The following is a 51,312-nucleotide window of genomic DNA, read 5'->3' on the forward strand; positions in this document are numbered from 1 at the left end:
GGGACGATTTAATGCCTATATTCTTCACAAGGGCATGTGTTTCCGCTGTGAACCCCGTGCATCACAAAACAGAAACGTTAAACAGATGACGAGGACGAAGACATTTGAGAGTCGTGGCAGGCTGATTTAAAAAAAAATATTTACATTATATTTTTTTTTAAAATATTTTCTTGCATTTTTCTCTCTGTTTTGTCTAGCACTGTTTCATACACACTTTTTCAGATCTGTATCATACACCAGTGCCTGCTCCCTAATAGTTTACTTTGATATAATGTAGACACATGAAATGATGTGTACGGAATTATGTTTTGATGTACTACACCTGTATTGCCTTTCTATCATAATCAAATAAGGTCAATTTGATGACAGGAGTGGTACGATAAAACGAGAATTTATTGCCATGTCGTCAAAAGACATTCGAAGAAGACACAAAAGAATTTCTTCGTTTTCTGCGTATCTACCTCTCAATGTGTGTGGGCCAAAATAAATCAAACTTTCTTAGTGTTAGCCAATATAATAATAATAAAACTAAATATCTGCTGGAGACAGGTACCATTAAGCAAAGTAAAATATGCCATTTGTATTGAAATAAAATGATGGCCAACATGAGTCAATTATTGTATGATCTAACAATTAAACGTAAGCATGTTCTTTATAAGTAGTAAATAGCAATGTGAAATTGAATGTATCTAAGCTTCAATTTAACATACAAAAAAAGATAAAATGGTCATTTCGGGTTTCCCCTTTATCAACAAAATAGGATGAATGAAACACTACAGACGAATGAGATAATGTGGCAGTGGCGTTGTTAAGATGAATAAAGAAAATATTGATGGACAGGAAATAGCAAATTTTGGAAAAAAGTATAGATTCAAAGAATGATGTTCGTTCACCTTAACAACGCCACTACCACTTTATCTCATTCGTCTGTAGTGTTTCATTCATCCTGTTTATTTGATAAAGGGGAAACCCGAAACGTCCATTTTATCTGTTTTCGTATATTAGATTGAAGTTTACATTCAATTTCACACTGTTATTTATTTCTTCGAACATTTACATTACCCAGTACTCTTTATTAGTAGGGGGCATGTCAGACGAATGTTGGTAGGGTAAAAATTGTATGACACTTATTTTTGTGTTAGGTATCTGATAATTTGAAACAACGATATGTACCGAAAGATGTCAAATGTACAATTAATGTTATCAATGCATGAAAGTAACAAAGAGCATTAAACGTTTATAAAACCTATTAGCTCATACGATAGGATGTAATAGGATGTCACGTCCGCCCAGCAACCAGCAGCTTGGTTCTAAACAAAGAAAATCGGTACACTTTATTCTTCATCTAGCGAGAACTTTTTCACATGTCATGTGATCAGAATGTATAAAAGTCAAAGCATGATCAGATTTATAATGTTTTTCTCCTCTGGATACACTTGTATGCCCGTCGGAGAAGTATTTCATAAGGGCGTCCGCCATTGTTCCGATAGTTTCGAACCAGTTACTAAGTTACTATGATCATTACGAGGGAAGTGACGTCACGACTGTTGAACCCTATTTCAAATCTCACTGATAACTCGCGGTATGTTTTTATTACTCGTTTCAAAGGAGAAGAAGAACTAATCGTGTGGTTTTGATGTGGTTGATTTTGCTCCAGCATTAAAGTCGCATTTCTTGGTGGGGTTCCTGTCCTCCCATAGTGGGCAGGGGGGTACATAATGTGTCTACTATCCCCTTATATCTGTTTTCCAACATGCTTTCTGTCTTTGTCTTGGAATGAGATTACTAGGTTTTTTCCTGCTCCTGGCTGGAGTCCTAGCTGGGAGGGAAACAGTCAAATGCAGTTATTGTTTTGGGAGATGATATTTATTTCCTTGTATATCATCTCTCTGTTATGTATTATTATATTTGTTATTTTTTAATGTATAATGTAAGAATTTGAGTGTATTCCTCTTTGTTGGATTTTGTGCTTGTGTCCGGATGATAAGTGATCTCAAACTAAGTAATTGGTGGTATGCTCTTGGAATCTACATCTGATCCCTATTTGTTCCCAGTTCCCCTATGTCTTACTTTTTCTTGGGTGCTGTATTTGTAATTTTAGAACTTTTTACTATCCGATTTTCTTCCTTTTTACTGCCGCTGATATGACCTAAATGTGTTGCAAGCGCCGTAAAACCCTTAAAAACAAAAACAACAAAGTCGCATTTGTTGCGGAAGTGATCATGCATGATCATGCAAGATAGGGATGGACTTCGTCCATTCATACTCATACACATACACAGGGAACCTTTTAGAAATCGAATCCGAGCTGAGATACTCTTTGTCTTGTCTATTCATTGTCCAAAGAACCTTGCATATTCTTTACGAAACTAAAAGCCACAAGATAATATAAGAAAGTCTATACCAAATTGTACCAGTTTTATCTTTTTATCATATATTTTATTTTATTTATTTATTTAATTACTTGTGCAAATAACTTCGGAATGCCAGGGCCGATTTCATTTCTATAAAATTGTCACGGACAATGAATCCGGTTTTCTCTCATAAAAGCAGGAGGACCCCACACCTATCCAACCATCATGGTTGGGTTGCTGGTTTTGTTAGATCTGTCGGAAAGTACTTTCCGATAGACTAATGCCCAATTCAAAGGGTGGCAAGCAATTGCTACTGTGCGTTTAACACTACATAAACAGGGATAAATTCTGACTCATGCGCCTCGTGGTTGTGGAGGACTACCTCATTCCAGAATAGACGCAAAGCGATGTGGAAAGGACAGATAATAATATAGCAGTCCCCCCCCCAGCTTTTACGAAAAGTTTGTAGAATTACGAAATTTTGTCCCCAATTTCAAAACTTGATGAGAATATCCAGCTAAGTCGTTAAAACATATTGAAAATGAAAATTAATTGCAGACTAGCTGATTTAAAAGATTTTGAAGTGTTTATTTGTTTGTCTTTTTTTTTTTTTTTGGGGGGGGGGGGGGGGGGGGTTGTTGTTGGGTTTTTTTTTTGTTCCTGTGAGGAAAAATTATGGAATTTTTAGATTCTTAAATTTGCAGGTGTGATATAGGGGGTGTGGTAGCAAGGGTGTGGACCGATGTAATTCCCATTTTTAATTGAGATTTTATACAGAGGAATATCCACTAAACTTGCTCAAAGCGCTTTACAAGGGATCCCTGCCAACAGCAACACTTAACATGTAGGACGGGACATTATGACGCCTGTTAGGCGATATTGCCATTTTTTTCGGACAGAGACAACGCTGTTAACGGTCAAGTACTCATTTTACACCTGAGCTTTTATATAGCGGAATATCCACTAAATGTGCTTTGCTGTACAAGTGGTCCCGAGCCAACAGCAACATTTAACACGTTGGACGGTACATGACGCCTGTTAGGCGATATTACTATTTTTTCGTACAGAGACAACGCTGTTAACGGCCAGGTACTCATTTTACACTTGAGTACGGTGGGAAAATGTGAGTAAAGAGCCTTTTCCAAGGAGGCTCGAACCCAGAACCTTCCGATCCGAAAGCGAGCGTCATACCTCTAGACCACATAGCCGCAAAACATCTACCCCGCCTTAAGATTTTAGTTTTAGTATTTGAAGTCAAACGGCGTTTAAGACAAATTTTAGGCCATTTCTGCGCCTTCGAAATGGAAGATGTTTTAAGTTTACGTTATTAAGGGTTTCACGGCGCTTGCTACACATTTAGGTCATATCAGCGCCAGTTAAAAAAGAAGACAATGGGATAGCCAACAGTTCAAGAATAACAATTAAAGTACCCAAGAAGAAGTAAGACAAAGGGGAATTACTTCCAAGAGCACACTATCAGTGTACTTAATTTGAGATCGCCTAAACGTTTCATCCTGACACAAGCACAGGTCCCCACAGAGGAACACGTACAAATGTTTGTGTTTGTATGTGCGCATATGTGTATGGTCTATGTGTATGTTTGTTTATGCACATGTGTCTATATGTGTATTTATGTGATTATATGTGTATATATGCATCCATATGTAGACATGTGTGTGTATATATGTAAAAATGTGTACGTATATAAATAATAATAATATACGAGTATATGTGTGTGTGTGTGTGTGTGTGTGTGTGTGTGTGGGTTTGTTGTGCGGGGTGTGTGTGGATGTGTTTGTCTATGTGTATGTGTATATGTGTATATTTATTAATGTGTTCACTTATTTGTTATTGCCATTGTGAGCATTGCAAATAGATATTGTCAATAACTAGAGGTGCCTAAATGTGTAAATAAAATGGAGATGAAGGTAAAGTTGAGTTGAACTAATTTTATTGTATAGATGACTCAACTTGTTGTTCATTCATGAGTCAGATTTACTCCCTTTATCTTTATCTCCAAATAGATAATGTAGCAATGACTATGAAAATTTTTGTTTTCTATTTTTGTAGGAAATACTTCTCTTAAATCAAAGCCCTATCTCCACTGAGTAAAAATCTTGTTGAATTTTGAAAATCCATTAATATATAACAAAGTTATGCAGTTTCAAAGATGTCATTTATTTGGATGATTCACAAAGAGGAAAAATACGGAAAATATGGGACGCTTTTTCTGCGTTTTATTCTGGTTTGGGCCTCTATCTCGCTTAATACGTGGGATTAGATATTAAAACTTGGCAATTTTATGGCAAAATTATCAGAAAATATGATGAAGACATTAGAAGAGTTCTAATTTGTATAGTTTCAGAGCTGTATGGCTAGGGTCAACTATAAATTTGTTTTAAAATATACATAATATTGATCATTTGGAACTTTTCCGATGTGTAATCTTGTGTCTACAACCCATACAAATGACACGAAAAATGCCTGCTGAATTATTATCAATCAGTCCCGTGAGACCATGGCTTATGTTAGTTCTAGTATTTACTTGAGAGAGAGAGAGAGAGAGAGAGAGAGAGAGAGAGAGAGAGAGAAAGAGAGAGAATGTGTTAATCTACTATCCCTATGACATAACAATGAAACTAACTTAATTTTAAAAAAGCGCGCGAGGATTTGTGTCATCCGTCGTCGCGAACAAGGTTGCCAGATGGCCACGTGTGTGGCCAAATATATAATTTTGTTTCTTTTTTTTTTTACATTTTATTCATCTATGTTTGTCCCAGTGACATTTATCCTAGTCTATTCAATTTTCTGTTTGTTAAAATTTAGTTCATTTTAAGTGGGCCAGTCTTAATATTGAAAGCCATATGATTTTCTATTTAGCCACTTTTGAAGTCGAATTTGGTCAGGTTAAAGTCTGGCCATCTGGCAGCCTTGCCTCGCTCACGTCATTTTCGTGTCGCGCGATATTGGAGCAAAATGGCCGTCTCCATATTTTCACTAATTGAAATGCAAATTGGGTTGATGTTTTGTGAGAATACGGGAAAAGTACTTATCATAATCGAATGAAATTTGAAATATAAATAGAAGAAATGTACATATATAACCTTATGAGCGACAAAATCTCTCCTCTTTGTAGTTTTAGAAATATTGTACTCCAAAGAGTAAAAATCTATTTTTAACGGTCTTCTGGTAATCATACGAGTTTTGTCGCTTGACATAATCTAAAATGACCTCTTTTCTGTGTGCCAACTTTCAGTCATATTCAATTATAAACAGCGTCGTAATTAATTTTTAAAAATAACATGTACGAAACGGCTTCGTCCCATATTTTGTCGCGAATTTGGGCACTTCGTGAGCGAAAAAGAGGCCCAAAGATTTGTGCGGGATAGTCATTGCTAGATAATGGCACTATATTCCAAGAGCACACAATCAGTGTACTTAATTTGAGATCACCTCAAGGTTTCATCCTGACACAAGCACGGGTCCCCACTGAGAGGAACACACACAAATGTTTACAAATCATATAACACATATAAAACAAAAATAATACAGCGCATAACAGATTTACAGGACAAAAAAATATAATTTCCTAAAACTCTAAATGCACATTTGGTCAGGACAAAAACAAGTAATGCTGTATGTTTCAGAAACATGGCGCTTGAATAAGAACACAAGACGTAAAATACAAATCTTCGTTAATAACTGTATGAGAAGAATACTGCAAATTATATGGCATGACAACATTAGAAATACAGATCTATGGGAAATGACAGGCCAAGAAGAAATAGATGTAGAAATTAAGAGGAGGAGATGGAAATGGCTCGGCCACACCTTGAGAAGTGAGAAGGCCTGCATCAAATATTACCAGGCAGGCTCTTACAGGGAACCCACAGGGAACGAGGAAGAGAGGTCGGCCTGGGAACAGCTGGGGAAGGCAGGGCATTGATGCAGGATCTAAAAACTGAAGGCTTAACATGGAGAGAAACTGATGTTGTTTGTTTGTTTTTAAGGGTTTTACGGCGCTTGCAACACATTTAGGTCATATCAGCGCCAGTAAAAAGGGAGAATATATGGGATAGTAAGTTCTAGAATTACAATTAAAGTACCCAAGAAAAGGTAAGACAAAGGAGAATGGTACAAATAGGGAATAGGTGTAGATTCCAAGAGCGTACCACCAATGTACTTAGTTTGAGATCGCCTATAAGTCTCATCCGGTCACAAGCACAAAATCCAACAAAGAGGAAAACACCCAAATGCTTACATTATAAATTCAAAACAACAACTATAATAATACATAACAGAGAGATGATTTACAAGGAAAAAATATCTCCCAAAACAATAACTATGCATTTGACTGTTTTCCTCCCAGCCAAGGACTCTGGTCAGGTCCAAGACAAAACCAAGTTATCTCATTCCAAGACAAAGACAGAAAGCAAGTTGGAAAACAGATAAAGGGGGATAGAAGACACAGTAAGTACCTCCCTGCCCACTATGGGAGGTCAGGAACCCCACCCAGGAAAGAAACTGAGAACATGGCACAAAGCCGGACAAGATGGAGGGGATTCGTCGATGGCCTGTGCTCCAGTCGGAGTGAAGGGCCTAAGTAAGTACATAATAGAGAGAGTATTTACAACCAGGGACTCCAGCCAGGGCTAGGGAAAACCAAGTTATCTCATTCCAAGTTAAAGATAGAAAGCAACTTGAAAAACATATAGGGGGATAGAACCACACAGCCAGTGAACCCCTGCTCACCATGGGAGGCCAGAAGACCCCATCCAGAAGGAAACACTCCAATGGTTTTTTTTTATACTCAAACAGAAGTAATTCAAATTTAATTTTAACGGGGGAAAATATCTCTCATAGAAAAAAAAACAGACAACCTCTAGAAAGACTCCAGAAAGGGCCTGGTAAAAATCAAGTAATTTCAAACCTGGATGGGCATAGTACAATCAAAAGGAACAAGGGATAAAGATATACAGTGAGATCCAATAAAGTAGCTTTAGCACCACCAGACCAGAAAGATCGGTTGACTTTACGCCGAGTTGACTTTATCAATTATCAATGGAACAATAAAAGAACAGAAAATTTGGGAACAGCAGGAAGTATTGACTTTAAGCAGAAAGTGTTGACTTTATTCGGATTTTACTGTATAGATGACTCAACCTGACGTCCAAATCATCCGCCCGAAATTCCATAAGGGGATTTTCTTTTCTTTTTTAGGTCATATCAGCGCCAGAAAAAAGGAAGATAATAAGATAGTTTTAAAAAAATAATTCTAGAATTACAATTAAAGCACCCAAGAAAAAGTATGACAAAGGAAAATTGGTTCGAATAGGGAACAGATGTAGATTCCAAGAGAATACCATCAATGTACTTAGATTGAGATCATCTAATAGTCTCACACTAGGAGGAATACGCTCGAATGTTTAAGGCCTTATTCAAAACAAGTAAATATAACTTTCAGTGAATAACAGAGAGATGTTTGTTTTTAAGGGTTTTACGGCGATTGCAACATGTTTGTTTGTTTTATGTTAAAGGGTATTACGGCGCTTGTAACATTAGGTCATATCAGCGCCAGTAATAAGGAAGAAACTGGGATAGTAAAAAGTTATGGAATTACAATTAAGTACCGTACACAAGAAAAGGGAAGACAAAGGAAAGTAAGCTCAAATAGGGAACAGGAGTAGATTCCAAAGCACATTATCAGTGTAATTATTTGGAGGTCACCTAAATGTCTCATGCAGAAACAAGCACAGGTCCCCACTATGAAGAACACTCAATTACAAATCATATATTTGTAAAACAAAAATAATACAGTGCATATAAGAGAGATGATTTACAAGACAAAAATATCATCTCCCCAAACTATATTTGCCTGTTTCCCTCCTAGCAAGGGTATCCAGCCACAGCCAGGACAAAATCCATGTAATCTCATTCCAAGACAAAGACAAAGCATGTTGGAAAACAGATATTAGACCTGTAAATGAGCTCTATAAAAATTGACTGAAACTGAAACTCTTCTTCGTAATTCGTCGTAGCGGTAAAATCCAAAGAATCAAAATGAAAGGTAAACAGCAATCTCACTTGAGCAAAGCAATGGCAGAAAACTAATTTGCGCGGGAATTAATTAGGCTAATTACCATTGCTCCTTATAATTAGGTACCCAATCAGTGAAGAAACTTAGAAACGGTCAACCAGTTTGTTTACAACATGAGGCAATCGAGATGTGCTTGTAGAAATCATTTAACTTTCGATTTGAAGGTGTCTACATAACGAACTTCCGGTGTTCGAATTTTTCTTTTTCATACTTTTCCTGTCCTTCAAGTAAATGTGGTCAATTTTGGCTTAGACGGAACAGTGAAATTTATCGCTCGGCGGCTCAGTTAAAATTGGCTACGACAGGTTTGGAAAGTGAAAAAATAATTTCACGAAGGCTGTGTGAAAATACACTGGGGTGTGTTCAGACACGGCAATTCTAAAAAGCGTCGCTTAGCCTTGGCAATATATCCATCGTTAATATAAACGGCCCATGAGCTATGCGTAGCGCTGTGGAACATTCCTAATCAACTTTACAGTCATTCGACTACGATTCATGAATTCTTTCTCTATTCAATTCTTTCTTCCCTTTTTAAAAATATTTGAATTTGACAAATTGACTGATTTCAGTTAATTGACTGAGAATTTACAGGTCTAAGATATTGAGGGATAGAAGACACAGTAAGTGCCTCCCTGCCCACTATGGGAGGTCAGGAACCCCACCCAGTGCGACGCATTTAGGTCCTATCAGCGCCAGTAAAAAGGAAGAAAATGGGATCGTGAAAAGATTCTAGAATTACAATTAAAAAGACAAAGGGTTAGTTTGTTTTATGTGTTTGTTTTTAAGGGGTTTTCGGCGCTTGCAACACATTAAGGTCATATCAGCGCCAGTAGAAAGGAAGAAAATGGGATAGTACAAAGTTCTAGAATTACAATTATAAAGCACCCAAGAAAACATAAGACAAAGGGGAATTGGTTCAAATAGGAAACAGATGTAGATTCCAAGAGCACAGTATCAAAATACCTAGTCTGAGATCACCTAAAAGTCTCTCTCCCAGAGGTTTATTTTGTTTTTAAGGATTTTACGGCGCTTGCAACACATAGACCTGTAAATGAGCTCTATAAAAATTGACTGAAACTCTTCGACTAACTGAAGATTCAATTATTTTTTTTTAAAATAAGGGCATCATTGGAGAGGAGAGTGATAAATACAATATATCAAAATAGTGGGTGTTATTTCTTACTGGAAGTCTGGAAGTATGACTGTCATAATTTGATGTAGAAGGAATGCTAAATAAGCATGTCATTCATATAGGTAAAGATGACTTCATCAAAGTCATATTCCTGCCTCTGGAATTTTTTTGACATAGAAAAATAATCACCATTATCATCTTTAACTTCTAGCCATGACCAATTGAATTTATTCCTCACGGGACTCACATCTTTATCGATGCTCGACAAGTCTGAATTGCGATCCACGAACAGCTCAGCCATTGTGAGAACATTAGAATAATGTAAGCAATGAGCAAACTAGATTTTCAATCAGTAAATGACAGAGAAAAAAAACTTAAATAAATATGACTTCAGGCCAATACACTGAATTATTAAGTAGAAGTGAATTATCAAGAAGAAACTTCGGCAGGCGTACTTCAGGCCAATACACTGAATTATTAAGTAGAAGTGAATTATCAAGAAGAAACTTCGGCAGGCGTAGCGGAAAAATTCAAAGAATCGAAATGAAGGTAAATCGCCACAAAACAGCAAGCTCGCTTGGGCTTGAGCAAAACAATGCCAGAAAACGTCCTGATTTGCACGGGAATTAATTAGGCTACTTACCATTGTTCCTTATGATCAGGTACTCAATCAGTGAAGAAACGGTCAACCAGTTTGTTTACAACGTGAGGCAATCGAAATGTGCTTGTAGCAATCTATCCTAACTTTCGATTTGAAGATGTCTACATAACGGACTTTCGGCTTTCGCAATTTACTTTATCATAGTTTTGAGACTCGAAGGGTAAATGTGGTCAATTTTGGCTTAGATGAAACAGTGAAATTTATCGCTCGGTGGCTCAGTTAAAATTGGCTACAGTTGGGATCACGACGGATTGGAAAGTGAAAAAATAATTTAACGAAGGATGTGTGAAAATACCCAGGGAAGTGTTCAGACACGCCTTTTATAAAAAGCGTCGCTTTGTCTTGGCAATATATACATCGTTAATATAAACGGTCCCCATGAGCTATGCGTAGCGCTGTGGAACACTCCTAATTATTTTACGGTCATTCGACTACGATTTGTGAATTCTTTCTTTTTTAATTTATTTCTTTCTTTCTTTCCTTTTTTAAATATTTGAATTTGACAAATTGACTGATTTCAGTTAATTGACTGAGAATTTACAGGTCTAAACACATTAAGGCCATATCAGCGCCAGTAAAAAGGAAGAAAACGGGGATAGTAAAAAGTTAAAAAATAACGATTAAAGCACTCAAGAAATAGTAAGACAAAGGGAAATTGATTCAAATAGGAAACAGATATAGATTCCAAGAGCACACTATCGGTGTACTTAGTTTGAGATTACCTGAAAGTCTCATCCAGACACAAGCACAGGTCCCCGTCAAAAAGGAAAAAATAATACAATGCATAACAAGGATGTTTGTTTTTGTTTTTAAGGGTTTTACGGCGCTTGCAACACATTTAGGTTATATCAGCGCCAGTAAAAAGGAAGAAAATGGGATAGTAAAAAGTTCTAGAATTACAATTAAGGCACCCAAGAAAAAGTAAGACATAGGGGAATTGGGAACAAATAGGGATCAGATGTAGATTCCAAGAGCATACCATCAATGTACTTAGTCTGATATCACCTATAAGTCTCACCCAGACACAAGCACAAGATCCCACAAAGAGGAATGCACTCAAATGCTTACATTTCATTATACATTAAAAATAACAAATTTAATAATACATAACAGAGAGATGATTTACAAGGAAAAAAAATTTCATCTCCCAAAACAATAACTATGCATTTGACTGTTTCCCTCCCAGCCAAGGACTCCAGCCAGGGTCGGGACAAAACCGAGCAATCTCATTCCAAGACAAAGACAGAAAAGCATGTTGATGGAAAACAGATATAAGGGGATAGAAGACACGGTAAGTACCTCCCTGCCCATTGTGGAGGTAGGGAACCCCACCCAGCATAACAAAGATGATTTACAAGGTAAAAAATATCACCTCCAAAAACTAACTATACATTGACTGTTTCCCTCCCAGCTAGGGTATCCGACCAGGGCCAGGACAAAACCAAGTAATTTCATTCCAAGACAAAGACAGAAAGCAAGTTGGAAAACAGATATAGGGGGATAGAAGACACAGTATGTACTATGCCCACTATGGGAGGTCGGAAACCCCACCCAGGGGAATCACCCATTGCCAAAGACAAATCAACAAACATCTGGGAATTACATTTGGTATATTTAATAATTCTGAACCACAGATAATGGTTTGATAATTAATAATAATAATAACAATAATTATAATAATAATAGGACAAATACACTTTTAATCTAGTCACTCTACACGAAATCATGACTCTGCAAATATTCAAATTACGTATACCATCAATATCATTATCATCATCGTCACCACTATCATCGTTAAAGCATACAGTGCACAATTTATTTGTTTACTTCTAAATGACAGAAAGCAATTGGGGATGGGGAGGGGGGACCATTCATTACTCCAGATTCAATGTTCATTAACGAAATTGGAGCGAGAATGATAAACAAAAATGTTTAGAAATGAAAAGATTGGTAACCAGCAATTATTGGCTTTTGAAATGCCAAGGAAAACAGGATGAGAAGGGGGTGTAATATATTCCATCAGTCCCTACATCCGTGGACTGCCCTGTTTTAACTGTTTTCTTTTTCGATGAATTAGAAGAATAAAAAGAGGAGTGGACTGAGGAAGGAGGTAAATTTTAGAAAAAAAAAAAAAATCAAATAAAAATTATGATACAATATGCATTTCTAAAACCTTAATCAACAAAGTTCACGTTCGTCCTAAAGCGCATAAATTTGGCTTATTGCTTAGTGAGGATAAGCGAAGTGAGCAAGGACTGAGTGGTCTAACAGAGCACAGGCCAGCAACCCAACAGTGCTTTCATTGAAGCACAAGCGATTTGACATTGCCTTAATGTAAAGCATAAGCTTAACAACTAAAAAGAGCTTTTTGTAGGCTACGGTTTTAAAGCAAGTTCTTAACGACAGCAAAGAATCAACATCATCACAGCTCTGTCGAAGAAGGACAACTTGAAATTGATTGACTATGAGTGTAGAGTAAAAGAAAATGAAAAAAATAAAATGGTCAATGACGTTTATTCAATGCAAGGGTCTCATCCTCTATTCAAATGGTAGGGAAAATACTTTAAAACGGGGTAAGGCGAAAAAAAAAAAAAAGAAGATATATTGCAATAAATTATTTATTATTCACATTGACAAGGTGGGGATGGTTGTGGGGGGAGGGGATGCATTCCGTTATTTGTTATAAAGAGTGAGTAAATAGTTATGTGAATTAAGAGTTGATTTAAAGATTGCTGTAATTACAACAGAAATTCTACTAGAGAAGTTGCAGCATATACAAGCAAAACAAAAAAAAAGCTGCCTTGCATATAAGAATCTGTAACAAAAAAAATTCTTTAAGCCATTACCCCAATAAAAACTTATCTGGACTGACAAAAAAACAAAAAACAACCTCTAATATTTCACAAAAGCTTTTCTGCTAATAATACACGTTATTAATGATATGGTTTCTATTCATGTTTGTTTTAGGACAAAAATTCCTGGCTAGACCCTTAGCAAAATCAATTGTCTCATTCCTGGACCCAGACATATAGTCACATGGAAAGAGACAACAGATTAAAGAAAATAGAAGTACAGAGAGGATAACACAGTTAAATGTGAGCACTGTGTACCAAGACTGGCTTTTGAACAAATAAAAAAGTCAACAAATTTAAAGGACGCTGTTCCCTAATTTTATCAAAGAAACTGCTCACTGAGTTTCCGATGTATGAAAACAGCAGAGAACAACACTCAATCTTGAGGAGTATTTTCTTTTTAATTCACAGAAGAAGATAAAGCGCATTATTGACTCACAATACATTTCAAAAACAAAAAACAAAAAATTGAGTACGATTCTGAAATGACAAAATATATTACCATAAAAGAAATAATGCGAAGGAATGTCTTGTCCACATATATTCACACACAAAAAAACATGCTACAACCGCAGCACTGATAAAACAGAAATTATCTTAATAGAAAAAAAGATATCAACTCCAAATGCACCATTCAAACCGGGAAATGATTCATAAATTTTCAACTCTCAACGTCCGATAGCATCAAAGTTGCAATGTTTTTGACTATCGACTGAACTCACTACATTCATTCCCATTTCATCCACGATGATGATAAGGTACAGTTCCATACACCAAATGAATATTGGGTGATTATGACGACAACATCAACATTTCAACTAGAGTTCTAAACACATAGAAGTAAAACAACAATTATATAATATTCAATACACCTTTGTCTACCCGGCATAATCAAGTCAAGAGAAGGAGTGACCAAAGTTTTTTTATTATTATTAATTCCCTTGCAATTGCATTAGAGATATACACAAATATAACTACACCAGTGATCTCTAACAACTGTTTTTTTTTTTAAACCAACCTATATCTTGTCTATTTAGTGTTTCACATAACATTTGTTAGAACAATCACTACATTCATGGAAATTGCAAAGGCAATGATGCAAGAATTAAACACACCAGTAAATCATTGAACATGAGTGACCCAGCACTGAATTTCAAACAAATACCTAAGATTGACTTTTTAGAAGGGGAAAACGCACATCTACTAAATATTAATATGACATCGGCAGATAATATTCGAGCTAACAAAAACAGATAATTAGACAAAAATATATCCACTCCTAATTTACCGGCATAATAAATACATCAGAAGGAACACATCACTAACGTAACCACAATACAAGATTTGACAATTTTCACATAATTAACTTAACTACTAGATAAATTCCAATGGACAATCCAATCCGTGTCAGAGCAAGAGTTAAAAAACCACACACACACACACACACACCACACATACACATTCAGACTAACACATGGTGATATTTATATATAATAAAATGAAATAAACAAGTGTAATGTAGTCTCCTTACATTTTAAAACTATCTATATAGCTCTTATGGGTGAAAATTTAAATACATGTAAGAAAAGGGTAAGAGGAGTGAGTGAATAGACTGTTTGTTGATAGTGAAATTCGACTAAAACAAAGAGAAAATATAATTTTTAAAAAGGAAATAAATAAAAAAAGACTAAACAAGTTTAAATCAATTCAAGTCTGTCAATGGATTGATTGCACACTAGTTATATCAAATAAGATTGGCTGTAGAGGAAAAAGGTTTGTGTATATATCAAGAATGGGCACCAGTCAAAACTTGAATGAAAATAAGGAAATTCAAATCATAACAAAACACACACAAAAAAAGCATTTGTTTATTTATTTATTTAAAGAAATCTATACAAATAAGATGATTTTGATATCACATCACCAATCGTCCCAGTCAATCTGTTCAATCTACAATTGTTTTAACACAAAAGTATGTTTTGATCTTTTCACAATAGTTTTCAATTACAATGGCATACACGTGGCTTTATGGTAACTCTAAGCATCAACCTTTCACTATTAAAAGGATTGCGTTACAACTATGGGAGGGGATGGGAACCAACTTTTAAATGTCATAAATGAAACTACAAAAAGAAAACAAATAAGAATATAAAAAAATAATAATTAAAAAAAAAAAAAGGTCAATGGCCACAGCCTTACGAAATTTTGCATTTAAAACAACAGATTAATTCATACAGTAAATCATACTTCATATAGAGAATAAAATAAGTTAAATAACACAAGGTTTTCATACCCGAAAATGTAATTATAATCATGGGATATGGGATCGATGAGAATATCTAAACTTACAATTCATAGATGACAATCTGGTTGGATTTTATGAAAATGCACCAGAAATGACACCATAAAAGAAACAACAAACAAACACAAAAAGACAACAGTTCTCTGAATAGCATGTTATGGAAATAAAAGGATTCTACAAAAGGATATAAATAAGCTGGGAAACCAATCCCAGAAATGTGACTTTCGCTTGTTTTTTATTTTATTATCTATAATTACAATTGCCATTCTTTTTTTCTTTTTCATTTTCTTTTTGTGTATTGATATCAGCCATCAAAGTCCCTTAGGAATGCATAGTCATTCTAACTCCATCAAGCTGATGAGACGTGAAGGAAATTTGAGGAGAGGGGGGAAAAAAACGATGCAATCTAGACTTAAAGATCAAGACGTTTATGTGATAATTGAACATAAGATCATCTGAACTTAGCCCATTTTTTTTATACACAGCAATTTATAATATAAGCCTTTCATTTATACAGGCATTATGTATGAATATATTTAAAATGATCACAAAAATGAGCATTAACACATGTGAAATTCATCTTTAAATATGAAAAATAAATACTTATATTAAAAAAAAAAAATTCTCAATAGAAATCACAACAATAGTCATTTGTAAATTGAAACAATCACCTATAAAAGAAAAATAACCACAAACAAAAAACTATAAACAATATTGACGGTACGTCATTTTCATGCATTTCGACAGAACCCTATACAAGTTTCAAGATAACAGCACAATTGTTCCCCATCATCATCTTCAACAACAACATTATCATCATCATCATCATTGTAATATTTGCATCAACCTTTCGCAACAATTATGTGTTCATCGGACAGACTTCCTTTTATCACAACACCAACCGATCAACCAAACCTTACTACCTAATCATTATAATTCACATTCTCTCTTTCTAACTATATTCAATACCCCAATCACAGGGTCTAATTGTTGATTTACATGGAGTAGCCGCCATAGCCCGGCATGGGACCTCCAGGCATGGGAGCACCACCTGGCATTGGAGCAGCTCCTGGCATTGGGGCATAACCAGGCACATATCCCGGTTGGGCAGGCATCTGCATAGGACCGGCAGTGATCATCAACTGGGGCTCAGCTGTCAAGGAACAGAAATATTATTTGAAATGACACACTAAATATAACAATAAATTACATTATAACCCACCTGCATATTACCAAAATGATCTGGTTCACATTCAAATGAGGAAAACCATCAGATCTTTTCTTTGTGGGTGGCCTGAGAGGACACTGAATTAATTTTAACAATACTGGCTCAAGTCCAAGAGGTAATTTTTGCAGACAAACACTATTGACAGTTTAGAGCACAAAATTCAAGCACTAATATATATCTTTTGTAGATGTTGTACATTTTAAGCTTCATTAAGTTCATATTAAATGTAGTCTGAAATTGATATGCCCACTTCTAAAGCACATAGAGAGGAAACCATTAACTTTGCAAAAAACTAATATATTCATAACAATCATTTGCTTTGTGTGAAACATTAAAAACTTTTCAAATAGGAAGTGTAAATTTCTAAAAATATACTTTTGTATAGCAAAGACAAACAAACAAACAAAAAACAAACCAGAAACAAAATTTCTGTACATAAACTACTTACTTAGAACGATGGGCCTTTCCTCTGCTTTTTGTTCTTCTTCACTCCTCACAGACTCTGACTGTTCAAGTTTATCAACCTATTGAAAAACGATAATGAGACTTATTATTCAAATGCAGTGCCAAAATAACTTTTCTTTCAGTTGTCGCATACTTGTGTATGCAATCCCCAAAACACTAGGAAAGATATAAGTATTTTAATGTCAACTGATATTGAAAGAATAATTTGAAATAAACCACTTATGGTACCGTTGAGCCTGTGAGAGAGAACTAAAAATAACTTTTTAAAAACAGCTTCAAAACAGAACAAAATACTAAACGAAGAATATTGCATTATTAACATTTAACTGTTTTTGTTATTGGCTGAAGAAGGGTATTGAACCTGAAACATTCGTTGTGTGGTATTTTGTACTTTTTTATGTTCAGTTTTGTACATTACAACCTACATATACTTGTTTTTCTTTTAAACCAAAACCACTTTTTACCTTGGAGGTGTATTCTCTCATGACTTGGATCATGTATGGCATGGCAAAGTCAATAATGTTGTGTCTCCAGGCCAACTCCAAAATCACATCCGGACGCAACAGGTCGTAGCATTGGAACAGGCAGGCAGCAAAACACTCGTGGTTACCATTGTCCAGGAACCAGGCAATTAGGTCTTCTGCTATTTCTGTTTGTCTGGATTCACCTGCATATGTCATGGCATCCTGGAAAAGAGGGGTGGATATTTAATTTCTAATAAGTGCATACATCCTTTCACTGTTGGACTTAAATACATTGTGTACTTATTTGAAGGTCTGATAATCCAGCTTTTTATGGGCCCAGTAGTGGAAAAAAATCGCAAACCAATGCAAAATATTGTCTACTCCATATTATTATTATTATTATTATTATTATTATTATTATTATTATTATTATTATTATTATCATTATTATTACTATCACCATTTTTTAAAGTAAAGAACAAAGTGAAACAGTAAAAATGGGCCAAATAAATATGTACTTATAAATTATGAGGCCAACCTACTCATGAAAGAAAATCAAACACCCTTATCATGTTTACTGAGTGGGTGATGAATTATTACCAGAGTGATACCAGGATGGGTAAGAAATGGGGAAAATATTCATTGCAGTGCAAATTCCCATGACAAAATAATGTGAAATTCCCTGGACTTCACACATTTCCCACCGGATTTAGATGCTTAAAAGATCATTAATACAAGTCAAGCAGTCAAAGTTGAAAATTTCAGGAGTAAAAGTTCATATTTTTTTATAAACAACTTTTCCTAACAGGAAGGCAGTTCGGTTTATGAAGATGTTTATATATATATATCTTTTTTTTTGTTCTACAGAAACAACAGGGTAGCTTTATTTTGAATTACAGCTGCTCCCGACAGTTATGCCTCCTTAATTAACTTCCCATCATTTTACCTTGAAGAGTTTGTCCTTCTTACACAAGTCCACGCTCTGCTTCCAACGGTTGTTGCCCTTGTACAGGTAGGCGGCTATTCGACGGAACTCAATCAGCTCATGTTTCTCCATGCGTTGGGCCAGGGCAATGTTATCAAAGTTATCATAGGCATCAATAGATGTCCTAAGGCCTTGGTAGTCTTCTTCCTCGATTAATAAGTTATTCAATGCCTCATTGATGGCCTTGTTGTTGTTCTTTTGCACTGACCTCAGGTAAGGCTTCACTAATGGGATTTGGTTCACCTTGAACAATTTAAAACAAAGATGTTACCAAAAAAAATTTTTTTAATTACCAAAAGAAGAGAAGGAGGGTGGAAGAGTTCTAACAAAAATAATATATTTTTCACTTTCATTATTGTAAAGAAAGGTCAGTCCTAAACAATCCTTTAGAAAAGTTCTAAATTTTTAAAATAGACTTGGTTACTTTTCTGCATGGAAGCATGGAAGATACTTTAAGTTATGAAACTCAATGAGTTTTTTATCAGGAAATGTTGGAACTAATCTTCTTCAAATCATGAATGTTGTTTTAAAATTTTTAAATTTTAAGTCAAATCTATTTTGTGTGTTTTGAGTTTGTTTTAAAAAAATTGTTTTCTTTCTTACCAGCCAAAAAGATAATACGTTCTTAGGCATTCTATCTAAAAAATGATAACCAGTCAACATTAATATCTGAATACTGGTTACAATAATTTGTTTCTTGCTTTGCCAAAACCAATGAGCATTTGCCTTTAATTAGAGAACTTTATGATAATTTCTTCAAAGTACAGAAAACTAATCAGTGCAAAATAACCAGTTAACAAAAGTAGAGTGGCTTATGAATAAGGGAACATGGACTGAATTTATCTACAATACTCACCTTGATAAAGAAGTTAACAGCTCTGGTATGATCTAGCCTTGGAGTGAGTACCATTAGTAAGTCATTGAGTAGCATGGGCTTGAAGTCCAGGTAGAACTGGATGGCTCTGTAGTACAACTCTATATTGGCAACCTATGGGAGAAAGCAAAAGAAGAAAACTGAACAAGATATTCTCTGTAAGGAATGAATACTCTAACTGATCACACATACAAAAAAACATTAAAAAATTAATAAATACATAAATAAATGAAATAAAACAAAACAAAACAATTCTTTTTTTAATTTAAAAAGTAATAAATGAAAAACATATTAAGCGATAAAAGAAAAAAAGAGCTCATTTTCTTTTTTTTAAAAATGATTTAAATGATGAGATTTACTAAAATAACAATTTTCTATTTTTCTTTATTATTTAATTTCCAGTGCACTTAAAATAGCACCATCTTATTTGTTTTTTTTTACCTTAGTGATGATGTCTTTGAACTGTGGCTCCCTCCAAGCCTCAGTGGGGTGAGCCATGATTGTGGTGATGGCGTTGTCAAACTCATCATATTTGTCATACAAGAAGACAAGCTCCGGCCACAAATGGGCCTGCTCTGCTGCACGCAAAACCTGGAAAACAAGATTGTTTAAAAATAAAAACAAAGCTCAAAATACACAGATAAATAGATAAATATAGATAAATACATCGATATAAATAAATAGCTTGATAGATAAAATAGAAAGATAATAATGTAGGTAGTTTTGGAGGTGGAATCGTCGATACAGTAAACATTTCATTATCATTATCATTTTTCTGACTGGTTATGTTGATATGAATGTAGGACTAAATAATGAGGTAAAATGCTTGCAGAACGAACCTCGAGAATTCCTATATGAATGTTCTGCCCATTAAGCTTTTTATATTTAAAAATTTGTAGACACGAGCCTCCTTGATTGAGAAGTTCTACATTCTGATGAAAGAAATCAGTCTCAAACTATTTCGATAATGTATGTCTGATATGACTTCAGCCAGTGCTTTAGCTAGACAAGGGCATAGTTTGGTGCAGAGTATTTTTTTTTTTATAAGAACAGGCTCCCCAAATACTATTTAACTATTCACTTAACCGTCTAGTACATTTCAAATGCAGGATTACAATTACTGAGTTTGTCATTAACAAATATGATCCGAGTGGTCAATTTTTGTTTTGTGAGTCGTAAATCAGTGGGGCAGGCTCCAAACAAAGCAATACACTTTTTTTTTAAAGGAACAAAACTCGAAGCCAAAAAAAAAAAGCTATCTACCTTTGGAATGTTAACTCTTGACCAGAACAGCTCCAGATGTTCCCTCATTTTCTCCGTCTTGAATTTGGAATACAAAATGGCTAACTCAGTAAACATACCCATGTGTGCACGTTCTAAGCCTGAAAACAAAGGAATAAGTAATATATAGAATTGGAGTGGTGGGGGAGAAAGTCATTTTCTATAAATTAGACTAAGTGGTCAACCACAAGAGGCGAAAAAGTGTCAATCAAAAAAACAAAAAAAAAGAGGAAGACTGAAAAAAAATAAAATGTGTACAATCCTAGCGTACAATATTATAGACTAAAAAAAGACATTGATCAGTTACTACAACTCAGTCAACTTAGATAAACTCCCGCAGACTAGAAAAAAAGGATATCTTATCCAATATCAAAGGGGAACAACCCTTCAAAAATTTGCTTAATCTAAGTGTTATCCCCATTTACATCCCCAGAACACGGCCCAGCTTCCTGCTGACTAAACTAAGATGTGACTTTTTTTCTACTATTATTTGTTGTTAAAGCGATTTTTCACAATGCAAAAGCATATGATGATATAAACACTTGGAAAGGCAGAGTGAGAATGAAAATTAAAGTGGGAGAGTTGAGACACTATCATCACTCGTCTTGACTAATTGAGAGTGAGTGCCATCTCATTCTGATTACTGATCTGAAATATTCTTCATATTATTCTTAAAACATTATCTTGAACTCACCTAAAGCTGCTTCCAACAATGAAATAAGTTCTTCAAAGTAGCCTCTATCCTGATAGTAGTTGATAAGTTCCTCCAGCTCATCAGCATGGACCACTATATGCAGACCACACATTTGAGCAAGACGGAATTCCTCATTATCAACACATGCAAAACAGACCTGAAAACAAATGTAGGAAAAATATAGTGAAACATCAATCTTAAATTCTTCAAAATTCAATCAAACGAGATGACTCAAAACCAAAATTTTCTTTTATTGTATTTATTGATTGGTGTTAATTGAAATATCTAATCAGCTATATAATTTTACTCTACATGCACATATTAACAGTTGTGACAGCCAAATGCAATTATGGACCAGTTTTAAAATTGTTGAAATGGACAATATTTTACATTGGTTTGAGAGTATTTCCATCACAACAATGAGACTATATGACAAGTTGGGCTATTAGACCTGCATAAACGTTACTTTTGCTCAACACAAATGAAGTAAAAACAATAGCCACTCACTTCTTTCCATGTCTTAGTACTGTTGGCTTTCCTGGCACTGTCAACAGCCCCTTGGTACTCGCCTAAGTGGACCAATGTGATAGCCAGTCTGGCGTAGTTAGACACATTGTTGTACAGGAGCTTTGCAGCTTCATACATTTTGTCATCGAAACAGCGGTCAGCAACCTGGACATGCAAAAAAAATGGTTAATGTGAACACAAAATATTGTATACAAATGAATTTTAAAATGCACGTGGTCTAGCAAAGGGAAGAAAAAGACGAAAAGCTTGTCAGTTTTAAAAATTAATCTATTAAAATCTTTAAAATTGTTTACATTATGTTGTAAATGTTTTAATGACTATGCCAAACCATTTTGCATTTTGTCCAAAAAAAGTTCAGCCTCTATGGGAATTTAGTGTGAAAGGAATTTTTTTGTTGTTGTTGTTGTTCAAATCTGTATCTCTATGGTATTGCGCTTCAATTGTGTAACTTTCTTTTTCAGAATCAAGAACTTAGATTAATAGTAGGGTCCATAGTACGATAATACTTTTCACATGTTTAGATCTATCTTTACTTAGTAAAACTGTGCTACCCTACATGCCAACAAGTATAATGAACAGTAAATAAGTAGTAAAACTGTGATTTGTAAAAAAATTTTCTGATATTTTGTTCAAGTTGGCAGATTCGCACTATGAAAAAAATTTTAAATAGAGAATTGAATTACTTGAGTAATATTAGCATGATTGGGTCCTGAAATAAATTCTTCCATGTCAGCCAGGCGGTTAGTCTTGGCATAGGCATACACCAGCTCTGTCTCAACAAACGTTTCCCTAGCCTTCTTGCGGGCCATTTGAAGAAACTTAACAAGGTCTTCCCAGTTGTCTGTGAAATATATAAATATAAATAGTAAGAATAACCTCATCAAAAACTTAATCTATCTACTCAAATAAAATGCCCCTTGACCAATTCAAAATGGAACGTTATTAAACGCAAAGCATCATGGTCAAAGTATATAAATCTGATCTGAAAATTACATTTGCAAAAATCGTTATCAACTACAAACCTAAGCCGATTGGCAAGTAATGAAACACGAATGGGAAAATGTTTTTAATATTTTTTTTTATAGTTTTGACGTTCATTATGGTATTCAATCATTCTTTAGTAATGATACAACAGATTAAGTAGGGGAAAAAAAACAAGGATTGGGTAAGAAAAGACTGACCACTCTTGCTGGCAACCGACACAACTTCCATGTACTGTGATGGATCATCAGCCTTGATGTAAGAGTCGATGGCTTCTTTCACCATGCCTTGGTTTAGCTGAGCTCTGGCCAACTGGCTCCATACTGCTGGATCATTGCATCGTTCGGCAAACTCGTATGCTCTGTCAAGGTTGTTCACATTGTCAATCAACACCTGGTAGATGAATTCAAGACAAGAGTATATTTACGGTGTCTGACATTAATCAAGATATTGCAAAAATAATTGATAACAATAAGGCGTGAGAAACAGAGAGCTCTTGCATTTTGACTGATGAAAATCATCAACAAATAAAATACATAAATTAAATATGAACATTTTCAAATTCATCATGCTTAATGTATTTCACAAAAATTCATTTATTCACCCTCTCTGAGTGTTCAAGAACTAACATTTAAATTTCTTTATGAAACAACTCACGTTTAATTTTTTGTGCTACCACTCTCCAAATATCTGTCACGGTATGGAGCCAAGATATTGTTCACACAAGAGACATATAATGTGCAAAGTGCCTTACACAAGTGTTTTGTCTATGGACTTAAGATAACCAGCATGATTAACACATGCTGGCGTGAAAAAAAAAATCCATAAAACTATTTGTTGTGATGAAGAATTCAGGCCTCTGAATTGTCCTTGTAATTAAACTGCATACCTGGATTGCAGAGGTGTTGACTTCGAACTTTTTAAAGATAGCAAAAGCTTCTTCATACAGTTCATTGGTGATGGCAATGTTTGCAATGTCTGGAGCGTCGTAATTGTCCAATCTGTTGATATACTCCATCACACGAGTACGGTCAGCTTTGATGGCAGTCAGAATCAAGAGATTCTGAAGATTCCTGTAACAACAGATAAATAATGAAGGAAAAGAATTAAAAAACAATAAAAAAAAAAAGAAGAAATTATGCATTTGACTATTTCTCTCGGTAAAGGATCTTAGCTGGGGCTAACAGGACTAGAACAAACAGCAAAGTGGTAGGAGGGAAAAAAAGCAAGTGTTGCCCTTCCCAGCCTTCAAAGAGAGGTCATTGCTTTCAATGGAAAAAAAAATGCAAGAAAAGCTACAAATAAGTACAAGAAATTCTAACCTGTGGTCACTGAATACAGAAGTTTCCAGAACAATTTTCTCCAGAAGCTCAATAAGTTCATTGGGCAAATCAGCGGTCATAAAAGCTTTCACAGTGACAGAGATCTCCTCTGGGTCCTGGGTCTCAGATAAAGCAGTCTGAACAACCTGAATAGACAGAAAAGAATAAATAATTAAATTAATTTTTTTTTAATAGGGGAGGAGATGGCTTCTACAAATAATTTTCCATATTTATCTTGAAATCTTGATTTGAAAAATCTTTATAATCTTTATCCTTGGTTTTATAAGGGGTAAACATTGGAAAATTCTGAAAATGAATTCGAAATAAAAGAATACTGATTATTTATGGATTTATGAAAGATTACAATATACAAGATTTATTTTAAAAAGGGTAGAGATACTGGAAATTGAGAACAGCCTGTATGTAAGCTGCATATTTAATTTCTACTATGAAGGATAAATTTTGAATGAGCTCAAGTAAAACAAATAAAGCCATGTGTCAGGACACTGAAACGCCCTCTGAAGTAGGAATAATTTTGACTGTCAAATATATTTTTACACAATTCTCAAGGAAATAAACATTAAGATTACCTGATCAATGAGTTGCCTTTTAAATTCATTCTCTTCACTCAAGACTGTTGCCCACAATTCAGGGTCACGACGACGAACCAAGTAGCGAGCTTCACTCTTGAACAGGGAGTTCTCATTGCAAACCTATAAAATTTATATTGAGATTATTTGAGATTACTAACTGGATGAGACAAGCCAAAACAAACATACAGAAAACAAAATTTATTGATATCAAATATTAATTTGGTAAATACTAATCAATTCCTATTAGGCACAACATGCCCTTAGAAAAATGACAAGTGAGGTTTGTCAGTTTCTATGATAAACATATTTTGTGTTTAACAGGGATGCCCATGTTTCAGCCTGACATTTCTATGTGCTGAAGTTAGGTGCATTATATTAACGCTGTGTCTTGCCATGGCAAGAGTAGAGGTCATATATATTGACTTATTGCTTATCTAAAATGAAAAAAATTAAAAAAAGAAAGAAAAAGAAATGAAAAAAAAAAAGAAAACAGTAACTTAAAAGCTTGATTTCTAGTTTAAGCAGAATGACTCATTGGCATCGTCTTTGCATATAATAACCCAAAGAAACCCGAGTTTGCATTTCGTCATGCTAGATTACCTTGTCAAGTCAACTCACGCTAGTTGACTGAGACACTTTTCTGATGATAATCCAGAGTGGTGCTTATCACTCAAAAATAATTACCTTCAAATCAAATCAAAATGCACGCATATACACTCCAAACAAAAACAAAATAAAATTTAAAAGGAAAAGAAAACAAAATCCATTAGACAAGACATGCAGACTATCATATGAAAACAATGCTACTTTACATAATTTAACATCCATCCCTGATAGGATAAGGTGAACGTGTGCAAAATGCCTTTTCCATTTATATACCATCATTGAGCTGACAAGAAATAAGAGAAGATAGATTGAAATGGTTCAGACATGTTAAGAGATGAGAGAGGGAGTATGTGGGAAGGAAAGTACTGGATATACAATTAGCGGGAAAGAGGAAAAAGGGACGCCCAAAGACAAGATGGTTGGATAGGGTAAGGGACGATATGAAAGAACTGGGCCTGGAGGAGGATGATGCTATGAACTGAGATGCATGGAGATGTGCCGTTCATAATGGCAACCCTGCAAAATGCGGGATAAGCTGAAAGAAGAAGATTAAGCTGACAAATCACAGGTCAAGTTGTAAATCCAAGCCGATCTCTCGAAAACACAGCAACATGTTCAGTCCGAGTACTACTAGTTGAAAATTAATAACCTCATAGTCATTCAATTTTGTACTGAACACAATCTTGTATTACAAATCCTTCACCTTAATGAGTTCCTCATCACACTGTCCTCTTTCATAGGCTACACAGGCCAAATGGGGGTCACGTTTTTCACAGTATTTGCCTACAGTAACGCTGTCATAATGTGGGTTTTCTCTGAAAAAAGAATAAAAAATGAATTTTAGATGTTCACAAAGAAAAGATATTGTTGTATGATATAAAAATAAAAATAGAGACATAAGAGAAATTTTCCTGGTCTTAATTTTGATATCTTAAAATAGGACATACCAAATGATCATCAGAGTTCACATTAGCCCAGAAATTAAATCTCTTTATGAGATACTATACCTAAATACATTGAGTAATCAGCATTATAATTCAATTTCATTTTCAATCATTATGATTACTATCATTATCGATATCACCATCATTGGCAGAATTATCATTTTCCATGCCACCACAACAATTACCTTAGCTTAAAGAAGACAGATAAAGTTTGAATGGAAATTTTTATCAAATAATTAAAAATTTGAAAATACAATCTCACACACCCAAAAAATGAATTAAATGCAAAATGAAAAATTATTTTTAAAAAAACAAAAAACAATGATACTAATGGGATAAAAATACAAAATTGTACCTCAAGAATCGTTCTGGATTGTTGTTACTGTCAATATAAATTTTGGCTAGTGCATTGTGGGTAGCAGATTCATTGATACCCTCATGGACACGGTTTTCCAACCAGGGTAGAAGAAGCTTCAATCTGTAGAGAAAACGGAAGCAAAAATGAAGGGATATTGAAATGATTCAAAGTTCAAGGACAAACAAATACGAATAGGAAACCAATTTTTTTAAAATAATTGAGACAAAAGACCATTCTTTCTCTCTCATCCCCCCACCATCTCCTCTCTCTATTTTGTGAATGTGCATTTGAAAGACTTTTGTGTGCGTAATATGTGAGGGCATGAGATGATCATTTCAACCTGTAAAGTGTAACCATAAACAACCCTCCAACTCCTTCTAAAGGCACACACCTGTTTCTCTTTTCAACCTCTTCCACTAGCTCATCTGTTGAGAACTGTCCACGTACAACTAAGATTAGTTGCTTGATGATATCTTCAGTACAGTCTACGTCCAACAATCCACCAACAACAACTGGCAACCGAGAGGGGTTGACCTGGATGATACAACAAAACATTTCATTTAATAAAGAATTCAATGAGGTCATTCATCAACTCGAGAAAGAATAAATATCTCCTGCCCACAACCCAAACTTAAAAGGAAATGAAGGACTGAAATTAGTTCTAAAGAAAAAAAAAAAATTAAAAAAAAGGAATACCCAAATATTTATTATTGAATTCACAGGTACCAAAAACTAAATACCAGTCAAGCTATGGATTATCCATTTTTTAAAATCTTTACTAGGTAAACTGTTAAATTGCATTTTGAACTCAATAGTATGTTCTAACAGTGAAACTCCATTATTCTGTCTGCACAGAATGTATTAAATTTAAGGCAACTGTTTACCGTGTTAACAAATTTGGAGTTATAACTGGTTTTACTGAATATCACTGAGCACTTTTTGATTGTAAATCTTCTATATTAATCAAATTATTATCAACAGGATCTTTTGCATCCATCTCAGATTGCAGTAATTTTTAAAGCAACATTTTAGAAAAAATATTACCTTTTGTACATAAATTTCGATGTACTTCTGCAGGTTGTTACGATACAGGTACAGCACCAGGTCATGTACAAAGTCAAAGCGATCACAAACAATAATCAAAGGTAGCTGATCTGTTAATTTTGCCTCCTGAAATAAGAAAGAAAACAATAATACTAATAATAATAATAATAATAATAATAATAATAGTAATAATAATAACAACAATAACAATAATAATAACAATAATAATATAATAATAATAATAATAATAATAATAATAATAATAATAATAATAATAATAATAACATCCAACAACCAAATTTCAAAGCACGACCTAGTATATTTTTTTCTTCTTTTTAAAAAAAAATGTAATAAAATAGGTAACAAAACACTAACTTTTAGGAAGTTCTTCACTCTCTCTGGGTCATAGCAATTGCTCTCACGACATATCCTCTCGACTTCTTTGATTTGACCGGTTTTGCAAGCAGCCTGGATATACTTGAAGTGAACTTCACTGTCTTGACTAAAATTGACGATGGAGCCCAAGAAGTAGAATAGACCTGAATTGAGACAAAATGTTTTGTGATTAAAGACAATACTAAAGCACTCTAAGAACAAAACATTTTTATCTTTATACACAAAATAAAATCTTAAAAGAAATAAGTTACAACTCAATTCTTATTGTTTTAAAATTGTGAGAAAAATATGACTCCTGTTGTGCAATGGTAAACCACCCATCTTTTGCAATGTGCATTGCTAGTGTGGGCTGATTCCATTACCATCTCAATTGAGGTTGAGGCACTCACCTTCAAAACTCTTGAATGATTCAAACAGCTCTATAAGGCTCTCAGTGGTTAATTGCTCATGGTACTTGGATGCAATCTGGACACAGACCTGCAAATTCTGGCGGATGTTGGCAGTAAGCATGGCCTTGAGGCATTCTAAAGAATCATCTACTGACAAGGTGCCGAAGTAAGTCACAAGCCACTGAAAAGAAAATGGATAAAAGAAAACGCAGCTGTTATCCAATATGTTTATTAAAAAAAAAAAATTCTTCACTCCCTGCATGACTATCTTTAGTCTATTTTAAGGAAATATTGAAATAATCCAAAGAGGAATTGTTGAAAACATATTTCCATTTTGGATTCTCCCATGCAATTTCCGATTCCGTGTCCAATCTGCGATCGTGCTTCCATAAGCAATTGAGTTCTTGCCACACTTTGAGGTCATAATGACACATGTTTATTTTGGGGATTTTGCCAGCTTCCTTTATTTATATTAAAATGAACAATATGTTTACCATGTATGATGTAATTCCATGTGATAAAATCAAGCCTGCTCAAATAACAAGAGAACTTTGATAAGTAACAGGCAACTTTTCTTTGAGATAATAATTTTTAATCTCCTTTTCAACCTTTCATTATTTTATTCTTTTTCTTCTCATTACGAATGTTTAAAAATAATTCTACCTCTTGATTGAGCAGATGAGTGTGAACAACAGCTCTCTTTACGTCATACAAGTCTGTGTAGTGCTCTAAAGCCTGTAAAGAAAAAAAGAAAAGAAAAACAAAAAAATATCAATGGTGATGCCACTTTCGCTAGAAAATATATTGCCAGTTGAGATCAAGAAACTTTTTAACTTTTAGTGATGTTCAATACAGTGTAATAAGATATAGGATATTTCCAATTATTTTAATCTTTGCATATGGGATATGTCCAGCTTTAAATTTAAAATAAAATAAAACAGCAACAACAACAAAAAACACACAAAAAAGATCTATTTCATAACAATATCAACTTAATATGTTCAATGCATTTCATAATGGGTACCTAGTAAAGAGCAATACTCAACATGATGGATGAGATGTGACACCTGAAAAGCATAACTACAATTTTGCTGGGGTTTTCACATATACATACGCCATTACCAGCCAGATACTCATTCTTCACCAACTCGATAAGGCAACAGAATGCAAGCAAATAGCCATTTCCAAGGATTCGAACTTTGTGCCACAGAGAAGGGACTGAAATCTTTGACCTTCAGGTCAGAAGCAAAGTGTCATATCACAAGACCACAAAGCCTCACAAGTAACTTTTGAACAGATCTTGAACTTAATGCTATCTTAAACATATTTTTCCTCACAAGGATTTCACTTACCCTTTGAAGAAGGCCTGCTTTTTCACAGAGCTGGGCAACATGTGCACGGTCGTAATGGGTAAACATCTGGTTTCCTAAAATAGCATCAGCAACCTGAAAGAATAATGAAAACCATTAAGTCATTTTTTATGAACAAACACTTCTCCTTGATGACAAATCCAAATTTCAGAGGAGGTTGGATAGCATGCTGCCACAGTATGCTCTCAAATAGATTTGCAATACATGATATTGATCTAAATAGTTATCTCTTTGATGATTATTAATAATAAGTGCAAACAATTCATCCAGTTAGTGCCTCTTCAATGTAAAATATATAACAATTTATTTTTATTAGCCTTGCTGTTTTCTCTCTGTGGCTCATATGATATCGGGGTGGGGGTGTTTGACTAGTACCCATGATTCACACTGCAATAAAAGCATCCAATTTTTTGTTGACTGTATCAGAAAAAAATAAAAGTAAATAAATGATGAGAACTTATTGGTGATCCCCGACTGACTGTTGGACAGATGTATTTCCTAACTTAGAAAGCTTCAGCTACAGTAAAACAAATATAAATTACCTGTGGGGCAGAGAGCAAGTTCATTTCCAAGAGTCTTGTCTGAAGTGGAGCTTCAGAAGGACGGTTGTTCTTCAAAGCATCCAATAAGAAGGATGTGCATTGCTGGATTAAGTTGAATTCCATAAAAACATCCACAATCTAGAAATAACAAAATTAAATTAAATTTCCTTCTGATGATAATGGCAATGTGAAAAAAAAAAGCAAGTAAAATTTATCAACACACTCATTATCATTGAATTGTATGGACATTCACTCCTATCATACGATGCCTCCATTTTTTGTAAACCTTTATGAATTGGTCATTGTCACTTCCACAAAATAATCTTAAATGCCTACAATAATAAGTTTGCACATGGTACACCCTTTTTGTTGAGTTCCAGTTTTTCCCAAATATTCGCTCTACAGATGCCTGGTTCTTTGATCTCATTACCTATGTATGCCAGCTTGTTATTTTTTTTCTCTTTTGCCTGCATGGGCCCTACTGATAACCACTGAATGTCTCATCTAAGCGTCTAGCCAATCAAAGCCATGTAAAGAGACAAAGCCAAATGTTATGAATGAATGATGTTACATTTTCAGATGATTAGCAGGTCTGGTATTTCTTTTAAACCTCTTTTTTCATTCCGTTTTTTTAAAGGTGGTAACAGGTTAGCATGGAAGCTGCATATTTCTGGATCTGACATGTGAAATGACAAAATAAAACAAAAGCCCACTAGACTTCCACAATGACTTCTTAATTTACAGTGGACACATTATAATCACATTAAATTCAATTTCAAGAGAGAACATTCCTATGTAACTTTTAAAAACTAAACAGCAGGAAAATGTTTGCATTTCATCTCAAAAAAAAATTCAAAATCGTTATTAGACAAGGAGGGTGAGTGAAAAAAATAGCCCTAATAAAACACAAACACAAACCAATGACATCAACAGTCAAAGCTGAGGTTCTTCAAACAAGTCAAATATCTAGATCTAAGGAAGCATGAAAATTCCTGTGTAGCTATTTTGCCTTTAAAAAAATAATTCATACCTGGTTGAGGTCAGCAAGAGGCTCATCATCCTGCACCATCATTTGTGCAAACTGGAGCCCTTGTTCTGGGTTAATGCGCATCAAGTTGCGGAGAAGGAAAATGTAGTCTGGAGTAAACCCAACTTTTTTGGAGTAGAGAATAATCTTCTGGAACTGACCAGTTTCAGCAAAACATTGGATGACCTGTAAATCAAATGGAGTAGAAAAATAAGCCCCTCCTGACGTGTAAGGTTATCCTATAATATAAAAATAAAATCAGTATGTAACAACTTGAAGTGTTATAAAATTTCAGTGACATGAGATACCCCTCTTTCACCTCAACTGAGAAAAAAAAATGACATCAACCGAAAGACAGGGGAGTTGCGAATCGTATTGTAAAGAGACCTTTGATTTGTTTTTACATTTGATTAACAAATTAAGTTAAATTACCTTCTGAGGAACTCCAGCTCTCAAGTAGACAGACAGGGCTAGTGTTGGATCAGCTGTTTTCACTATGTCACCAAGCTCTTCACTGCATTCCAACTGATAAAGACAAAAAGAAAAAAGTGAAGAAGAGATTGACAAAGTAAATAAATAGAAACCAAAAAGTATTTATGAATATCACCTGACACCGACATCCTATCAAATGAAAATAAATTAATGTCTTATTTGTATATTAAATTAAGAAAGGCTTATTATTAAGATATAGATGATAATGGCATAATTGGAAATGATTTAAAAAATGGAATAATTATGATGATAAAGCCAAGTACAAATTTAAAAGTTAAAAACTGACAATGGGACGAAACTAATATGTATTCTTTGTTTAAACAGGAAAATTTGGGACATTTTTGTCATTTGTGGGACAGAGCCTTCAGGCCTGCAAAATGTGGGAAACTTGGCAGCACCGCTTCTGGGCCATTTTGTTTATGGACCAGACACGTTCAGAAACGATTTGCTTGTTACAAATAATTAATAAAGTCATTAACAGTTTCATTTCTTCATACCTTTTCTTCCTTTAGCCATTTTTCTACCAGCTGCTTACGGCCTTGTTGGAGAACTGGCCTGCACAACTCAAGAGACTCGTACTTGTTCAATTGCCCTTTGTCCAACAGAATGCCAAAGTACTGGAGTAGAGGGGAAGTTCCTGTAGTGGAAGGTACCTGCTGGAAGCGCTGAATTGTCTGTGGCGTTCTCAGGATACCCTGGTAAAGAAATCAAAAAGACACAAAGCGAAATTCATAAATATTCTGTTCAAGCACTAAACTATATTCATAAATTTATGGTTGTCTTTTTTCACCTTCCACACTGATGATTAGATTTAAGTTTAATATATAAAATGAATGAAATTGTCATCAATCATCTCTTTGGTATTGTTTTTAAATAGCCATTTTATTTCTCATTAAGTTATATCAATCAGACTATAAATATGAGTTGGTACCTTATATCCAGCTGGCGGATGGTGTGATTATTTTATCTTAATGCATAGCATCAATAGTAATAGCTGACCTGACTTATATGCTTGTTTGAATCCTACCTTAGGTGCACTTGCAGCAACTTTAGCAGCTTCTTGATAATTTCCTGCCTGGAAAAGGTTATTGAATTTCACAACAAACAGATCCTCGGCTCCAGGAAGGTTGCAACGAGATGAAATCTTCAAAGCTAAATCAGCATTGTTGAGCTGTGAGTTCACATATTGGACAATGTTTTCTTCTTCCACACTCACAGATAAAACCTGACAGGAGAGATTAATGAAATAAAATTAATGCTTCAAATAAACCTTAATTGAGAGGCTTAACAACCATAATATATTAATTATACAAGGACTTCTTTTCCTTTTAACATACATAAATGGTGTGCCAGACGGTTGGAGGGCTTTTTGCAGATGATGGTAAGCTATATTGAGAGATAAAAATATTGCATAAGAATCCTCCAAAATACACTCAGCAAACGGCCAGAATGAGAATGAATAATGAACAAATTGATACCAGACTGAAAAGGACAATACACTCAATAAAACATTTTTTAAAAACACTATGCATACATTTGCAAAATTGCCTTACAGTAACTTGACACCACAACATAAAACTGTATTTATTTTTTTTTAAAGATTTTTTTTTTTAATACCCCAAGAAAGACACCCACCCCCCTTCCCTAAAAATGAAAGTAAAATATATTTGGAGTACCAATATCTTGATCAAACATGTATACATATATTTCTATTTTTCTATAGAACTATTTCACTCTTCTTGAACATAGGCGATTAGGAACTACTTATGGCAACTATGAATAATCAAGCCTCTAAAAATTGTACACACCAAAAGATGTTGCAATTACCTACGACATCGAAGCTGAGACAGTAATAAGTTGGATCAGAATGGATAGAAACCATTTAAAAGTTTAGTAAAAGAAAATTTTTTACATTTAGTTCTTAATCATGAATTTACCTGTCCTTTCCTATTGACACCAATGATACCATCGGTGGCTTCATGGGAAGCTGTGACGAAAATAGTGTCAGCACTAATTCTGTTCATGTAGATACAAGTTCCAGTCTCAATGTCATACATATGAATGTAGCCATACTTGGTGACAAGGAAAACCACCCCATATTTGTTGCTGGTCTGAAAAATAAAATGAATATTAATAAATCTTTTTTTTTAAACAACAACAATAATTACAACAAAATCAGAATTGGATACAAACCAAATTGTATGAAAACATATTTTATTAAAGGAACTACAACCACAACCAGTCTGCCAGACATACCATAAAAACAGGATTAAACTACCAAAATTACAATTTCTCAGGATTAATATATTTTTTGCCAAAGCAAAGAAAGTAAAATAAAAATCTGAACAAGTGTGTATGAAAGGTGCCAGTTTCTTAATTTGATATATTCAAAAAGAAAGTAAAAGAGACCTTTTTGTAAATATTTCAAACAAAAATTGAGTCCGACAAAAATAAAATAAACCCCATAATAACAAAAATTTAAATAATGGCTGAGGGTTTATAACATACTGAATTCCATAAATATATGGAGAATTGGCAATTTTACTATCACGTATCATTATGATTTCCATCACATCCACCAAATTATCATCACTTCTTTCTCAAACAACATCATCACCAATACTACAACAATCACAACCATATTATCAATATTACCACCCCATTAGTGGTAGTAATAGTAATAAAGACATGGTGGTGGTGGTAATGATGGTAGAGGATGGTGCTGGACATCAGTATTGGTTATGTTGTGGCAGTAATAGATAAGATAAAGATATGAAAAAGTGTATGAAACTGCCAAGCAAAGCTAGAAAGAAAGATACAAGAAAAAAAAACATCCCAAAAATTGGTGTTCCTTGACTATCAAACCTGGTTTTTCCTTGTATTTTTCTTTCTTGCTTTGTCTGGCACTGTTTCATAAACATTTTTCTATATCTTTATCTTTCACCGGTCACTTTCATAGATAAGAGTAATGATGCTATGCTAGTGATGATGATGTAGTGGTAGATATGGTCATTATGATGAAGCTGTAATAATGTAGACTAGATTTATAGGGACATGGGCATATTTCTGTAAAACAGAAAGACAATGTTGAATTCCAAACCTGCATTGCAACTGGGAAGTCATTCTGGGCCTCAACAGGGAAGAAAACATCCACAGCCTTCTTGGTGAAAGCTTGATTTCCTTGTGGTGGAGATCCTACCTCGATGAGGTGTAACTGAAAAATTTGAGAAGAACTATATACAATAACAACCAAACAATTTTAAATATCTAATTAAAAACTAAAAATGTTTATAATTTTAGCATGTCACATAGAAGTTTTCCCCGCTGAATTATATAAAGCAATGTCATTTCAATCATTAAACTACAGATTATCTCACCTGCAGAAGTCATAGAACCCAAATTGAATTTCTTGCCAAGACCTCGGAACATATGACAAACAAATCAAATTTGTTGCTTCGGCTTCACAAACATATAACATACTTTTCAACTAACAGCTTGTCGGTCTCCCAATCCATATGTAAAATTTTAGTGCTCTTCAGGAAATAAAAATGATGGTAGATACGAAAACCTTCAAGTCTTCAGGAACAAAAATATTCTTCAAATGATTTTCAATTATTTCTCTTCAAATAGGTCATATATGGCTGAGGCATTACAAAAATAATGGCCACATTTTATCTAGATTAGATACAATCAACATTTTAACTTCTATGGTGCCTTTCTGCTTTTTTTTCTTTTTAAGTGCTGACACAAGGGGCTGAAACCTATGACCTCCTAATCATAATTGGTGATGATGACATCACCGATTCCCTATCATGTAGTTCGTTCTTCCTAGTCCATATCCAATCAGAGCTTTTTTCTGTTGTTTTACTCAGTGTTTGAATAGCTTTCATTCTTTAATTGCTGGAGATACTGAACTGGCATAGAGTGTATGGAATGATGCCATACAAAAAACCGATGGAGAACTTTGAAAAAAAAGTGTCCACCATACATTTAAAACAATATTTTTTACCAATAGATGATTTACAAAGCACTAACTTTTCCTCCTTGAGCTCCACGGACAGCGAAAATAAACAAGGTTGATGGATTGGGGTTGCCATCCACTTTAAAACTGGCAAAGGATGCTGCATGCCCTTCAATTGGCTGACTCACTTTCCTTTCCACAGAATACAACTGCATGGCTCCAACAACACGATTTTGCTGAAGAAAAAAACAGAAAAATAAATAATTCAATGGTACAAAATCCTATTCTTCTTTTATCTTTTTGATCAATTATTGAAGATGCTAACAAAAGACCATAAATGTGATTAAAAGAGTTGTCTCCCAAATGCAATTATGTAGAAGATCCTGTTATTTCATTTTATTCAAGAGTCTAAGGGCACTTAACAGGCACTTAACACATTTTAGGTTCAATTTGTACGTATGAAAGCAATTGTACAAACATTGGACTATTTAGATACAAACTCTTGAATCACAAAGAAAAATTAAAGAAGAGAGAACTTGTTCCAAGAAGTCCTAAAGAAAAACTCAGCAATGATCCACTCTTGTGTCGAGACTACTCCCAAGGTTTCACCTCCAAGCTGCATACGATTTGACAAACACTAAACAATGCAGAGGGATAAATGAAAAAATAAATTTACAACAATTATAAATCAGGACTCCCCATGAACGGTCCCATTCCAGGATAAGGAAAGAAAGTCACATAAAAGAGGAAAACATTTTAGGTTGTAGAAAAGACAAAGTTTTGCTTCAATTGAGGGAGAAGTAGCCCTTCAAGTGGTGCTCTCCAATTGAAAGAGAGATAGCCCTTCAGGGGTATCTGCTAAACATCTTCTTGACCAAAAATGAAGCTGGAAATAACCAATAATCAAAGAACACCTGCAATAAAGAGGTAATGTAGCTGAATTTGGAATACATTTGCCCTCACAATGAATGATCTTTTCCCACAACTTCAAACGTCTAATTGAAGGTCATCAGCATTTAAATATGTTTTACAATTTTCTGTTTTCATTTTTAAGTCACTGGTTTGCAGTGTTGAAAGTCTGATCTATCACGACGTGAATGGAAAGATGATCACCTTAATGTTAAGGCTCTGCTATAAGAATATTGCTACATAGATCATTCTGGATGATAAAAAAAGAATTCTGACCCCAGCAGACAATTTGAAAACAAAAAGTATAAAGATAGGAAACTGAAAAAAAACTTCCTTACCTGTGCTGAAATTCCAACAAGTAAGAGCCATTGTTGAGCTGCATCCGTCCTGTAGTTGATTATCTGACAACCATTCAGATTTGTATGGCGTTCAAAAACTCTTTGAGGCTGGGAGTCACCTAAAATTTTTAGAAAGATAAACGTGACATTTTTTTAAAGATAAATAATCAGGTGCCTAACTCAATTTAAAAAGATCCCACTCTCTACTCACAAATTAACAATAGAGCTGAGGATTAGTCCTCAAAGACAAATATTACACCTTACCCACCAACAGTAAAATTTTCAGTATTCAGTAAAATATTAAAATAAATGGTTGAAGGGAGATAAGATTTATTGAGGTGTAGCCCACCTTCCATTGCCCAGTGATACACAGCAGTCTCTGTAACCAGACCAATCATGTTGACAGAAATCCACTTCCAAAAAATCACATCATCGGTCATTGTGTGGGCCTTCATCTTGCTCTTCATTTCGATGTTGAAAATCTGCAGTGTTTTACCAGCTAAAATTTGCAAAGAATAAAAGGAAATTCAAAGATCAATGAAAGTAAAATAAATATTGTGGTCTTTACCAGAAGACCAGGGGGGAAAAAAGGTTAACTAATTGATATTTTGATAAGGCTTGTAAAAAAAAGAAAAACAATCCCAAAATAGTGCCTTTCAACAAAAATTACCACACTCATGGGACAAATTTATGCAGAGATATTAAATTCACATCAGTATTGAACCCTCAGGGGGACTCATCTCTTAGATCGACTCAATAATTGTAATTCTAATTACCTTTCAGAGCAATGACTTTACTAGTTGGATTCATTATGGCAGAATCAGCAGAGATCTGTCGACGAATGGGGGTGTTTGGGTCATTCATATCGATAATGACAACTTGGGCAGTCTCCCCAACCTTCTCCCTGACACAGATGAATTTGTCTGACTCCATGGTCAGGGTGCTGAATCCAATGTTGGCAGCATTGATGCCAACACTTGTGAGCTGGAATGTAGAATATGTCAAAGTATATGAAAGAAATTAATCAATTTACTCAATCTAAATACAGAAAAATTCCCACATATGTATACTATTATAACAAACAAAAATACCTAAAGATAGAGAGGTGTCACAATGAGACATTTGGAATGAGGGCACTCTTGTTTCAAATTATCAGTGATTTGAGACCCGAGTCTGAGGAGGTGGACAAGAAGCTAATTGATAAACTGGCATTGGTTAAGGAGCAAGGTACGGTCTCTGCCACCGTGTTGCTTTATTTACACTGAGACAGACTGAGACTTGGCTGTTCTTGATAAATCATAGTAATAGAACCACCTTGGCAAAATGAGGGGAAGGGATGTGAGAGAGAGAGAGAGAGAGAGAGAGAGAGAGAGAGAGAGAGAGAGAGAGAGAGAGAGAGAGGGGGGGGGGGGGGGAGAGAGGGAGAGAAAGATCGTATTTATTAAATAACTGAAAGACAATAAATCAAAACTCTCTCTCTCTCTCTCTCTCTCTCTCTCTCTCTCTCTCTCTCTCTCTCATATATATACATTTTTGGGGTCTTTTTCGTGTTTTTTGTTGTTGACAATATATTCTCCATCTGGAATACGGGTAGTAGCGGTTTTTCTTGGTTGCATAAAAGTATCTTTAGTCTTGGAACACTTTAGACCATCTAATCATTGTCTCTACTCTGTAGTGTAAGTGTAAACATAGCATGATGGCGGCAGGGACCTCAACCAATGCCGATCAACTGGTCCGTTGACGAGAGCACCCTGACAATTGACCAGTAGTCAAACTGCATGGCGCACCGAGGACAATTTATTATTAACAATCTCTGACATTTAAACGTTTCAAAAATCAAAACGATTTGTGATTCAAATACACGCCTGGGAAATATCCCTGTTGTACTGTCATAGTCATGGTGCCTGACACACCCCCTTTTCTGGAGATGGAAGGTCATGTAATGTAACTGCAGCTATTCAACAATTATCGATACAGTAGTCCAACTCGACAATTTGATTTCAAGTCTTTCTTTCGTGTGAAGACAAATCTAATGTCCATCGTTTAATGCTAGAAGAATGGTCAAATTATATTCAGAAGTAGATACAAGAGACGAAGTCTTCCGGTGTCAGTGTCAGGGTGAAACATGGCGATTTTGGTGCCATGTCATCATTCGTGAGTCATTTGTTTACTCATGTCAAAATTAGTCTCCACATGAGTGGATCTTATCTAATAACCATTTTCGAAGAATTCAGAAACCGGAATATTTTCTTGATACAATAAATATGCCAACACTTGTCAAGAGAGAAACACAACGAAGTTGCATTTGTTGAATGAGGGGCGTGTTTTTGTTTCAATCGAGACCGAGAGATGCTATTCTGACAACAATATTAATGCAAATCCTTACCTGTACATGCTCCTGGAAACGAATTGGAAGTATGGACGACATGGCTTAAAGCCAAACAAACAATAAATATACGCCAATCGAAATAAATACAACTAATCCTGTCACCCTTGTCAACTTTGTTGTTTTCTTGAGTCTAATTGGTACTGTTCCGTCGAAGATGGCTGCCGCCGGTGGTGTAAAAGGAAGAAGTGCAGTATCGAAACAACAGAATAGAAATAGTAGCTCCAATTGATCAAAGATATCTTTTATTTCATAATTCCGTAATTTTTAAATTCGATAAATCTATGAATATGTCACTGGGGACGAATTTATTGAAATCATAAATAAAATGATATGCTGAACTATATTTATCACGTTAATGTTGTATTCATACGCACTCGTCCTCAGCTCGGTCCATTGAGTGACGAGAAGGAGAATTAGTGCGTGTTGCCAGATTCACTATTGTAGTTTTGTACTTTGGTTCCATTGGTCTCTCGGGTTGAAAACCGTGCCATCAAGTGCAAGAGATTAAATCTATGTGGTTTTATGAACCAGTTGTTGAATAATGAGAGTAAACTAAAATAATCATTAGTTGAATGTAAACTTCCATCTGTCATAAGGCAATAGATAAATATACCTATTGTGTTTCATACTTATTATACCCTTAAGTACGTTTGAAATAAAATTAATAATTGAGTAGCCTAAACATAAAACTTGGTGACGATGGTGACTTTGTATAAATGATAGTAAATATAAATAAATAATTATAGAAACAGAAATCAGGTTCCTTGTTCAGACAAAACATGAATGTTTGTAAAATGGTGTGATTTATTACTTTTTTTCTCTCGTCCCCATCCCCGCGTCTTCTTCTCGTTCATAATGCTTCATACGCATGTATGTATGTATGTATGTATGTATGTATGTATGTATGTATGTATGTATGCGTGTGTATGTATGTATGTATTATATATGTATATATGTGTGTGTGTGCGTGTTTCAACGCACCTCCTGTTAATATTTTTAAGCAGTCCAAAGTATGCGCCTTGGGTACAATTCTTCTGTTGATCGCACAAAAACAGTTCTGTTGCACTCTTACATTTTGACAGGAAAACGTCTACTTTATTCGATCAAAACTGAACCCAATAGGCATGTAAAAATAATTTCAACGTATGACTTCTTTGAAGTTGAAAAAAAAAAGAAAATATGTGCTCCACGGTAGCTGATGTATTAGCTACCTTTAACTTGGAAAATGGCTCGAAATCTACTATCTTTCAGGCATTATTTATTACAGACAACTGAGTGAGTGTGTGTGTGTGTGTGTGTGTGTGTGTGTGTGTGTGTGTGTGTGTGTGTGTAAATGTGAGTGCGTATGTGGGGTGTGCGTGTGTGTGTCTGTGTATGTGTGTGAACGTGTGTGTCGCAATGTTGAAGGGCTCAATACAATTAGCCACTCCCACGCCTCGTTCTGAAAAAAGTCCGCGAAATTAAAGGGGAGGCAAGAGAAAATCAGCTGATCGTTAAAATAGTAACAGAAAAGTGGAGGTGCTCGGCAATGAATGCAAGAAAGACATTTAAAACGCCGTAAAAATGTTTAAAAATCACTTAATGTTATACGAGTAATTACCATCCATAACAACCTGTCAAATTCACATATGTAAGATGCCAAGCCAAAATTAATAATAAAATAATAAAGAACACGATTGACCGTTGACTACACATGCATACGAGTACCAGAAATATTTTGTAAACAATGTAACACAATATAATGTGTAAGTTTCAAAGCAAATGCAACCACAAATAACATCAAAGAACAATGTGGGACTGCTGTTTTAATTTCATAAAACCAAACGCATATTTTCTGCCCCCGATATTGAACGTGTAGTTAGTATGTATCGTACAAACAACATTCGTTTAGACAGGTAGTCGGGATTCTAGCGCCAGTTTTATTTGGGCAACCGTGATTGGGATTTCACTCAATGCACTTATTATTATTATTATTATTATTATTATTATTATTATTATTATTATTATTATTATTATTATTATTATTATTATTATTATTATTATTATTATTATTTATTATTATTATTATATTATTATTATATATATATAATATTAAAAATAAATATAATAATAATAATAATAATAATAATAATAATAATAATAATAATAATAATAATAATAAATAATAATAATAATAATATAATAAGCAGTTGAAAGCAGTCTTTGGTGTATAAGTGCATATGTACATTATTTCTTATAATAAATGCTTCAAAACAAGACAAAACAAAACTAAAAAAATAAAAATAAAGAATAAATGAATAAAAATATCTATTTGGGCATTTACTTACATTAATAGTCTTGAAAATCACAATCACAATCCATGAAAATTAAATATCCCATAATCCGAAGAAGACATGAATTTAATCCAAAATCCAACACAGGAATGTATTTTAATAGGAGACAGATATCCTATTAAAACTATAGCATTACTTGCAAACAACAATACCCCACTCTGCGTTTAACGGGCTTGTGGCCGTCACATTGTAAATTGTGACCGCATTAGGGTAATCGATGTCCTAAAGACTGACATACAATCAATGAGAACATATAAAGAATCCATTCTAGAATTCAACTACAAACTGAAAAGCATGATAAATATCACTCTATCAAATAATTTTCTTTGCACAGGTTCACTCACACTCTCCTTTATTGCAAAACATTGATAAGTGAGAAAAAGTTTGTATTTCAATTATAAACTTAATCACATAATCTAAATGATGGAGAATAAAAACAGCTAATTATAAAAAATTTCACAGATCAAGTTATCTATTTGAACTCTGCATATTTAGCTTAATTACTCAATGACCATAAATTTTTTAAAACTGCATTGTTTCATTTAAACAAGACCATGACGCTTATGCCTGGACCGGGTATTCACAACTTCTGCATTTGCATTCCACTTTCGAATCGAATTAATCTCTATCTTATCCGTTTATTTGCAAAGTTTCTGCACTTTATAAATAAGACCATAACGCTTATGTCTGGACCGGGCATTCGCAAATTCTGCTTATGTGTTCCACTTTTCGAATCGAATTAATCTCTATTTTATCCGTTTATTTGCAAAGATTCTGCACTTTATAAATAAGACCATAACGCTTATGTCTGGACTGGGTATTCACAAATTTTCCTATTGTGTTCCACTTTTCGAATCGAAATAACATCTAGTCTATCCGTTTATTTGCAAAGTTTCTGCATTTTATAAATAAGACCACGACACTTATGTGTTAGATTGTTCGCAAATTCTGCCTTTGTGTTCCACTGTTCGATTAGAATTAATCTCTATTTTATCCGTTTATTTGAAAAGATTCTGCACTTTATAAATAAGACCATAACGCTTATGTCTGGACTGGGTATTCGCCAATTTTCCTATTGTGTTCCACTTTTCGAATCGAAATAACATCTAGTCTATCCGTTTATTTGCAAAGTTTCTGCATTTTATAAATAAGACCATGACACTTATGTGTTAGATTGTTCGCAAATTCTGCCTTTGTGTTCCACTGTTCGATTAGAATTAATCTCTATTTTATCCGTTTATTTGAAAAGATTCTGCATTTTTTTAAATAAATAATAATAATTGTTCAAAATTTTACCTCACACCCGATATTACAAGTACAAGTGAGCCAGGTGATGAAGATTGTCAAACAGTGTGACAGATGAAATAGGAAGAGAGAGAGAGAGAGAGAGAGAGAGAGAGAGAGAGAGAGAGAGAGAGAGAGAGAGAGAGAGAGAGAGAGAGAGGATGAGAGAGAGATTCGTTTTTTGTTCAAAATTTCTCTCTCTCTCATATTGCACAAGGTTGTACTATTTTACTATTTATCAAGAACAGCCAAGGTGGCAACCCAGTCTCTGTATAAACTAAGCAAGATGGCAACAGGGACCTCGCTCCTTATCCAATGCCGAAGCTTTAATTTGAGTCAAACGGTTTGGTTAAAAAAAAACACCCAAAATAAGTTCGTGTGTGATGGAAGTTGAAGTCGGCTTATTATAAAATCGTTTATGGTCTGTTTGGATTACCCTTTTTAAATAGAAAAGGTGAATATAACATAAACTTGAAGAATAGGCAAGCTAAATGAAAATTAAATTGACTGATTAAATGAGTACGCGAGGCTGAGTTGCGAACGACTACTGGGTGCCGACATTCCGATCCCAGTGTCATTCATGTTCACCGTACCGTGTTACTGTCTACACACTACACTGCATTGTTAGTGACTGGTCATGTCTTTTTTGTTTGTATGTTTTACGCAAGCTTAATAAAAATTAAATTGACTGATTAAATGAATACGTGAGGCAGAGTTGCAAACGACTCATGGGTTCCGACATTCCGACCCCAATGTCAGTGTCAGTCATGTTCACCGTACTGTGTTACTGTCTACACACTACACGGCATTGTTAGTGACTGGTCATGCCTTTTTTGTTTGTATGTTTCTTTTAATATGGGTCAATTTACAAAGAATAATAATAGAAATGTTCAAAACAAAAACTAGATTCACTATTACGTGCCTGTAATGAAGTGCTTTCCACAAACCGTGAGCGAGAATGATGGTGGAGGTAATGGCAACCATGTGGGTTTGTTATTGCTTCCTGCCTCCGTCAACCCACGCATCCAGTTGCGTAACCCACGCTGAATCTGACCAATGGTCACCGCCTAATGACCCTCCTCCTGTTTGACAGCATTATTGACAAGAATTGATTATTAGACATGTGAGGGGAGGGGGGGGGGGGTGGACTGAAAATTTAAAGTCTTGGTCTCCATGAATGAGATTCTTCGGCCATGTTTCAAACTGAGTAAGAATCAACCAATTTTATTTATCTACAGTATGTTTTAAGTTATTCTACCCATGTTGGAACAATTTGGTTTAGGCCAAGCCTCTCCCCCCCCCCCCCCCCCCGGACTCATACTCTCTCCTTCCCAGTCAAAAGACACATGATCATTTGATACCCCATGATATGGCATGAAACAAGGTAATATCGAAGTCTTATTTGTCAATTATTTTAACTCGGTGTAATATAGGTTACTGGAGTCAGGCGCAGTTCAAACACAGCTTGCGTCTGCGTCTCTTGACGGCAATACGCCTGTTAGATGCGAGACATTAGGACCAGTTGGACAAATGTGTGGAGAGGTTTCTTGTAGGGCAGTCCAATAAGATCCATTGCGATATATTATGTGGGTGTTTTTATTGCTATTCTCACTCCCCCCCCCCCCCTTCTCCCCCCCCCCCCCCCTCCCCCTTTATTTTTCTCCCTAAAAACATTCCGCTTATGGAACAACCTATCAGTTGTTATCTTGATTTAGAGAAATATTTATAACTTTAAAGATGGACTTCAGACGACGTGTACATATTTACAAGTCTGATAACCCAATTTATGGGCTCATTGTTATAACGGAGATACTCTCAATCCAACGCAAAATTTATCCATATTACAACAATGTTAACTCAGGCCCATAATTGCGTTGGGTAATCCGACCTGCTAAATATGTGCACCTTGACTACAGACTGATTAAATTAAAATTGAGCTTTATATAGCGCAATATCCACTAAATGTGCTCAAAGCGCTTTACAGGTGGTCCCTGGTAAACAGCAACATTTAACATGAAGGACGGGAGATGACACCGGTTAGGCGATATTGCAATCTTACGGACAAAGACAACGCTTTTAACGGCCAGGTACTCATTTTACACATGAGTACAGTTAGAGAATGTGAGTAAAGAACCTTTTTCAAGGACTTAACTATGCGCCGAGCGCGAGGCTCGAACCCAGGACCTTCCAATCCAAAAGCGAGTGTTATACCACTAGACCACATAGCCGCCTTATCTAACAGGTAAGCCATGATTTTTCTATTTTTTATTTTAGATGTGTAACATGATATATAATAATATTAATACTGATACCCAGTCTGACAGAGTTGGTTCATATGAAGAAGAGGAAGAAAAACATTGAAATGAGTTTCTAGATTGCTGCCATTATCAGGCCCCATTCTCTAGGCGTTGTTGCCAGCGTGCTTGACACTATGTTCATCGACTTTAAGGCTATAACTAGATGGAAATGATGTTTTGCTGTGTATCCGTGAATAATAGTGTTATTAAACGAAGAAGCGGGATATTAGATCCAGCTTACAGTATAAGGTGGTGCCAGAATTAGAAGAAAATTACTTAAAACATGCTATATTTGTAAATACAAGAGAAAAAAAATATACAGGAAAGACTTACTCAAATAAGTAAGAGGCGGTATTCACCATTATTCAGTTTTATTGTATATTTTAAATGCTGTAAATTTTTTTAAACGATGGATGCCAGGCACCAAATCAACCAATATAGCCACGCCCCTAATTAGATGTGTGTTTTTGTTATTGAAATATATGTCACATGAGAGCAGCGGGAGGGAGGTCCCGATATCTCAGTTGGTAGAGCACTCGCTTCTCACGCAAAGGTACCAAGATCGATCCTGAGTGCAGTCGGGATTTTTTTCTGACCCCCCCCTCCCTTTGTCCACCCAGTCGTGAATGGGTAGCTGAGTCTGTTAGATTTGGCGAAGGATAGCAAGCAATTGCTATTGTCCGTTTCACGCTATAGGTAGTATGCGATTGGCTAAGAAGCTCACAACATTGCCATCCGGAAGTATAACGGACCAACACACAAAACTATGTGTTACCTTGAACGTTTATAGTCTCGTTATTTCAGTTTAGTAAGAATTACTCATAAACGCGGATGGCAATAAGCAATAACAAAGACCCGAGTGACGTCAACTTCATTCTATCTATAAATTGAATCTTGAGCAGTTAAGTCATTCCGACATAACACAACACCGTTTTGAGGCGAAGGGTCCCATTTATTGAATCGTAAAGAGCTTCCACGGACAGGCAGTGAAAGCAGCATCGTCGACAAAAAAAAAAATATCACATTTTGATGTGGACGACGGGAAGTTTTGTTCTTGTGTCCACTAAACTCAAATAGTTCTAAACTTTGAAATGTCATAAAACCAATCATCATCTTGCTTTCGTCTTTTCAAAATGCTTGTTCAAGAAAAGGTTTCTTCAAAACCTTGAACATAGACCATTGACTATAATGTTATCCCCATGCTTTTTGGAGGAAACACAAAAATTATGAGCTTTTATATAGAGCAATATACACTAAACACGTTCAAAGCGCTTTACAAGGGGTCCCTGACAAACAGCAACACTTAACATTTAGTACGGGACATGACGCCTGTTAGGCTATATTACTTTTTTTTTCGGACAGAGACAACGCTGTTAACGGCCAGGTACTCATTTTACACCTGAGTACGATGAGAGAATGTGAGTAAAGAGTTTTTTCCAATGACTCAACATGCGCCGAGCGAGGCTCGAACCTAGGACCTTCCGATCCGAAAGCGAGTGTCATACCACAAGACCACATAGCATCACAGGAGCTACGATATCGAAAAATGAATACACACATTTTTTTTTTAACCTAGTCCGACACCTACCAAAAAAAATAAAAAAAGCAATCTATAAACTGTAAACCTTTTCACTATTATCTTTGCCTAGAGTTGACAACATGACATAAATATCGTTGGTGCGGCCGGTGTGGACTCTTATTATCATTATCACCTCGTAGGGGGCGTATCCTATACGTCTACTTACTATCGCCTACCACTGTCTTTGACTAGGTACACGCGTCGAATAATAATAATAATTATCTCCGGATAAGTGCTTTTGATTTTAGATCCACATTATCGGTCTACGGTTGTGAAAGTAGTTATAACATTTTTATAAACGGAAAAAAAAATATGATTAAAGGAATATAAATCAAAGTAAATAATAATCTATCCAAGAACAGAACAGTAATAATAGTAATAATAACAAAAATGATGAAGATGATGATGATGATGATGATGATGATGATGATGATGATGATGATGATGATGATGATGATAATAATAATAATAATAATAATAATAATAATAATAATAATAATAATAATAATAATAATAATAATGCCCTTCCTCCACATCATAAGATATCGTCGCCTAGGCATTCCACGAAGGAATATAGATCATTCATCAATTAAGATGTCTGATGTCAATAGGAATCACCCATGTTGTCAAAGTGAGTAAATTGGGGGTTAATAATTTTGCCCAAGGGAAAAAACGAAAGTGCCTGATTTGGGGCTCGAACCCGGGACCTTCCGGGTCACAGTGCAATGCCTTAACCACTCGGCCAATTCGTCCCCCTAATAATAATAATAATAATAATAATAATAATAATAATAATAATAATGATAATAATAATGATAATAATGATGATAATAATAATAATAATAATAATAATAATAATAATAATAATAATAATAATAATAATAATAATAATAACAATAATAATAATAATAATAATAATAATAATAATAATAATAACGATGATGATGATGATGATGATGATGATGGTAATTGATGATGATAATAATAATAATAATAATAATAATAATAATAATAATAATAATAATAATAATAATAATAATAATAATAATAATAATAATAATAATAATGATAATAATAATAATAATTTCACATCTGAAAATCAATACTAACAGGCAAAAACATATAGTATATAACACGACTATCCCCTGCTCCCACCCCCCCCCCCCCCTCTCTCTCTCTCTCTCTCTCTCTCTCTCTCTCTCTCTCTCTCTCTCTCTCTCTCTCAATCCAGGGGACGTAACCAAAAATTTACATCACTCCATAAAGAGGGAAAAAACGAGTAGATTATCTCATCATCTCTGAATATACACAGACGCCACTGTGTAAAAACACAGAATTGTGGTTTATAGCATATATCATGCCTTCAAGCCAAAATCACTATTTCTGGCTGCATCAATGAAATCACTCCCGAGCAGAAATTATTATTCAAGTATGCTAAAAAGACTATCCTATCAATGATCACGCTAAATAAACGACAGTCCCGAAAAAAAAAAAAGATAAATAAAATAAAATAACATAAAATAAAAGAATTACCAAATAAAAATATTACCACCAGGTTCTGAGAACGGTTTTCTGACCTCCCGTGACGGACAGGAGGTCACGAGCTGTATTTTCCACCCCTCGCCCATCGTATCTGTTTTTCTTTTCAATGTTCTCTCTGTCTTTGTTTTGAATTGAGATTTCTCTGGGTTTTTTCCTGGTCCTGTCATGGAGCCTCACCTGGGATGGAGACAGTGAGCTGTACAGTACTTTTTTGAGAGATAATATATTTTCCCTTGTAAACCACATCTCTGTTACTGATCTATAATGATTATTAGTTTTGAATACTGCTTAATGTATATTGTACTTTGTAAACATTTAAGTATAATCCTTCAAAACCTATCCTTTGCTTGTGCCTGGATAGGACTTTTAGGTAATGTCAACATTTGCACATTGATGAATTGCTCGTGGAATATTTTGTTCCCTATTTGACCCAGTCCCCTTTGTCTTCCTTTTCCTTGGAGAGAAAAATAAAGTGAGTAGATGTGACTCATATATAAGGGAACAACACAAAATATATATGAGTCACATCTACTCACTTTATTTTTCTCTCTATTTTACTGGCTCATTTAGGAACCTCTAGCTTTCCTTTTCCTTCAGTGCTTTTAACTTCATATCTAAAACTTTCCTCTCTCACCTTTATTTTTACTGGCGTTGAAATGACCTAATAGTGTCGCAAAGGGCGTAAAAACTCTAAATCCAAACTACCATCAGATGTACGTAATACCAATCACACAAACACCACTATATTCGGTTTCTTACGCCTATTTCAATACAATAGAGGCTTCAAAATCACTCATACATTTAGGGCCATGTTGTGAGTAATTTGCATTCATCTATTTCTAGATTAATCTTGCTGTTGTCACGGTTACGGGTGCCATATAGGAAAATTAGCAATAGGGTTCACAAAACATAAATGATTTGAAAGTCTAAACTAATCTACGACGAGAAAATTAAAAAGTTTACTAGTCTAGTGTGAATTCCAAAAGATAACTGACTAAAAAGCATGCAGATCATAATATTATAATAGAGAAAGATGCATGGAGAGAAATAGAAAAATGATAAAAAGGAAGTAAAAGAAACTGCAATAGACAGTAAGACTGACCAAGAAATCCGATCCGTTATGTTATATTGCAAACAATACGTCATACTATTGTAGAAAAGATGCTTTCGTGGGGTGAAACAAATGATAAAAGGACTGAAAGAAAATAGCGATGGAAAGGAAGTAATTAGGTGTAAAACAGTATTTCAATTATATTATTATTTAGTCTTTGTTCAACTGATCTATTATACACAATAATGCTGCCTAAGTTAGCCATTGTGTTGTGTAGCAAGGCTGGCTGGAAATCACATGGAATCTTTACAATCTGGGCCTGTTTTCATGAACGTGGACTGGCTCTTAATCTCTGACTATCTCTGACTATAGTCAAAGACTTGAAATTTAAAAAATTGAATTTCATGTGAGCTGATTATGCAAGTCCCAGACTAAAGTCACGGCACATTTGGACCAAGTCTGGCCAAGTTTTAGTCATTTGCCGAGTCAGAACTTCAAGCTGAGTTTGAGATTAGTTACTTGGATACATCATAGCGTCGACAGATAGCAGGTATCTTTAGATTGATAGGGCTTCGATTCGGAAGGAAAATACGTCGGTTACGAATGACATAGGCAAACGTGTCCTGTTGCTATTGACACTGGCCTTTAAAAACCTATAAGATAAGCGCAGGTCGTCGACAGTACACATTTTTGTGAGTAAAAACAAAAACAAAACAAAATGAATCTAATCGGCTCGCGAGTTGCGAATGAACGGAGACTCGAAATCGAAGGGTTTGCGTCAAAGAACAATAATTTAGAAAGTATAGTGTATAGTATAGAAAGTATAAATATTCTGCTGGCATTGTAACTGACTGAAATAATGTGATTCGTCAGAACACACTTTCTCGTTTTTTGTTGTTGTTGTTGTTTTTGTTTGTTTGTTCAATTTGTTTGAGTTTCAATGAAACTATCATTGGCCTAAATATCAAACAGATAGTCGATCATGGACATTATTGTAGGCTATCAGTCTACAGTCGTTTCCCGCAACGTCCATGTGTCTTGTATCGCTTCAGCCTTTTCTGCCTAAGGTACTGGTCTTAAAAATACTGGGATAGTGTTTCAAGCATAATACCCGAAACACGAAAACAAGGGCAGTAGTGTTTATTGACGAATCACTATAGTGTTTTTGGCGTGGGTAGTCATACTGGTGTGTAAGATAGTGTTTATAGCGCACGCCACAATCACTATTGTAGTGTTTACAACATGTGTAAAAAATCACTACAGTAGTGGTTATGGCAAGAAAGCTTACGCCAAAACCACTCTTTTTTGAACGGTAGTGATTGGGCGTGTTACACCGGCTCTATTTCTTTGAACGCTCGGGAAAATAAAGCTGAACTTTATTTCTCCGAATGCTATTCGGACTGAATTTTCCGTGTGCTAGCTTCATATTTATTACTCCGCGCTCTCAACGCTTATGGGTTACAGACACGACGTCGATGCAAAAGTAAATGCTAAAACTAAAACAGAGTGGACAGGGAATTCTCGCGGAATGGTCACTTTATGACATATTGCTGCCTTCATATAATCTAATACATATTGTTTCCCCATCGGCAAAAACAAAAACAAAACAAAACAACAAAACAAAACAAAACAAACAAACAAACAAAAC

General features: G+C 34.8%; 1 protein-coding gene across 1 annotated transcript; it reads right to left on the reverse strand.

The window, feature by feature from the left end:
* Positions 1–11,843: 11,843 nt before the first annotated feature.
* LOC144967294 (clathrin heavy chain 1-like) lies at positions 11,844–40,028 on the reverse strand. Its single transcript, XM_078904354.1, has 34 exons — positions 39,576–40,028; positions 37,966–38,173; positions 37,539–37,688; positions 37,190–37,308; positions 36,017–36,178; positions 35,082–35,195; positions 33,919–34,092; positions 33,009–33,206; positions 32,479–32,676; positions 31,922–32,014; positions 31,493–31,675; positions 30,463–30,600; positions 29,903–29,995; positions 29,214–29,285; positions 28,551–28,731; positions 28,141–28,304; positions 27,766–27,891; positions 27,113–27,255; positions 26,719–26,841; positions 26,123–26,234; positions 24,811–24,933; positions 24,221–24,366; positions 23,788–23,971; positions 23,099–23,291; positions 22,601–22,758; positions 21,897–22,061; positions 21,390–21,546; positions 20,678–20,796; positions 19,856–20,005; positions 19,397–19,528; positions 18,502–18,783; positions 17,556–17,777; positions 17,075–17,150; positions 11,844–16,551 (listed from the first exon to the last, which is right to left on the reverse strand). The coding sequence occupies exons 1-34, from the start codon at positions 39,615–39,617 to the stop codon at positions 16,394–16,396; spliced, it is 5,058 nt and encodes a 1,685-aa protein (XP_078760480.1). The 5' UTR covers positions 39,618–40,028; the 3' UTR covers positions 11,844–16,393.
* Between the last annotated feature and the right edge of the window lie 11,284 nt (positions 40,029–51,312).

This window comes from Berghia stephanieae, chromosome 3 (assembly GCF_034508935.2).
Source record: "Berghia stephanieae isolate SIO BIC M18660-M18661 chromosome 3, UCSD_Bste_1.3, whole genome shotgun sequence".
NCBI classification, from domain to species: Eukaryota; Metazoa; Mollusca; class Gastropoda; order Nudibranchia; family Aeolidiidae; genus Berghia; species Berghia stephanieae.

Bases quoted from the DNA above. Each gene is read 5' to 3' on its own strand.
- LOC144967294 (XM_078904354.1), bottom strand. From the start codon at position 39,617: ATGTCGTCCATACTTCCAATTCGTTTCCAGGAGCATGTACAG. The intron at 22,759-23,098 runs GTCAGTCTTTTC...TATATTTCACAG, and splicing joins GTCGGTTGCCAGCAAGAGTG to ACAACTGGGAAGACCTTGTT. The intron at 22,062-22,600 runs GTAATTCAATTC...TTGCATGTCCAG, and splicing joins ATCATGCTAATATTACTCAA to GTTGCTGACCGCTGTTTCGA.